Source organism: Pipistrellus kuhlii, unplaced genomic scaffold (assembly GCF_014108245.1).
Source record: "Pipistrellus kuhlii isolate mPipKuh1 unplaced genomic scaffold, mPipKuh1.p scaffold_m20_p_3, whole genome shotgun sequence".
Taxonomy (NCBI): domain Eukaryota; kingdom Metazoa; phylum Chordata; class Mammalia; order Chiroptera; family Vespertilionidae; genus Pipistrellus; species Pipistrellus kuhlii.
In genome coordinates, this window is record NW_023425529.1 from 115860276 (window position 1) to 115932364 (window position 72089).

General features: G+C 35.0%; 1 protein-coding gene across 1 annotated transcript; it reads right to left on the reverse strand.

Annotated features, from left to right (window-relative positions):
• Positions 1-37637: 37637 nt before the first annotated feature.
• Positions 37638-49426, reverse strand: LOC118729632 (fibroblast growth factor receptor 4-like). Its single transcript, XM_036457091.1, is given in 9 exon segments — positions 37638-38347; positions 38350-38394; positions 38397-38453; positions 38673-38738; positions 38741-39177; positions 39179-39544; positions 47000-47159; positions 49021-49081; positions 49334-49426. Coding segments are annotated over 9 exon segments (1995 nt in total).
• Between the last annotated feature and the right edge of the window lie 22663 nt (positions 49427-72089).

Here is a 72089-nt window from a genome sequence, read left to right on the forward strand (position 1 = left end):
TCATGATTTCATTTGGTAACTTCTCATCACAGAACTACAGGGATTTTGTTTAATCACTTTGTTATTCCTTTTCTTCCCATTTTTTGTACTGATAATTCTTATTTAAAGGAAAGAAGAATGATGTAAGTAGAAAGTCCTATAATTAATACTTTGCTTATCTTATATTACATACATGACATCTTAGAATTGTACAATCTATTACAAAGAACAGGTTTTAATTTAGGTTATTTCTATTGTATTGATTTTTTTAGAAACATTATTTCACATATAAGAAATATTTTCCTAAACCCATAAGCATGTATTTTTAGGTCTTCTTTAAATCTCAAGTAAGATTTGTGTTGTTTTTTTTTGTAGTTTGCAAAATATAAGTTCTACATTTATCTCTATTTCATTTCATTTTATTTTATTGATGGTATAAATTATATTTTAAGTGTATTGCTAATAGTGTAATGCTAATATGTGAAAATACAATTGATTTATGTACATTAAGCTAGTATCTTATGATTTTGCTGAATTCACTACTTAGTCCTACTAGATTTATTTTATTTATTTATTTATTTATTTGTTTATTTATTTATTTATTTAGATTAAGGATTTTTACAAGTAGAGTATCTGTTAGTTGTGGAAAAAAAATTCTTTTTAATATATGTATCTTTTACTTATTTTTCTTTTTTATTATACTGGATAAAATTTCTCCAATAATGTTCAATAAAATTTCTGAGAACAGACATCTTTCTTTTCTTACAGATATTTGGGAAAACAATTGAATCTTTAACCATTAAATATGATATAACTTGTGCATGTTTTCTAGATGTGCCTTACCTATTTGAAGAGTGTCCCCCTATTGTTTGTTTACTGAGAATTTTTAGCACAAATAAATTGTCAATTTTTTAAATAATTTTTTTATTGGATAATTTTCTACCCCTTATGCTGACATAGTCATGTGCATCTATTTATTTTCAAGTGTTTAAAATATTCATTTGTTGGATTATTCTTACTTGATCAAGATGTCTTTTACTTATACACCAGAGGCCCAGTGCACAAATTTGTGCATGGGTGGGGTCTGGCTGACCAAGCCCCAGTTGGGAGAAATTGGGTCTGGGCCTATTGAAAGAAGAAGATGGCGGGAGGTGGACCTGTTGACCCACCCCAATTGGGTCCTAATCAGGGTTAGGCCAGCAAGGGGGAGAGGCTGAGGGCCATTGGCCAGTGGGCCCCACTCTCGATTAAGGTGGTGGGGGCCAATCAGGGGTCACCACTTGGGGGAGGGGTCATGGGAGGTTGGCCAGCCAGCCCTCCCCCCTGATTGGTGTGGAGGGGCTGATCGAGGGCCACTTGGGGTGGTGATGGCCCCTTGGGTCCAAGGCCAGCCAGTGGGAGGGACCACAGGCAGGTGGTTGGCTGGCCGGCCCTGTCTCTGGGGTGGGGGGCCAACCTGGGGTGAGGCCAGGTGAGGGGAGGGGCTGCCCCAGTGGGCCCCACCCTCGATTAAGGTGGTGGGGGCCAATCAGGGGTCAGCAATGGGGGGAGGGGTCATGGGAGGTTAGCCGGCCAGCCCTGCCCTCTATTCAGGTAGAGGGGCCCCTAGAACTGGGGCCAGCCAGGGTGGGTGGCTGCAGGATGTTGGCCAGCTGGCCTCACTCCTGGAATGAGGTGGGAGAAGGCAATCAGGAGTGGGGCCAGCTTGGGGGAGGGGCTGAAGGAAGTTGGCCAGCTGGCCCCACCCTCTGATTGGGCCATTTCACTGGCGCCAGTGGGTGTCATAGTGACCAGTCATTCTGGTGGTTATGGCATTCCTATTGCTGGCTTTATATATATATATATATATTACATGTATGTAGTTGCCAAAATTAAGGTCTTTATATCTTATTCTATAAAATATCCCTGAAGATTTCTTTTCTTGTAATGAGGTGTATGCAAGTAACTGCAACAGACTGTATGCTACAATGCTGTTTGCATGAAGCTAACGGTATGAAACCAGCAAAATTATTCATTTGTGAGTGCCTCGAAAGACACATAGTGTTTTAGAACAACTGGGAAGAGACAGTAGAGGAATGGTAACATGACAATTATACCAATCTAAGTATACAAAGATGGGAACAACCAAAGGCTTTTTAAAAATATATTTTTATTGATATGAGGGAAAGTGAGAGATAGAATCAATGATGAGGGAGAATCATTATCTACTGCCTCCTGCATGACCCCTACTGAGGATTGAGCTCTCAGTCTGGGCATTTGCCCTGACTGGATTTAGACCCATGACCTCCTGGTTCATAGGACCAGGCTCAATCACTGAGCCACACTGGCTGGACTAACTAAAGCTTTTAAGACCAAAATCAGAAATCAGAGAATAGACTCTCATCTGAGAGCTAAGTTATTGCTACCACACCAGATAGCATAGTTTTACAGAATATTCCACATGCGTAAAACAACAAGTATCCTGTGAAAGGAATTAAGAGCCAAAAAGAAAAAAAGAAAAAAAAAAAGAAAAAAAGGATAGAACTCCTACTTTGGGTTATTTATGTTGTATTTATTTAATTACTTATTTAAAAGTTTATTTGTCATTTGTAATTTGTTTGTCTAACCTGAAGTGCTCTGTTACCAGATTTTTGTCTTAGTGACATTTTTATAGGGTACTAGTCTTAATAAAATGGCACTTTTCATAAAAAAAAAAAAACTTTCTTTATAATCTTTATAATTTAGTTTAAATTGCTTTCTGTCTAATCATTATCTAATCCCTGTTTTAGGGTCTTCACTGAACATAACATTTAAGATGTCATTGTTCAGTTTTATTTGTGTTTGTATTATCTCTTCTTCTCCTCTAGCATGTAAGTGTATGTGTACAAATGATTGTGTGTATGCAATGCATGAAATATATAATGACAGAATGAACTTATTTTATTGCAAGATGTTTCTGAGATATCTTGTGTCTACTAGAATATGTACCATGCTTAACCAAGCTAAAAGAGACCCTATACAAACTATTGAGATCACATTGTATTGCACATAAAATAATATAATACTTATAAATAAAATACTTTTACCAGTGAAATGTCATATCATATTGTACAAATATTATAGCAATTAACAATTCAGAGGTCACTTTTTGCTAAAATCTTAGAATGTGACTCTTTCTACGGAGGATCAGATAATAAAACTGCATTTTGTTATGTCAAAATAGGAAACAGAATTGACAAGTGCTCTTTATCAGAAAGGAATGTTGATTGATGATAATACAGAAATAGCACATTGACAAAGCCCTTAAATATTATGTAAAGAGAGAAGCAATCCATGCTTTGGTGGTTAATAGAGAAATTCAACATTTTCATCACTTACTCAATAAGAACAAAAAACATAAAAACAATTTATTAAAAACCATTTTTAAAGCTAACTTGTATCATTCACAGCATACACAACAATGGCAAGTTACATGACTAAGCAGTTCTTTCAAATAAAGATACTAAATAAAAAACATATCTTATCCTTGGACCTACTCTATAGTAAAATATAATCAGGAGGATCCACCAAACCTTGGAGAAAGACATTTTAAGAATGAATAGGTTTTCCTAATTACATATAGAGTAGGGGTGTCGAACTCAATTAGAGAAGGGGCCAAAATCTAAAATCCAGCCTAAATCGCGGGCCGAATGGTTTCCTGAACAGTCATAAACTGTCATTGTGATGGAAACGCAGCGGAGTGCAGTGATGACAGCGCGGTGCGGGCCACATTGCAAGGCCTGGCGGGACGGATTTGGCCCGCGGGCCTTGTGTTTGACACATGTGATATAGAGTGTCCCCTCTCAAATGCATACACACTTAAACAGCTGATAGCTCAATTTTAAAAATAAAATGTATTTTAATAAACCCTGTCTTTGTAATTATTCAAACTATGTGTATACATTTTTTAGGGGATTCCCCGTATATTTTGGTATGCTATCATATAAACCTTAAGTAAGAAGAAATTGAAATATAAGAACACCAAAGAATATAATTTACAATTATACTCATTTATGCTTATAAGTAGTATGAGTATAAGGAAAATACTTGCGGTAACATATGTCATGCCAGCAGATTTGAATGGGTATTTATAAAATTTTAAGAATTTGATTAATTTAATTTTTGTGTGTGTGAGCACAGTATTTGTTTTTCAAGCATGACACTTAGGGAGTACAGTGCTCATACTCTTAAGAGAGCAGAGTGATAAAATACAGGTTTATAAATGCTTACGTAGAGTCTATCAAAGTGATTTGTTGATGGCCTATAGAATATGATACACACTTTTTTTGTCTGATGGAAATACAAAGTAGTGTGCTATAAGAACAAGATATGTTTATTGCAATATTTACAGGTATAACACTGTTTTTTTTAATGCTGTGCCTTTCCACATTGATTATAACTTATTTATTTAAATAAATAATTTCAAGTGATTAAAATCACAATGTGTTATTTATCTAATTTCTTTTTTTAATATGTTTTATTGATTGTTTTACAGAGAGGAAGAGAGAGGAATAGAGAGTTAGAAATATTGATGAGAGAGAAACGTCAATCAGCTGCCTCCTGCACATTTCACACTGTGCCCGCAACCATGGTACATGCCGTTGACCAGAACCAAACCTGGGACCTTTCAGTCCACAGGCTGAAGGTTCTAGCCACTGAGCCAAACAGGTTTTGGCTATTTATCTAATTTCTAATCTCTTTGTTTTTTATTATTCCTAGTTCAACTATCAATTTTAGTCCTTCGTTTCAATAGTAGTCAATTTGTTCTTTCTTTTATTCCTCTACTTGCATTATATGTATAATTTATCAACATATCAACATTCTTTTTTTAAATATATATTTTATTGATTTTTTACAGACAGGAAGAGAGATGGATAGAGTCAGAAACATCGATATGAGAGAAAGAATCATCATCGATCAGTTGCCTCCTGCACAGCCCCCACTGGAGATGTGCCAGCAACTAAGGTACATGCCCTTGACCAGAATCAAACCTGGGACCTTTTAGTCTGCAGGCCGATGCTCTATCCTTTGAGCCAAACCGGTTTCAGCTATCAACATTCTTATACCCATTACAACCTTTTTTCACCCCCACTTAAAACATTTACAATTTGAGTAAATAAATAAAAGCTCAAACGCAACAACAAAAATTTTCAAAAGCTGAAAACATTTCATTAAGTATTTTATTTTTTGTTTATTTATTTTTTTATTAAATATATTTTATTGATTTTTCACAGAGAAGAAGGAAGAGGGATAGAGAGCTAGAAACATCAATGAGAGAGAAACATCGACCAGCTGCCTCCTGCACACCCTTTACTGGGGATGTGCCCGCAACCAAGGTACATGCCCTTGACTGGAATCAAACCTGGGACCCTTCAATCTGCAAACCAATGCTCTATCCACTGAGCCAAACCGGTATTGGCATCATTAGTTATTTTAATAACTTGTTCAAAATAGATGATTCAAAATGCTGTGAAATACCTACAATTAGTATAAAAGTCATATTTACCAATATTTGTGATTGAGTGTCGACCTATGAACCAGGAGACCATGGTTCAATTCCCAGTCAGGGCACATGCGTGGGTTGTGGGCTCAATCCCCAGTGTGGGGAATGTAGGAGGCAGCCAGTCAATGATTCTCTCTAGTCATTGATGTTGCTATCTCCCTTTCTTCCTTCTTCTCTGAAATCAATGAAAACACATTTAAAACATATTTGTTATTAATTAGTAGGAATATTTTATATGATTTCTGGATATGTGTTTATTGATTGGTTAAAGCCATTGGTTTAAAATCATACCAAGCTGAAGATAGGGAAAGACATCTATACATTAACACAATGAAGACTTCTTACATATTATACTGAGGATTTACTACACAAGTACACAGATTTTTGGAGTAGGAAGAAATTTTCATTCAATAACTCCAAAAATCTGTGTACTTGTGTAGTAAATCTTCAGTATAATATTTAAGAAGTCTCTATTGACAATCTTAATTTCCCAAAGTGATACAATAAAAAAATTAAACAGATTCTCACTGATTGTTGAAGTCTCTTTTTTGTACTGATGGTTAAATCAGAGATTCTTGCTCAGGCAGTATAATATACAACTATCTATGAGGAAATCATGGTTTTTGCATTCGTATAATGAGATGCACAAAGACAATTTTATGACATGTTTATGAACTTTCAACGCAGTCTTATGATTGTCATATACCTATTAAGTTGAGGAACTGAGTTATTTACTTAGAAACATCTACCATTGCATAAAGGCTTTGAAAAAGAGATATGGCCAAAGCATCTGACAAAAAAATAAAGAAAAACACCTTCTTGATATAATAAATCGTTTGATCAGACTTTATAAATTATATTAATAATAAATATTGGTCCTGCAACTTTGTTGATTAAAATTTAGTAGATAAAAAAAGTCTCTTCTTTTAGGATTTGGAGGAAATGATCGCCTAAATATGGATGAATTCCCTCCTCATTAATGACTACATAGTTCGCTTCTATTGTACAGTTAAGCAATGTAACATTCTTAAAAATCACAGTGCTGAAATGCTAATCTAAAGTGAACAACATAATCTGATGAACAAAAACAGACCCAGAGACAAGGAAGCATGGATCAGACTGTCAAGCCTCAGAGGGAAGGTGGGGGAGGGTGGGGCTAAGTGGGGAGATCAACCAAAGGACTTGTATGCAAATGATCCTAACCAGTGATCACTGACAACAGGGAGTGGGGCATGCATGGGAAGGGTTTGGGATGGGAATAAGGAGATGAGGACAAATATGTAATACCTTAATCAATAAAGAAGTAAAAAAGAAATAAAAAAATAATAAAGTGAGCAGAAGACAAAGTGAATAGAAGTAAGTGGAGTTTGGTGACAACCTGTAGTAGGGGAACTTGCCTCATCTCTGCAATTCCCATCCAGAACCTTTAGGTTCAGCACCATGGTGGAGTTAGCTCTCTCGTTGCTATATTTCCAGAGTACCCTTAAACCGTCTCAGCTTCCTTCCTTCGGTACCACATTGTATGTTTATAAGTTCTCTCAGTTTCTAAACAACTTTGTATTATATACTCCAATTTGTTAAATATGTTTTACTCCAATTTGTTAAATATGTTTTAAATCGCATGCATCCAGAAAATACCAATCCAACTTATTATAATTATGATTAGACTAACCGCTCATCCTTAAGAGCCTTTAGTAAGTGTGTGAAAAAAATTATATGCATAAGAGATGCTTTATAGCTAAAATAAATATTTGTATGATTTAAGAGATTCGAGGTAAAAATCTTGATTCTGTCATCAGGTACCTTGAACAGTTACTTCCTTCTTAATGGAGATATTGAGTACAATTTATTAGTATTTGTTAATTTTCACCCACGGATATTTTTTTCCATTGCTTTTCAGAGGGAGAGTGGAAGGGAAGGAGGATAGAAGAGGAGATAGAGCCGAAACAGGTTTAGCTCAGCGGCAGAGCGTTGGTGTGTGGACTGAAAGGTCCCAGGTTCAATTCCTGTCAAGGGCATGTACATTGGTTGTGGGCACATCCCCGGTGGGGGGTGTGCAAGAGGCAGCTGGTCGATGTTTCTCTCTCATCAATATTTCTAGCTCTCTATCTCTCTCCCTTCCTCTCTGTAAGAAAAATCAATAAAATATAAAAAACAGAAGGGGAGATAGAGGGAGAGAGATATCGATGTGAATCCATGATCCTCTGGTTCTTGAGCTGATGCTCTAACCAGTAGCCTACTGGCCAGAGTTAGGATGCAATTTAATCAGAAAACTATCACAAAAATTTCTTCAAAATATATGTAAAATGGAGTCCACATAATTATATGTGCTAAAAAAGCAAATGTAAAAGTTTATCAGAATACCGTGAACACATTGAGTTTCCCTTCCAACATTCTATTAACTATTTGCTTGGGGTTGATTTGTCTTAAGAAAAGGGGAAAACTCAACAGCCTATTTTGTGCCAAAATTAATTCTAAAAGTAATACACTTTGTGCTCTACTGACTTTCAATTTATTACCAGTGGAGCTTTGTTGATTGCTTTGATCTTCAGTTTATTGGCAATGAAGTAGGATTTACTATGCCACCACATTTCAATAATGTATTACTTTATTGAGCTGGTGCTTCATTGCAAAGCACTGCAAGAAAATAATTTGTCTGTCTTTCCTGAAACTCATAATAATTTTGAGTGTGGTAGAATGTTTAACGTCAAGCTTATCTCCTTGCATATTTATTTTTGTAATTTCAACTCTTAGGAGGTAAAACGTTTGTATCTAAGTAGCTGTCATTGCAATTTTGTTACACTGACACCAGATGGCAGTGAATAGGTCCCAAGGTGTTAGATTTTAGAATGTATGCAACATATTTATTTATTTTAATTTATCTTTATTGCTTCCCCCCTCCCCCATTGATCCCTTCCACCCTGCAACCATCTCACCAGGCCTACCTCTCTATGCAACATTTTCTAAAATGTATTTTCTAATTATAGTTGACATATAAAATTGTATTAGTTTCAGGTGTACGTTGTAGTAATTAGACATTTGTTCACCTTATATACCATGAAAAATCTAGTATAGATCTGACCCCATAACTACTTTATATGCAAAGCTCCATATATCCTTTAAACACAGTAATACAATTCAAGTAACACACTCAAAGATGATATTAAAAACAACTTTTAAAGCAAAAATAAATCCTATGATACATATATTTTAATGTCTTCATTTTTAGTAGTACTTCTTGATTTGAAAACTAGTTTAATTGTAAAAATGATTATTTTTATTTTTATTCTTTTTGTTTTTACTTTTGCTTCATTTCCAATAAACTTACACACACACACACAAACACATACACACACACACTGAGTGGCCAGATTATTATGATCTCTGAATGCATACTAATCTGGCAACTCAGTGTATATCATATATAATAAAATGCTAATATGCAAATTGTCCCCTCAAACAGAAGTTTGACCAGCAGGCAGGCTGTCCCATCTGTCTCTTCCCCCTGGCCAGGCTGGCCAGACCCCACCCATACATGAATTCATGGACTGGGCCTCTGATTTTATATATATCTATAATATAAAACCTGATTTTATACATACATATATATATATATATATATATATATATATATGTGTGTGTGTGTGTGTGTGTGTGTGTGTGTGTGTGTGTGTGTGTATAAAATCAGGTTTTCTGGTAATTTCAAAATTAATTTCCACAAGAAATGTTTTTTTTTTGTTTTTGTTTTTTTTGGTTTAAAAAAATGGTCCACATCACTTTTGCCCATCTATAATACATAAACACTAATGTAGACTCTTTTACATTTAGTTTAATGAAGATTTTCTTTCAAAATGCCTTTTACTAGATGATGCTTTTTTCATGTATTCCACTATATAAATTTTACCTCACTTTGAAATTTTTCAAGAAGGACTTTATAGTTAAGGTAGCATATTGTTAGTGATGCGGCTTATGTGAACATTTAGAGGCCAGACATTACTATGACTTGGTAAAGAAAAGCAGAAATGTGCTCTCCTCTAAAAACCTCCTTTGGGCAAATACTTGAGAGTCACTAAGATAGGTTTATGGATTGGAGGCAGGGAAACCAGGTTTTAAAGTATAATAATATGCTACTTCTAGTATTTTATACTTGTGGTGTCTCTGTGAATTCCAAGTAGTAACGTAACATAGTAGCTATGAACACTGGTTTAAAGATCATACACAACATATGACAACTCAGTCTGTCCCAGATTCTGCCAGGATCCATGGCTCAATCAGTTGGTTAAGCATAGGTCACTGGTTTGCACTAGGTCACTGGTTTGATTCTAGGTCAGGTCACATATGTGAGTTGTGGCCTGGATCCCCAAGAGGGGGCATGCAGGAGGCGGCCGATCAATGTATCTCCCTCATTGATGTTTCTGTCTCTCTCTATTTCCCTTCCTCTCTCTGAAATCAGCTGCTTAATTCACTTGTCCCAAACTGTATCTACTCAACAGGAAAGAAACAAGAGGCAAAACCAAACAAACAAAAGTACAGAAAGTCAAACCTTAATTTTAAATGCAATAATGTTTCTTCTTAATTGGTTTAGGGTCTCATAATCTCTGGTTTGGATTGATTGGAATAATCTTATTATCCAGTTTCCAGATTCAATTCCAATTATGGACTTTTTGCTATAATATGGCCAAAGGATATAAAAATATGACTTTGCCACTTGTTTGAGTTAGCTTATTTATTTGTGAATAACAAACTACCCCTATAGTGACTTAAAACAACAGCTATTTTTAGAATACCTCATTATTTTATGGGTCCAGAAATCAGACCAGCGTAAGATAAATGCTTTCTCCTTTACCTCTAACATTAGTGGAGTCCACTATGAGCTGTTCAGTAGTGATGTTCTGGTCTGGAGGATAGGGGAATGTCTAGTGTCCCAGTGTGGATAGGGGAATAACTGGGCTCATTTCATGCCATCAACCACAGCAGCTATGAGGGGCCATGTATGTACATTCAGACTTTCCACAGAGGCTCAGGACTCCCAAAGAAAGTGTTTTAAGGAATTGGAAGTGGATTTTGGCAGTCTCTAAATGACATATAATTTCTGCCATATTATTTTTCCCATTGTTGTCTAGCTTAGATTCAAAAGCAGTTAAATTAATGGTACTCCACTTATTTATTTATTTTTTTTTTGGCAGTAGTCCACTTCTTAAATGAACAAATGACAAAGAATTTGAACCATCTTTCATCTACACATCACCCTTCTGCTCAAAATATATTTCCTATATAGCCTTTTTAAAGCATTTAAGATTGTTTATATGACCACCCTAACTCATCAATTCTTACCAAGTTTTATATTTCAGAAAATTTAAAGTTTACTAATTTTGTTTAGCAAACACTTAAACGGGCACTATTCTAAGCACTTTCCTTCCTTTCACTGCAATCAATAAAAGTATTTTTTTTTTTAATCTCAGATTTGTATTGACTCATGTATCTTCATAGAAACTCTATGTTGTCGTTTCTATTTAACAAATGAAGAAACTGGAGCAAGAGAGTTAACAGCACTTTTCCCAAGTTTTCACTTAGTAAGTCATGGAGTTGTGTGTAAAACTAGAAAATGTGGCCCCCAAATTTTTGCTTTTAACCTTTTAAATTGGATACTATAATTCTTTTCTTTGGGTGTAAGTATGTCTTTCTTATTAGCATACCCATGTGGCAAAATGGAAGTGCTCTTTTTTTATTTTTTATTACTACAGCTCTGTGAAACTTTGGAACTTAGCATATGCATTTAATGTAATGATTATTATATCCTTTGCTTATTTGATTTTCCTGTTTGCACACTAGAGGGCAGGTACATGTGTTTGCTAATTTTAAAACTCCAGTCTCAGCACAGTGTCAGGCACATCATTGATAGTCTTGATAGTCTAACTCATTAAAAAAAAAAGTGACTAGAAGTGTCTCAATGACATATGGCTTCCTTAATTCTGTACTTTTCAGATTTATACTGAAGCCTGAATAACACTTTTATGTCATTGTGTTTATATTAGAACATATTTTATGAAAATATACAAAGAGATAGATAAATGTTCTCCTTTGGTAGAAATTATAATATATTATTTTCATACATTTTCTCATGGCAGTAATATTTAAAAGGTTCACATTTGATGGGGAAGTTTTATTTTAGGAGCTCTCACTTTGTGTGAAGAGATCATAAATGTTGTACTTTTCGAGCTGAGGTTTCACAGTGTAACATTGACTCTATAAAAGTCCAGCAGCACTGGAGAGTACTAAGAATATTATAGTTGTTGTAGCTATCTGGAGAATGAACTAAGTAAAAAAAAATCCATATTTAATTAAAACTGAAATTGCAGGGCCTATTACGTATAAGAAAGAAATGATATTCATGTATGGTATTCATTTAATGCTTAATAAGAACATATGGTCGTATTTCTAGACTTTAAATTTAGACTGCAGAGTAGAAAAAGGCCTTCTTTCTCACAGACTACAATAGAAAGTCAAAGCTTAAATGATATAATGAGTAGATTTATGTTATCCAATTGTGGTGTCTGTAAGCCTTAACATAAAATTATACTGTGGTGTAGAAGATAGAAGGTGCTCAGAGAAAACAAGAACCAGTATTTAACTGGTAATGGAGGAGCTGTGCAGAAAGAACAATGAACACATTATACGCACTAACACTCACCAGATAATTTATTTTGGTTAATAATCCATTAGAAAAAAAATAGAAAATTTAAAAGAGTTTAGTGAGAACACAAAGAGGAGAGAATGGTAATAGAATTCTATTTTCAAAGTAGTGATTTTCAATGACTTGGACTTGACTAACTGAGTATCTGTGGAGCAATATAAACATGTCTTCTCAGAATGAGCTCAATAAAAATGTTTAAGGATATACTTTAGCAATAGCATATCACTAAATTAGTGTCAAGTCATGGTTAAAATAAAATAAAAATGGAAAATATATATTGTAAAACAATTTTTAAAATATCATGAGATAAAGAACATTTTAAGTGGTTTGCTTAAAAAGCCCAGTAGAAAGGTTAGACTAAGATTTCATATACATAAATGGGGTGATTTTTATATTGGTAAAGGAGGTGATACGTTACACAGAGAACAAGGTAAATCAATGTGCTTCTGAAAATATTTCCATTAAGGCGGAATAATTTTTCAAGAAAACCTAATCTGAAATGTTATCTTGTATTTTGTATATTTAGTAAGTCAATGAATAAATTATAGGAGCTACTTAAAATAATTAAATAATAATGATCTTAATAATCAGAACTAGAATAATTAAGGAAAATTCATTAATTAGATTATTCTTTAACAACCATCCCTCTCTTTGAATTTTAAATTCAAAGGTTGTAAAGAATCTATAATAATAAAAGCATAATGTGCTAATTAGACCAGATGTCTGTCTTTCCAGACGAAGTCACAGCTGGTGGGCGCCAAGACAGAGGCGGCTGCCACAGCCACACGGGTCTAGGCCCGTGCACAAATTCCATGCATCAGGCCTCTAGAAATTTTAGAAATATAAAAGTTGTCTAGTTAAATAGAGCTTATAGTGTGTCACACAACTGAAAAGTATAATTGCACTTTTTTGGGGACCCTGAACTCACTTGGATCATTTATTGTTTATGTTTTTCACTTCTCAATTCAGTATAATTTGAGAAATATTTTAATGAAAGAAGTATTTTATAATATTTCTTACCAATTTTTTATAGAGATTCTGTGCCTTGCCAATTTTTTTTTTTTTATTCTGAGCAAAGATAAATGATTCTTGCATTTTGGAAAGTACATAAAATTTTAACATTTAAAGCTATTATTTTGGTTTATTCAATCAAAATACATTTGGCTAGATATTATTAAATATAAACCAAAATCATGGGATACTTTAAGTTATATTAAAAAGAATCAAGGCATACAATGAAAATATAATCTTATATTTTCACTATTTATTACACATTACATATTATACATTACACATTACATATTACACACATACTATGTTATATCATATATCATATATCATATATCATATATCATATATCATATATCATATATCATATATCATATAGCACACATCACATATCACATATCACATATCACATATCACATATCACATATCATATATCATATATTATTATATATTATACTAGAGTCCCGGTGCATTCATGCACAAGAGTGGGCAACCCTCAGCCCGGTTTATCGCCCTCTAACAGTCTGGGGGTTCTTGGAGGTGAGGCTACCAGGTGATCAGGGGAAGGCGACACCCCCATCACACCTCTGCTGCTGACACTGCCGGATAGCACCAGCCTCAGCCTGCCCTGGTTACTTGAGCCTTGGGCAGCACTGGGTGACTGGGAAGCCGCCATCTGAGGCTTGCCTGTACCTCAAGCCCACCCTGGGAGACTGGGCAGCCATCATCCAAGGCTTGCCTGAGCCTTGGGCATCAGCCTAGACACCTGGCAGGCATCCGAGGCTTGCCTGTGACTCTGGCCAGCCCTGGGCAGCTGGGGTCTAAGGAGACTGGGGGACTCTGGAGGCAGGCACACTGAGTTATAGTTTGTAAATTCCCTTCTGACCTAATAGCTTTTTAAACCCCTCAAACATGAAAGTATGTAATATGATAATTTGCTTAACAATTCATTTTTTTTTCTAAATGACTGATCTATATAATTTATTTAAAAGGATCATCTTTCTATTGATCCAAATCTTAAAATATATTTATTTTAAAAGTTGCAATAATGAAAATGTAGTTAAAACTTTAGATCTCTTTAATATGTAAGGAAAATAAGATTAATTTTCTATAAAAAACAATGTACTTAGGTTAAAATTATCTACTTGAATTATCATTTTATTTATAATTAGGAAGAAATATATATTTAGAACATGTTATATGAATTTTGGGGGATTAAGAGTCATGTGTATGATGTGTGGTGTCTAATGAAGGTTTTAGTGTGTGTGTGTATGTGTCTGTGTGTAATCTGTACAATTAGTGTAGGTGGGTAGGAGTATGTGTGTATAGTTTAGTTAATTTTAAAGATTTATGTGTCGCTGAAAGTGGTTTGGCTCAGTGGATAGGGCATTGGCCTGTGGACTGAAAGGTCCCAGGTTTGATTCTGGTCAAGGGCATGCACCTATGTTGGGGGCAAATCCCCAGTAGGGAGTGTGCAAGAGGCAGCGGATCAATGTTTCATTCTCATCAATGTTTCTAGCTTTCTATCCTTCTCTCTTCCTCTCTGTAAAAACTCAATAAAATTTATTAAATAAATCAATAAATAAAAATAATAAAGATTAAAAAAAGATTTATGTGTGTTCTTTGAGTGCCATCTCCATATTTTTACTATAAATTTTGGGCAGTCTTGGCTTGCAGCATGTTCAGAAGGAATATAATGCTACATCCAGTGTTCTTTGGATATTAATAGATCCTCTAGGTACTTAAAAAATGTCCACCTGTCTCTGTCACAGATAAGCATTTATTTCCTTGTCTTTATTCTTTAGTATCTTTATTTTTAGAATAAATTTAATTGAGGAAAATAATGTGAAAATATTGAAACAAATCAAATAGCCTTTAAAAACCAAATGCCATAAAATAATCCTCCAATGTTTATTTTCAGTGTGTTTCCAATGTTTCAAGAAAAAAAAATCTCAAGATTTTCTGTTTGTTACTATTATGTTTACATTGTTTTATTTGCATTGGAACATGTATTTAGTTGGTTCTTCTATTTGTTTTTGACAGACATTTATTTTCTCACTTTATAAACATTTTTGTGACCTATAATCTCCACAATAAATATCTAATTAAACACTTAAATGAATTTCAAAATGTTTTAGTATATGACTAGCTGTTCTTATTTATCTCATATAAAACAACAAATTTCATAAAAAGAAATTCTTTCATACCCTTTTTAAATATATACTGGGATCAGGTGCATGAAAATTGTGCACTTGGTTTTGGGGTGGGGGTGTCCTTCAGTGCAGCTTCTCGCAGTCTGGGAGCCCTTGGGGACTCCAGACTGCCAGCTTAGGCCTGTCCCCCATGGAAGTGGATCTAAGCTGGCAGTCAGATATCCTTAGGGCTGCCACTGAGGCAGGAGAGGCTCCAGCCATTGCTGCTGCACTCTCCAGCCATGAGCTCAGCTTCTGGCTTAGGAGCACTCCCAGAGTAAGAGTGCACTAACCACCAGGGGGGCAGCTCCTTCATTGAGTGTCTGCCCCTGGTGATCAGTGCACATCATAGCAACCAGTTGTTCTGAATTTTAGTCGATTTGCATATTAGCCTTTTATTATATAGGATATATATAATATATATGTCCAGCTAACATCATAACAACTATAATGACCAGTTTTTATGATGCCCACTGTGGCCAGCAAATGGCTGGCCAACCTCCCCCTGCCCCTCCACTCATCTGGCCTGCCTCTGATCAGACTCTACCATCCCAATCAAGGGCAGGGCCAGCTGGCCAAACATGCCCTCCTCTTTGCCCCAGCCAGCCTTGCCACCCTATAACAATAGGCCCACAGTCCCTCCCCTTAGCTGGCCCCACCTCTGATCACTCCTCACATCCAAATAGGGGATGGGGTCAGCCAGCTCAACTTTCTACAGCCTTTCCCCCAGCCACCCTGCTCCTGATCTCACCCCTCACCCAAATAGGGGGTGGGGTTGGCTGACCAAACTCTTGCAGCCCCTCCACCCTCCCAGCCCCACCACTCTGATTGGCTCAAAGTCCCTCCCCCTGACCTTTCCTGCCCCCCATCGGCCCCTACCACCCTGTTCAGCCCACAGCCTCTGCCTCCACCATCCATACCTTTATTGTCCCCCCACCCTGATCAGGGACAGGGCTGGCTGGCCAACCAACCATGACACATTCCTCAGGCCTCTGGAAGCCAATAGGCATGCTCCACCCCACTAAAGGGCAGGTCCGGGTGGCCCATCACCCACACCCCCATGGCCAGCCCCACCCCCAATTGGCCCCCCAGCCTCCATTGGGGGGTGGGATCTGCCGGCCAATCACCCACAGACCCTCCCCTCAGCCGGCCCAGCACTGATCATGCCCTGCTTGGGGCTGGGCTGGCCAGATCTCACCTATGCACAAATTCATGCACTGGGCTTCTAGTGTATATAGATATATGATATACGATATAGATATATAATAGATCTATGATAGATAGATAGATAGATAGATAGATAGATAGATAGATAGATTTTAAAGATAAATGGAAACGGAGAGAGAAATAGAAACATAAGTGATGAGATAGAATCATTCATCAGCTGCCTCTTTATGACACCCACTGAAGATCAAGCCCAAATCCTGGGTATGTAATAGAATCATGACTTCCTGGTTCATAGGTCAGTACACAAACACTGAACCAAACTGGCTGGGCCATGCCTTTGTTTGTTTTTTAAATCTCCTAGGTTTAAAAGATAGTGGCAGCACAAAATATGTATTCAATGAGTAATTTCTGATTCCAATTGTATGACTTTTATCATGAACTGTTTGACTTATGTATGTCTGTAGTCCACCTTTGACCTGGATCAATAAAAATGTAGGTAAGTATCATAAAAGAGCAGGGGAAGTAGCTACCTACTTCTCATTCAAAATATATTCTTATCTTGAAGAGACATAGCCTAACGTATACATCTAAAAAAAAAAAAAAAAAAAAAAAAAAAAAAAAAAAAAAAAAAAAAAAAAAAAAAAAAAAAAAAAAAAAAAAAAAAAAAAGTCTAAACCAGAGGAGAAAATAAGTGTTTTCATCAAATGGATAGGTGAGTGGTAATAAATAGGTGAGAGGCAACAAGTTGAAGAAAAAACGATAATGAGAAAGATGAAACAAAAAGAGAAGAAAAATTTTAAAAAGTGAGAGAATTATTGAAGTCATAAAAAAAGAGCCTTTTTATATATATATAAAAAGGCTCTTTTTTATGACTTCAATAATATATATATATATATATCAAGGAGTAAGGTTCATGATAAGGAAGATGATAGAAGATCTAGTATTTAAAATCATGAGTTAACTACATTTTCTATAAAGATATGTATGCTATTATATATATTATTCAATCTAGATAGTATCTAAATTGTGAATAGAAAATTAAAGCTAATATCAACTGAAATCTTTCACTGAGTTCAAAGAAAAATAATGTTCAAACTTATAACAAGTGGCCGAAGCCGGTTTGGCTCAGTGGTAGAGCGTCGGTCTGCGGACTGAAAGGTCCCAGGTTCGATTCCGGTCAAGGGCATGTACCTTGGTTGTGGGCACATCCCCAGTAGGGTGTGTGCAAGAGGCAGCTGGTCGATGTTTCTCTCTCATCGACGTTTCTAGCTCTCTATCTCTCTCCCTTCCTCCTCTCTGTGAAATATCAATAAAACATATTAAAAAACAAAAAACAAACTTATAACATGTGGTGACATGGATTAAATGAAAACTGTTATTTTATGATGCACCAGGAGAGACAGGGTATGATGTCTTTTTAAAAGTTCAAGTGGAGCTGAAACTGGTTTGGCTCAGTGGATAGAGCATCGGTCTGCAGACTGAAAGGTCCCAGGTTCAATTCTGGTCAAGGGCATGTACATTGGTTGGGGGCACATCCCCAGTGGGGGGTGTGCAGGAGGCAGCTGGTCGATGATTCTCTCTCATCAATGTTTCTGACTATCTCTTTCCCTTCCTCTCTGTAAAATATCAATAAAAATATATTTTAAAAATTATAAAAGTTCTAGTGGAGAAGATATAATGAGATTACAAATATTCTGAGCAGTATAATCCTCTCTATTTTAAAAAATATATAAATGGCACCATACACCATGGTTAGGTATGCATATGGCAGAGATAAAGGTTTTTTTTAAAGATATAATTAAAGTCACTAATCAATTCACCTTAAGTTAATCAAAGATTCCTGATGTGCCTGACTTAATCAGATGGTCATATGAGAACACTTTAAAAGATTGAGAAGTCAGAGTGATTAGAGAGTGGATGTGGCACTGGTTGAAATGCTTGATGGTCTTGAAGAATCAACAACCATGCTGTGAGCTAACAGCCTATGGAGAGGACATATGGAAAGGACCCTAGGGTAACTTCTAGAAACAAGAGCAGTTCTTGACCTGAATTTAGGAGGAAAATTACAACATTAGTTCTATAACTGCAAAGATTAGTGCTCTTGGAAAAGGACTCTGAGCATGTTTTCCATGATTACTGTTTGAATTATGCATGCCATTTTATTCTTTTAAATTTAAACTATCCCTTTGTTTATATTTAATTGCATGAGGTGAATTTCGCTTTTTTAAATCTTTACCTTTAAGTCATTATGTTTACATACTTTATATTCAATGTACACAACCAATATGGTTGGGTTAAAAACTGCCATTTGTTAATATTTTTAATTTGTCCCATCTGTTCATTTTCTTCCTCTTCTATTATAGTTTTACTAGAGGCCCTATGCACAAAATTCATGCATTGAGGGGGTGTCCCTCTCCAATCTGGGACTGTTGGCTCCAAACACCTGCTTGTCTGCCTGATCACCCCCTAACCACTCCCTTGCCAACCTGATTGATGCCTAACTGCTCCCCTGCTAGCCTGATTGCCCCCTACTCTCCTCTGCTGGTCTGGTCACCCCCAACTGCCCTCCCCTACTGGCCTGATCTCCCACAAATACCTTCCCCTGCTGGCCATCTTGTGGCAACCATCTTTGACCACATGGGGGTGGCCATCTTATAATAGCTTGTGGGGTTCAATTTGCATATTATCTTTTTATTATATAGGATTATTATTATTGTTGCTAATTGTCATACAATAAATGTAAATTTTGCCATCTAAACCATTTTTAAGTGTTAATTTTGTATTGTTTCAAATGTATTCACTTTATTGTAAAACATCTGTTTTTTTTTTCTCTTAAAAAATTGAAATTCTAACCCACTAAATAATGGCTCCCTTATTTCCCTCTCCTTCAGCCTTAGTTCCCACTAATTCCAGCTATCTAGTTCTTCCTGAACTCTGATTTTGATTTCATCAAAACCAGTTTCCTCTTCCTCTACTAGGAACCCATAAGTCCTAAAATGCACTAAATTTCTTCTTAGATCTTGTCACTGTAGGAAATAATACTGTATTGTACACTTAAAATATATTTAGGCAGGTAGAATTCATGCTAAGTGTTCTTATCACAATTATAAAAATATTTTCAGAATTAAAAAAAAAATTGGTAGATGGCTATTGCCTTAACTTTAGAGTTTACAAAAGGCTTTCTAAATAAATAGGGGTATGGATTAACATCCTATATAATAAAAGGCTAATATTTAAAATAACTGAACAGCGGAACCACCACTTGCTATGAGTGCATGTGTACCAAGGGGCAGCTTCTGTGTTGAGCTTCAGCCCCCTGGTGGTCAGTGCGTTCCCACACAGGGAGCACTGCTCAGCCAGAAGACAGGCTTACAGCTGAAGAGTGCAGCGGCCAGTGGTGAGAGCCTCTCCTGCCTCCAGTTAAGGATGTTCAACTGATGACTTAGGCGCAGGGGTCCTCAAACTTTTTAAAGTGGGGGCCAGATCAAGGTCCCACAGAGAGCTGGAGGGCCGGACTATATGAACTACTAATTCCTACTGTAACACCTCGGCTGCGCTCACTGCCCAAAAAACCTGGCGGGCCAGATCAGACTCCTCTGCGGGCCGCATGTGGCCCACGGGCCGTAGTTTGAAGGCGCCTGCGTCTGACTGCCCCTTTAGACCCAATTCTGGTAGGAGTGGGCCTAAATTAAGGTGATCAGACATTTCACTTTTGGTGGGATAGTCCCAATTTTTAACAATTTGTCCTGCGTTCCACGATGTTTTAAAAAAGTCCCGCTTTTTAAAAAGAATGCACGACAAGCTAATGAAAGGCAGGAGAACGGGATGGGAATATACAGTTTTCAGTGACCATGTGGCTATTTAGCCAGGATATGAGTTTTATATTATTTTTGTTAATTTTATAATGTTAAACTTTAATAATAATAAATAATTGTTGAGAACTGATTATCAAGAACTGCTTATCAAAGTTTGCATTGTTGATCAGTTGTTAGAATTCAATCACCATTGTTTGGACTTAATGAACAATGGCATTTTTGGGGATTGGCAAGGACAAAAACATTTTGTAACTGTTTCTCAGATCATACACATCATACTGCATGCTAGTAAGCTAGTTAAACAAGTGATGTCATTACAAATCAGCTATTCAGATAATTTAGGAAAGTAATTATTTATTTATTTCATAAATACATAAATCTTGAATTTAGCAGACAGTAATCGTATTATTTATATTTTATAGTGGCGGAAAAAACTCTAGCACCGGCCTTGAAAGTGACACTTATGACTATACATAATTTTTTTTATTTATTATATTTGTAAATTGCTTTTATGTTGAAATTTAAAAAATATATATTACAATACTATTTTTGCATTCAATGAAAATTTTTGTTGCTCCATATAGACCAAATGTTTAATCAAGAAACACCCCCTCACCCCTACCCAGTCAATGATGTCCCACTTTACCAATGTTAAAATCTGGTCACCTTAGCCTAAATGGGCAGTCGGACATCCCCCTCACAATCCAGGACTTATAACTCCCAACTGTTGCCTGCCTGCCTTCCTGATTGCTCCTAACTTCTTTTGTCTGCCAACCTGATCACCCCCTAACTGACCCTATGACAGCCTGATTGATGCCTAACTGTGCCTCTGCTAACCTGATTGCCCCTAACTGCCCTGCCCTGCAGACCTGGTCTCCTGTAACTGCCCTCTCCTGGAGGCTTGATCACCCACAACTGCCCTTCCTTGTAGGCCTGGTTTCTCCCAAGTGCCCTCCCCTGCTGGCCATCTTGTGTTGGCCATCGTGTGTCCACATGGAGCAGCCATCTTTGACCACATGGGGGCAGCCATTTTGTGTGTTGGAATGATGATCAATTTGCATATTACTCTTTTATTAGATAGGATAGAGGCCTGATACATGGGTGGGGGCCAGCTGGTTTGCCCTGAAGGGTGTCCCAGATCAGGGTGGGTGCTACCTTGGGGCATAGGGGCAGCCTGGGTGAGGGGCCTTTGGTGGTTTGAAGGCCAGTCACACCCCCCTGGCAACCCAAGCAGAGGCCCTGGTATCTGGAATGTATTTATCTTCTGTAATTATAACTTTGTAGCCTTGAGTGGAAGCCAGGGCCAGCCAGGAAGCTTGGCTTCCACCACCACCAGGGAAACTCAAGCATCCTGCTCCCTGTGGCTGCAGCCATCTTGGTTGGGTTAATTTGCATACTAATGATTTATTTTCTAATTATTTTATTCTATTGGGTCGGCAACTAAGTAATTGCGGATTTTTTAAAGAAAATCAAAGACAATTTTTTTTATGGAACTAAATAACTTTATTCTGTAATGTATTGCCCATTTTGATCAATGACCTTTTTCCATCTTTCAGGCAGCATCATAATCCCATGTTCAAAAAACTTCTGGTTTTTATTAGCAAAAAACTGAATCAGGTACGATTTGACATCATCATCATTATTGAAATTTTTACCATTCAAGGAGTTTTGTAAAGATCGAAACAAAAAGTAATCAGATGGTGCAAGGTCAGGACTATATGGTGGATGTGGCAAAACATCCCAACCAAGCTCCATTAATTTTTGCCGAGTGAGCAAAGATGTGTGTGGCCTTGCATTGTCATGATGGAATACAACACCTTTTCGATTTGTCAATTCGGGCCACTTTTCTTTAACTGCATTGTTAAATTTCATTAGTTGTTCAATGTAGACATCAGAATTGATCGTTTGGTTGGGTGGTAAGAGTTCAAAGTAGACAATTCCTTTGTAATCCCACCAAACTGATAACAAAACCTTCTTTTGATGAATATCAGCTTTTGATGTTGTTTGAGTTGGTTCACCTGGCCTGCTCCACGATCTTTTCCGCTTGATATTGTTGTAAACAACCCATTTTTTCATCGCCAGTTATCAGTCGTTTTAAAAATGGATCATTTTCATTATGTTTCTTTAGCAAATCGTAGCTGCTAATGCGTTGCGTTAACTGTGATTCTTTCAGTTCATGAGGAACCCATGTATCGAGTTTTTGAACATAGCCAAGTTGTTTTAAGTGATTTTCAATGCATGTATGTGATACATGAAGCTTCTCTGCAATCTCACGTGTTGTACTGTGACAGTCCGAATTGATTATTGCTTTGATTAGGGCGTCATCAACTTCAACTGGACGACCAGAGCGTTTTTCATCTTTGAGTGAAAAATCACCAGAACGAAATTTGGCAAACCAATTTTGACACTGCCGTTCTTTTAAGGCTTTGTCACCATAAACAGCACATAACTTTTTATGAGCTTGGGATGCGTTTTTCCCTTTGCGGAAATAAAAAAACAAAATATGACGAAAATGTTCCTTTTGATTTTCCATTTTTCAACGAACGCCAAACAAAAACTACAAAACAGATCAAAAAACTTTTTTTACTGATTAACAGCTGAATAGCCAACTATCAAATAACAAAATGTGTTTTACATTTGTACTATGTCTGCAAACCTAAAAATTCAACTGAAGCCATATATGTGTGAAACCCGCAATTACTTAGCTGCCGACCCAATAATATAAGCACTGTTTGTAACCACTATTGGTGTAATGCTTGGTATAATTGATAAGACACATTTGATTGATTTTAACAACAACAAAAAAAACTATGACAACATTGAGATGAATAATTACAGAAAGAAAGAAATTATGGTTAACCTTGCTAACCTTGCTAAGATCACCTTTTATCCTTTGTGATAGCAAATGTGAGTTACTAAATTGATTGTACCACCTTACTTAGGGAGTTTTCAAAAGTTAAAGAAGAATTATTTTACTATAAATCAGGAGGAAGGGATTCTAAACAGGCATAAAATGAAATCAAGTATCCACTATAACATTCAAGTAAATAGGACTTATAGATAATGAGATATACAAATATAGAAGCTAATGCTGACAATATATAGAAACATATTTGTGAGTGTGTGTATCTGTATGTGTGTACTGAGCCTAATGTTTATAATAAATGTAAGAGGCCAAATGAGATCACAAGGAAAGAAGTACATCTAAAGAAATAAAAGGGGCCAGGATCTAGAACTCTCTATAGCATAATTTGTACTTGAAATCCAGAACTTTTCTATTTCTTAGAAATCTGCAGTCTTCTGGCTTCTTGTTATATTATGAATATACTGAATTATAATAAATGTTTAAATGGATGCAAAGCCAAGCAAGTTGGTAAACTTGTACTAACTTATGATTTTTAATTTCCTGACTCATTTCTATAGTCAAGATTTAATAGTCAATACCTAAGGTGTGTTTTGAGAGTAAATTTTATTACTATGTTTTACTATGTTGCCTAATGAAGTACATAATTAAATTTTAGCTCTAATAAAGAACACCATGATAGTAGAGAGGAAATTAACAGTTTATTTCTTAAATTACCAAATTCAAAGTGGGTCATCAATGAGCACATAAAAGATTATAAAATTCTATGTACATAGGATGTTTATTTTTCTTTTGGCATTTTGAATACAGAATTATGGACTAAATGGGCACATAGACAAGGAAATTACAAAGCATAGTTTTATGCATAATTTTAATAGTGACATGCTTGTAATAATCATAAAAATACATGTGTTTAAGCATCTATTAAGGTATTACTAGAGATGCAACAACTACATATTTAATACAATGCATGGGACTTTGTTTCTTATTTTTATAAAATATTTTCATAAAGATTATTGACTAAAGACAAAATTAAAATAAATCTAACTAAAAATGAATGGAATAAAGCTATATCCATATAAAAGTTTTAAAATATGTGGATAAGGACACTAAAAACTTCTTAAGCAAAGCTGTGTATTACATTACATTTCAATTTCTATGACAGAAAAAGTAAAGCAATACTTCACCACTTTATGGTAATATCTAAAAATCTTGTTTCTAAGAACAAATACATAATTCATCAGAATTTTAGTTTACAAAAAGAAAATGGCTCTTACTTAAAAGCAAATAATTTCTGTTAATTTATTTCCCCATAAATGTTAGATAATCTTAATTTTAAAGCATTAAATGCAGCATCTGCATTCACTTAGTAATTAAAAAGAGATGGAATATTTAGCTTAATATTATTTTTATATTAAAAACCAGAAAAGAACTTGATAAAATAAAAGCAAAATATTTTGAAAGCTTTACTTTAGAATTCCAACAGGTCTAATAAGATACCTAAAATATAATCAACATTTAACAGTGACCTGGGTACTAAACCAAATTATTTTTGTACCCAAGATCATAATTTAAATCTTCAAGTTGACTGAGATAAATATTGTATTGATGGTTTTTCTTTTTTTGCAAAGTAATAAAACATAAATAAAATAAAATAACTATAAAATCCTTTGCAAAAAAAATTTAAGTACTTATAAAATTCTTTGTTTTTACCCTTTAGACATGTGTTTGATAATTTAAATGTCAGTATTTTCCAAAATTATAACTCTATTTATTTTGCAAAATATTATGTTACAAAATAATACTTTACCTTAACATTTATAATTTTCAAATTATTAGATTATATTCACTAATTGTTCATATATGCATTAATCTTTAAATCATCAACTTAAGTGGCTGACTATTCAGAAATAATGGCTTCCCTTTGTTCAATATTTAGTCCATATAGTGCCAGGACAATAAATAAATTGGAAGATGCAGTCAATTACTCTTTTAAGAAAAAATTTATAATCATAAGATGTTTTAGAAACCAGTAAACTATGGTGGACCTATTCTCAGTACCTTAGATGTTGGCATAAGAGCAGGAATCATGCAAGTCATACTTGAGCTGGTCTTGAATAGCAGGGAGAATTTGGCACAAAGACCTGATCGTATAATCAAGGTATTATCCCAAATCCATGTTGGGAAATAATTATTGATTTTATTGCTCTTGAATAAAAAAAGAAGCTAAAGTGTGTTGGGTTTCAATTTATGAAAACTGAGGCCAGTAAAAGAGAGAATGTTGGATTTGAATCCAGGAACAATTACTTAGAAGCCAAGGTCCTGTAAGAAGAAATCATGTGGTCTTATTAGTAGTCGCCATTTAAAATCTAAGGCATGAGTGCAAAAGTAGTGTCTGTGTACATGTGTGCATCTGTACATGTGTACATGTTTCTGCATGTTTATAAATGTATATGAATATAGTTATATATAGATCAATGTAATTGTGTGTGCATGTAGGTGTATGTGCATAGCTTTGAGGATGAAGGAAAATCTATCATTCAATCAACATCTTGAACAGAAAATTCTTGTTCTCTGTATGTGAAGACTTTGAAATACGTTTCCATATCATATTATTTTGGAATGCTTCATTTCATAAAGTGGACCTATGGTCTGTCAAAAGAGATATTTGTCTGATTCCAAATATAACATGTGTCACTTAGCCTAACAGTCTTCTAAAACTGCATAACAAGCTTTATATTTATAACAGAAAATAATACAAGTCCCATATTATCTAAGTACCCCTTCAAAGATCTGTCTAATACTGAGGGTATGTCTCCAATCATCTCTTAATTTATTTTTCTAATATTCTCCTAAAACAAACACATATATCCAACTATTTTTACTTAATAAGATATGTAAATTTTTTCTTGTTCTTCTGGCCTTCAACCTCATCCAGCTCTTTAAAAGTTTGTGGTATGTAAACTAACACAGAAGTATTTTATTGTTCATTTTCTCTCTGCCAAGATTGCTACATAGTTTATAATGAGGGCCACTTAAACACAGAGAGAGAATCAGATTGAAAAAGAAATATTATAAGTCCTACTATTAAAATATCTACCCTTCCCATTAAAAATTAAGAACAAACAACACTTATAACAGTTCAGTTTTACTTTGTTGAAGAGAATAGAGCTGAGTTAAAAGGCACAGTTTTATTAAAACTCTAGCCATTTGCAAATGCCATTCTAAGCATACACTATATAAATTTTTACTATCTTTTAGAGTACATAGCTAATATGCACAGTTATATCAGCATTCATGAATACACATACCCAGGTTCACACATTTAAAAACTTGTTAAGCAATACAAGCCAATCTTATCCTGAACTATTTGAGATTTACACAGATTAATTTTTCACTTCAAAGAAAATTCAGTTAAACAACTATCAAGGCCAAACTGTGAAGAATAGTCAAAGTATATTTAAATCCATCCATCTTCAGGTTTTTCAAACTTTGTCATCACAATTTATTTTCACTTTATTGTATTTATTGCATTTTAGTATATGAATGTTAAATACTTTAATTGATGATAAACATATAACATGATATAACATAGCAATGTTTGTGGATGGAATCAATACCCATAAGATGCCAGATGTTAATTGATTGTAGGACATCACATTGTCTTTAATATCTCTAATGTTACTTAATCTTTCATTAAATTTATTGGTATAATATTGTCTAATAAGATTATACATTTATCTGTATATTGCATTGTGCACTCATTGCTCAAAGTTTAGTCTCCTTATATATTTGACCTCATTCACCCTCTTCAACATTCCTCCAACCCTCTTCCCCATATTATTTTCTGCTTTTTTAAAGAATATTTTATTGATTTTTAGAAAGAGGAAGGGAAAAAAATCAATGTACGAGTGCAACATAGATCTACTACCTCTTGTATGGCCCCCATTGGGGATCAAGTGCAAAATCTGGGCATGTGTCCTGACCAAAAATCAAACTGACAACCCCAAATTGTCAGTTTGGGAAGAGGCTCAACCAACTGAGACACACTGGTTAGGGCAATTAATTTTTTATTGTTTATTTTATTTATTCATTTATTGCTTTATGTTTTATATTCCAAATAAGAGTGAAATTATATGGTTCTTGTTTTCTGTCTGATTCATTTCATGTGGCATGATATTCTCAAAATTCATCCATGTTGTTGCAAATGGCACTATTTCATCTTTTTTTATGGCTGAGTAGTATTCTATCGTATATTTGTACTGTATCATCTTCATCCAGTCACCCATGGAAGGACAGTTGGGTTGTTTCCATGTCTTAGTTACAATGAATAATGTGGCAGTAAACATAAGGGTGCATACATATATTTTTATAAATAAATATTTTCATATTTTTAGGGTAGAATACCTAGAAGACAAATTATTGGGTTGCATGATAATTCTAATCTTAATTTTTTGAAAAACTTTTGCCGTACTGTTTTCCATCAAGTCTGTACCAATTTACATTCCCACCAGCAATAAATGAGGGTTCATTTTTCTCCACACCTTCTCCAACACTTGTTATTCCTTGTGTTGTTGATTTTAGCCATTATAACAAGTGTGAGATGTTCCCTCGTTGTGATTTTGATGTGCATTTATCTTACAGCTAGTGGAAAAGAAGAAAAAGGCTTAGTAAACCAGAGCACAAGTAAAACTAAATGGTTTGTAGGCTTAAAATACAAGGTATTTATCCAATTTTAAGTTTTTTCTTTGCAGTAATGTGAACCTTCACTTCCCCAATGCCTGATAGAAATGCCCCTTTATAAAATCAAGGTAGAAAGGATGGAGTAATCTATCAGGGTTAACAGAGTGTGTAAAAAAGGTAACAGTTATGGGGAGTGTAATAAGTTTGAGAAGAATACCTTATGAAAGCTGGAACTTGTAGACTAAGATAACCAGGAGAAAGTCAGCACTGGAAAATATTAAGAAATCTAAGAAAAAATGAATTAACAGATCTATGCTAACAACTGTGCTGTGTATAGATAAAAGTGTATATAAAATATTAATTATTCCATTATAACTATTTCATTTTCTAAAACTAAATTGATTATTATAATTTTCTAAATAACTCAAAAGTTCTGTGTCTTAATTGAAATATTAAAATACCTGTCATAAAAGTTTAGAAGAATAAGGCTGTAATTATAAAAATAAGTTATTCTTTAAACTCTACCAAGAAATTTTGAATACATATTATATTCTGCCTATAAAGTATATTATTTCTAATTATACTAGCACAACCATAATGCATTCAGATTTTTCTCAAATTATTGGTTACATTTATTTTTTAGTGAATAAAATTTTTGAGATAAACAATAAACATGGAAATAGAGCAAAATGAGTTTTTCTGGGAACGAATTCTAGGGAAGATCTGAAAGTAAAAAGATTAGCATACACAAAGTAAACATTCTAGCACAGAAAATAGCAATTGCAGAAAATTTAAATGTGAGGGGAGATGAATACTTGTAAAATATGAGTAGGACCTTGTAGGACTTAGTAGGGGGTTTGTATATATTTCTAAATATAATTGAAATACATTGGACAGTTTAAAGCAGAAAAAAAGACTTAATGTGTTCTAAAAATTGGTTTTCTGAATAAAAACAGGAATGAAAGGATAAAGATAAATTTTATAATATAAAACAATCATTGATGAGATAGAAGAATGAAGTTGGATCTCTACCTCACACAGGCATAAAAGTAACTCCAAATATATATATATATATATATATATATATATATATATATATATAACTAAGTGTGTAAGTGCTGAAACTATGCTATTCCTAGAAGAAAATATAGAAGTAAAATTCTGTGACCTTGGAGTCAACAATGGTGTCTTAAGTCATGACACCAAAAGCAAAAGTGAACCAAACAAAAAATGATAAACTGGACTTCATGAAATCTTAGAAAGAAATAATTATTTGTGCATCATAGGATACGATTAAAAATCTAAAGAATAAGAGAAAATATTTTGGAAAATTACATATATGGTAAGGTATTGTCCATGATTTATAAAAAATAGAAAAACTCACAATTTAAAAATAAAAAGACAACCCAATTTAGTAAATAGTCAATGAATAAAAATTGACATTTTTTTCTTTTCCTTCTCTTTTTCCTTCCTCTTTTCCTCCTTCTCTTTATTCTCCTTCTCCTCTTTATTCTCCTTCTCCTTATTCTTCTTCTCTTTCTCCTTCTCCTTCTCCTTCTCCTTTTCCTTCTCCTTCTCTTTCTTTACCTCTCTTTGTCTTACCTATACCTTCCAGAAATCCAAAGAACAAACAATAAAAAATAAGCTTTGCTACATTATTGGATAAAGAAGATTTAGTGTACCTATAAAATGGGATACTCAGCGGTAAGAAAATATGAAATACTGCTCTTTGCAACAACATTGATGGACCTTTAGAATATTATGGTAAACAAAATAAGTCAGACAGAAAAAGTTAAGAAACATGGTTTCTTTCATATATGGGATTAAAACTGAAAGCAACAAATAAACCAAGAAGAAAAACAGACAAAAACACATAAACACAGACAACTCTATGGTGACTATTAGAGAGAAAGAAGGTAGAGGAGTAGTAAAGGGTAAAGAAGGTCAAATATATGGTGATGGAGGAAGACTTGACTTTGAGATCATGGGCACACAATGCGATATACATATCATGTATCATAGGCTTGTACACTTGAAATCTATGTAATTTTATTAACAAATGTCACCCCAATAAGTTTAATAAAAATAAATAAATAAGTAAATATATAAAAGCATAAAAATCATATTGAAAGAGCTGAATAAATGAAATATGTTAGTATTAAAAAATAATACAAATTTCTTCTTGAAATAGAGGGGGGGAAAGCAATTATTTCTACTACTTATCTTTAGGATATGGAATTATGATCCTGAACATTGTTAACAAATCAAACAAAATAACACCTTATTGTGTGCTCTCTAAGCAATGAAGAGATGTTTCTCACTCTTTTCTCACTATTTCTGCAAAGGAACAAGAAGAATATAGAAATGATTGATGTTCTTTCCCTTTAAAATGAATATACGGTTGCAGTTAATTGTATTTAAAAATAAAATTGTATTTTTCTGTTATTAAAATTTCTCTCATGTTCTTATATGTTTTTCTTAAACAGCAAAAAAATTGTATTAAGATCTATGAATAGTTTTGCAATTATTGACCAGAAATTAAGATATATTTCTACATTTATATATGGATAATAGTATACTTTTGCATTATTTTTGCCCACCTTGAATTTTTGAATCTTCACTTTCGGAATAAGAGAAAAACTCTCTTGCATGAGTGAGTTTATTACAAAGTTATCTAGAATGAGTAATAATAATGTACTCTCTCAAATGTTCATTTTGATAAAGACCATCACTATCTTGATAATATATATTCATAGGAACAAAAAATGATCTAAAGAGAGAAATTGGAAATGGTCTAGTAAACAGTGAAATCAATATTTCTCTCTAAACTGATCCAGTGGAAAGATTTCAACTCTCTGTACATTAAAGGTAAGATTCTTAACTCCACATTCACAAATGGATTCAGTTAATTTGCTATCCTGCTGGTAGTATATGCAAATTTTAATCTTATGGACATTTTTTTTAGATAAAGGCCCATAATTTTTTCAAATTATGAAATTAACATTACAATGATTCAAAAGCATTAAAAAAGATTAAGAACCACTGTTCTGAGAGAATAAGTCTTGTTATCAGATGACAGTGTGGAGAAATTCTCTTTAGGAACAAAATTCACTTAGAATGAAAGTAAGAAAACTCTAAATTTCAACTTTAAACTATTAATAGAGTTTATTAACTTTATATTTTACTCTTATAATACATTTTAGTGTGCTGGCAGATTTGTTTAGTAAATAAAATGTGAGTTAATTTTAAATGATAGTTATATATAAAATAAGGGAAAAAAGTTGCATCATATATTTATGAGAAAGTGGATATAAATTTAATTGAGTTAATGATACTACTTAAGCTGAGGATGGCTGAACAAATGTGCAGAGTATGGGTGGTATTCTGATTTTGGAAGACATTAACACTAAATGATCTTTAAGGCCTAACTACAAGATGCTCAGTAACTTCAGGAGTATAGATGAGCTTTCTAGGAACTATTCTAAGGAATATGTCACAAAGCTAACAGCAAGGTAAATCAGTAGACATGAAACTAACAAAGTTGATTTTATGCCATTTTAAATTTATGATATCTTCACACAATGTCTCTGGTGAATGTCTCAAATTGACAAACATATGAACATATTTTAGTATTAAATATATTTTAAATGTATATGTTCACAATGATTATTTGAAAATAAACAAATATTCTAAATTTTTGAAGGCTTCTGATGTCCCAAACTATTACAATCTGTGTTTTTATCAGATTCCATGCTCCCAGCTTTGCCTGATCCCATCCATTATGCAATGTGCATATCCTTACTACTTATCTACAGCGGTTCGTATCATATCTTCCAGTTCAAAACTTTTGTTCTTTTTTACTAACCTTCTCTGAGAGGTGTTTATTTTGACTTCTCAAAGACTATATCCATCTTCTAATTAATATACAGGTTTTTTCTTAAAGTCAACACACTGTCTTTTCTACACTTCCCTTCTTATGTTTTTCTTATTCCACCTTTCAAGCAGTTGATATTTCTCTTAGATCTACAGGTAAAATAACTTCTAAAATTACATCACCCATAAAAAACGTCTCCATAAAATTGAATAAACATTGACAATTCCCCACTAACATGTTTCTTTTGATTTAACACCCCATTAAACTTATATCTCATTATTCCATATAATTAAACTTTGAGCTAAATAAGCAGGCTGCATCTTACTACCCTATTGCTATACACACAAAAAACTATAATCCAGCTTGCACATGAAAACCTTTATACATTTTCCCAGTGGTTTTCTCATACTATAAACAAAACATTTCTAGTTATTAATGACAAACTTCACATCTTTGGGTTTAAAGTCACTTCATTGATGGTAGATGCAAACAAACTCCTTTAGGGTTAGGTAGGGATTTTCAAAGCAACACAGACACTGTTGTTCTAAATGTAGTATGCCCTTGAATATAGTATGTCAAGTACAGTTAACCTTCAGAGAAAATTCAACCATTCTATCCTTCATCTCTGATATATATTTCTAATGATATACTACGTGACACAGTTGGGTATTTTATTGGTCATATTACATTGTTGCAACATTTATTATGAAGTACATCTTTTTTACTTTGGGGTCAAAGAAGAATTCTTTTTTTTTTTTTTTTTTTTGAAACTTGAATCTTTTATTTAAACTATTTTTAGTCCTTACATCCAGGTTTCAGTCATTTATTTAAAATTGAGGAGCATTTATTTTATATCTTACTTGAGTTGTTGGAATATTTAATAGACAGGGCTAATTATTGAGTAGTGTGGCACACACTTCAGGAATTTCATTCAGGTCAGCAATTTTCAAATTTTTTAAAATAATAAAAACTACATTTATATGTGACCCTGAATACTGATGTATATTTAAATACCGTATTTTCCACAGTATAAGACGACCCCCCTAATTTTACAGTTAAAACATAGGTTTAGGCCTATATTCGCTGTATAAGATTACCCCCCACCTCCGAGGCAACACCAGTTCTTTTTTTAATAGACCGCCTCTCTGACTCTGGCCAATCTGAGCAGGCTTTTTTTCATTTCAAAAGTCGTCTTATATGCCCGAAAATACGGTACTATTCAAATTACTAATCCATTTGATCATTTTTATATTTATATGATAGTATTCCATTGATTTAAATAGAAACATGCAATATGGTATTTTTTGAAATCCAGATTTTCTACACTTATATTTCTTTGAGAGATAATCCTATCTAATAGAAGATTAATATGCAAATTAACCATCACTCCCCAACAAAATGGTGGCACCTATAGCTGCCAGGGCAGATGCTTGTGGTGTCGCCCTGGCAACACGAACCCAACATCCCCACCCCAGCCTCGTGAAGGGAGGGGAGGACCCAGGAAAATGGGTTTTCCCAGTTCCTGATGCTGACGGAGCCCTATGGGTGCTGAGGTCCTCCGTCAGCAGCCCCCAGTCACAGACTGGAAGCCCCCTGCCTGCAGTGGGATGCAAGAGCATGACATGGTGGAAAGGAGGGTCTGGGGGGCACACTATAGGCATCAAATAACTGCCATGGTGTCCGCCATCCCTGCGCTAGCAAGTAGTATAGTCCAAGGGGGCGACTTCTGAGGAGCAGCTCCCACAGCAGCTCACGTGCACCATGCCAGGCAGGGAAGTGGGATGTGGGAGACCAAGCCCCCAAGTACCCAAGCTGCAGAGCTGCCTGGTGTCATGGGTTGGGTCCCTGAGGACGCCCCAGGACAAGCATCTTCCCAGAGGCTGTGCAGAGGGAGTGGAGGAGCCTCTGGCTAAAGGCCAGGGTGAGGGATTCTGCCATCATTGCAGAGCTGGCTGAGAGATACCTTCCCCCCTCCCCCTGCACGAATTTCTTGCACAAGGCCTCTAGTATTATCAATAAATAGGATTAGGCCATCTTGACAAATAATTAGGTAGATATAATATTATTTAGTAATTAATGTATCCTTATCTAATTATAAGCTCCCACTTGAATCATCCATTGCATAAATTTATTTAAAAATATTAGATATTTGTGACTATATATTGATCTTTATACCAACTGATTCAGATTAAATATCACTTTAAAAAGATAATTGGTGAGTGTCCAAATAAAACTTTCTCTATAAATACAATATTGTCCATTTATAACACTTTAGAATTTAGAGTTTTATCCATTCAGCCATTTTTGATTGGGGAGTTTAATCCATATATACTTAAATTACCAAAAGGGAAAAACTTATTACCATTTTGTTTAATGTATGTCTTCTGTAATTGAAACAATAAAATAAAATAAATAAAAAGTAAAAAAAAAAAAAAAAAAATAGAATCCAACTGTCTTCTAGCTACCAATCTAGGAGCATTTTTTCGTGTGTGTGTGTGTCTTCTTTCTGTAAATTTTAATTTTCAGGACCTGGGCTTTCCATGAAGAATAATACATTTTAAGAAATGAAAGAGGGGAGAAAATCAGTCAAGTCAGAAACAGGCCTTATGAGGGTTAGGAACTTATAAGGAACTATAAAAGGACTAATGGGGCTAGAATTTAGGAAAATTATGGTGGAAATGTGGGAAGGGATAGGTCATACAAGGCCCAATAAATTTGGTTGCTATTAAGTTCATCCTGGTTTGTCCAGGTCAATTTCTTTTTTCCCCCCTGAAGTTTGCAAATTTGTTCTGATAATTTTTAATGTATGAAGAGCCATAGTAATGAATGATTTTTAACATTATTTTACACTAGGATAAGACTTATGTTTTTTAGAATCCTATCAATGTTAAACAGCTAATTAGTATAGTTTATTATTCAATGTATTATTTTTTCTACTCAGAAATATCTTGTTTCTGATATTTTGACACTCTACTAAAACTCCAAGTTACTAATGGCCGGCCTTCTTGCCTCTAAATTCAATTATCACTTTTACAATGGAATGTGGGTAGCAGTGACACTGACCCATGCTTGACTAAATCATCAACAGACCTTCATTTCCATGTTCTACATCGCTTGGTTTCACATTTTTGGCCAATGTAGAGAGCAAAATAAGTTACAATTTCAGGACACAGATGGATGCCCATGAGATAAGAGAAAAGGAATGGTAAAGTGTGTGGTTAAGGAAGTTAAATGAAGTCAGCTTCTCACAAATATGCCAAATGCATGCTGTGGTAAAGGACTGAAACATCCATTGTTTTTAGTAGACATGACTCACATAGAAATCTTATGTGATCAAAGCAAGAGGTTATCTGATTTCTGTGGATTGAGGAATGGATGAATATTGAGCATACAAAGACTATAGAATAGAAGAACTCTTTCAAAAATAATTGTCTGTTTAATAAAGAAAAAATATGATAATAGCTCACTAATATATTGAAATAGAGAAGATAAAAGGAAAGGTCCAGAGACATAAAGTTTTCTAGTAAGTTCTATCTGATAAGTTTTATTTTCTCTGTGAAACAGACATCACTTCTGGACATGACATGAGCAAGGCAAAAGAATCAGGTCAGAGTTGGTTTGAAATAGTTATAGGATGTATATAGAATAATATAAATTTATTATAAATATCAGTTGGTTTGACATAATAGCAGAAGGTATATGGAACAATAAAAATGTATTAAAAATACCAGTTGATGCTATTGATCATGAATTTAAAGTATTTCACACACATTTATCCAGTATTGCCCTAAATTTGAGCAGTTTTTAGAACAGGTATAAAGATGACACATGTTGAAAAAACAATCCAGAGTTAGTATTTCCAGTCAGGTATTACAGAAGAAAATAAAAAGCAAGGAAGTTTAGGATACTAGTTTATATTTTATTTATTTATTAAAATTGAAAGAATATATTAATAATCTCCATGTGGTTAGCTGACCTTATATTATATCTTCATGAGCATTTTTTATACAACTTCATACAACAAGTATCCTCAAATTGATACTATTACCTTCCTGGGTTGAAATTAGTCTACTGAGGTAGGTACTCTGTTAAGAGAAAGATGGTTATTTTAATAGCACATTATAGGACTTCCACACTTACTTATACTCCTCCCTGCTGCACTCTCTTGACTTAAGCAGTAGGTTCACTCTTTGTCATCTTACAAAGGAGACAACACTCTCTGAAGGAATTAGGCATTGTACAGAAGAATTCTGATAATGGAGAAAAAATGAGGATATTTACAAGTACTAGTCACAATCTAGAGAGAGCAAGACAGAACAAAGGCCTTAGAGGAAATAAGCATATGGCTGAAAACAAAATGTCCTCATTCCTACAAAAATATACTCATTCAAGAAAAGAAAACATCTAAAATGTGTATAAATAAAATTGAGAGATTTACATATCCATAAGTGTTTTCTAGTTTTATTCTAATGGCATGTACTCAAAATAAATATATTTCCATAATTTATCTTATCTACAAATAGCACAGAAGAGAATTAGTTAAATATATATGTTATTCTTTTAAATGACATTTAGTGTTTTAAATCACTCTGAAACATGTTGTGAACATTATTGAGACTCTATTTTTCTTCTTAGTGATTTGTATATTTTAAATGCATTGTTCATATGTTGAAAATATTTTACAATTCATTTTTTAGAGTATTTCAAATGGTATCCACATGCTTTTATTTTCTTATTATATTTTTAATGGTAGTAATTTCAAAGGAAAAATTATTTTACCTATGTTGTACACTTGCTTATGTTTTATCTCAAATACCAGATTGTCAAATACTTTCATATTTTTGTATTTTATTGAGAAGAACCATAAAGAAAAATAACATATATACTATTAGCAAAAAAAAGAACATTGCACTAAAACTTGAGTTTGCTAGAAAGAATTTGCCTTCCTTTTGAGTTGATTGGATCCTGCAAAAATTTTTTTGAGTTTGCACTCCGCTTGCCTTCTAAATTAAGTAAAAAGTGGCTTCTCATTAAAACAAAGAAACAAACAAAAAATACATTATTTTTTAAAAACTTAGGATTAATTTTGTTAAAAATCTCTGGGGAAAACTTCAAATGAACCAAACAATCCAGGAAAAGAAGAGCAAATGAAACTCAAATTTAGTAGAAGGAAGGACATAGCAAAACTTAGAGCAGAATTAAATAAAATAGAAGACAACAAGGCAATAGAAAAATTAATGCAACTGACAGCTGGTTCTTTGAAACAATTAATAAAACTCATTAAGGAGAAAAAAGAGAAAAAGATTCAAACAAAAACAAAAGCAATTTTGCAAGTAATTGATAGCAGGCTTCCAGCATCAGATAGGAGCACAGAGGCCAAAGCTCCTTCCACCAAGATGCTGGGACAAGTAGCAAAGGGGAAGCGGGGAAGGCTTGGGGGAAGGGGGTTCAGAGGTCCAATATATTTCTTGGTGTAGGGAAGCAGGGAGGTTTGGGATTGTTCTGCAGCCAGGTTCAACCAAACCCCTGAAATAGGATCAAGTGTTAAGGCCCAGTATGCCAATCAGAGCCTTATATTCAGGCTATTAAAATGTTCAGGCCATGACTCCCAGGTCAAGGGCTGGGTTGAACTCCTCTGAGTTGGGAACCCAAGGCCAGAGTTGGAAGCCTCAACTGGGGACCCCAGGACCAAGGACGGGCCTCCCCAAAGCAAAACCAGAGACCTGGGACCACACCCTGAAGTTGGACTGGGGCTGCCAAGATCAAGCACCACCAGGGTGCAACAAAGCCAGGAGGTCCAAGGCTGCTGGATGTCCTGCCTCTACAGACTCATGCTCCTACTTAAGTCTGCACCCCAGGACAGGGGAAGGAACAGGGCCCCAGTGGCAGGGAGACCTGGCTGAATACAGAGTCACTGGAGGAGCAGGTGCTTCTGGTGTCCCCACCGGCTGGGGAGTAGGGTCCAAAGGTCAGGCAGAGGTCCAGGAACTCCTCAGAGATGGCCAGCAGGACCTTGTCCAGTGCCTCCGCCAGCTGCTTGGAAGTGGGCCTCTGAGAGGGCTCCACATGCCAGCACTCACGCATCAGCCCATACCTCTCTGGAGGGCAGTTTGGGGGCCGGTCCATCCGATGCCCCTCCCACAGCAGTGAGAATAGTTCCTCCACGAGGATACTAAGGTATGGGGAGCCCCGGAGGGTGAAGATCTCCCACAGCAGGATCCCAAATGACCACACATCACTCTGGTGTGTGTAGACTCGGTCAAACAAGGCCTCTGGTGCCATCCGCTTGACAGGCAGGCTGCCGTTGCTGGTTTTCTTGTAGCAGTCAGTGTGGTGGACACCACCGGCCAGTCCAAAGTCAGTCATCTTCATCCCATTGTCCTCTGTCACCGGCACGTTACCAGCAGCCACATCTCGGTGGATGCACTTTGGAGACTCCAGGTACTGCATGCCTCGGGCCACCTGGTAGGCGCAGGAGACCCGGGCAGGGAAGGAGAATGGCCTCTCACTGCTCCGAGGCCCATCAGGGCTGAGATCCAGGCCGGGGGTGTCGGGCCCAGGAACTCCTGCAGGTTTCCCTTGGCAACACTCTCCACATCACATACAGGGGGCCTTCTTGGGTGCAGACACTCATCAGGTTAACAATATTTTTGTGGCCAAAACCGGTTTGGCTCAGTGGATAGAGCATCAGCCTGTGGACTGAAAGGTCCCAGGTTCGATTCCGGTCAAGGGCATGTACCTTGGTTGAAGGCACATCTCCAGTGGGGGTGTGTGTATGAGGCAGCTGATCCATGTTTCTAACTCTCTATCCCTCTCTCTTCCTGTCTGTAAAAAAATCAATAAAAAAATATATAAAAACATCAATATTTTTGTGTTGACTGATCAGCTTCATCACTTCCATCTCAGAGGCCAGATCTGCCAAGTCCTTGTCAGAGGCGTTGTGAGGCCAGCAAGCAAGAGGGGGTGGGGAGTGGGGGCGCTGGAGGAAAGACTGATGTCCCACTCCAGGGATGAGCTTGACTTGGCTGAGGAGCCTAACTCCAGGGAGAACTGTGGGGACAGAGGGAAGTGGGACAACTTCTGCACCGCTGCGGGCTGCCCGGGGTGCTGGCCATGGAGCATGTGTCCACGCTGCAGGCCGGCCAGCAGCGGGAGCACCGCCCACACCAGGGAGCCCGGGGTGCACAGGGTGAAGTCTGTGTATCTGGCATCGGGCACCGCTGCTGTCCACGCGAGGTCCTCCTCTGGCAGCACAGGGAGCCAGGCCGACTGGTAGGAAAGGCCGATGGAGTTGCCTGCCAGACAGGTGTACTCACCTGCGTCCTAGGCCAACGTGTTACGAAGGTATAGGACCTCTGCCTCTGAGCCATGGATGTCTGTTCTCCAGCACGCCCAGCAGGGAGCTGCAGCGGATGCTGCCCCTCGAATTCTCCACAAGGCGGGTGCCTGTGCCACCATCTGAGGGCACCGCGGTTTCCATCACCAGGTTCCAGTGCTGATGGCGCAGCCGAACGCCTCCAATGCGATGCTCCCCATGAAAGTCCTGTCCATCTTTGAACCAGCGGATGCTGGGCTGGGGGGTTCCTGCAGCTGGGCAGCGGGACTGGACTGTGTTCCCAGCAGGCACTGCATGCAGTTTCTTTTCCATGCGCTTAGGGTGCTGGGTCTTCTGTGGCCCTGGTCCTAGCTCTTGCCAGGCTGATCCCCTAGCCCAGCAGGGACAAGAGGACTCAGCCAGGGCGCTCCTCCTGGGACCGGAAAGCTGTGAATGCACTCAGAAAAGCCTCGTGGAGCCTGGCAGCCCACTGCCCCGCCCACCTCTGGCCAGGCTCCTCCTGGACCTGCTGTCCTGACAGCCGCGAGGCTGGCAGCGGCTCTTTTCAATTTTTAGTGCTTCTTCAATGACTAAAATTGTACACGCCACATTTTGTAAAAGACTATAGGTGTGCCTCTAGGATATTTTTTCCTGAAGCGAGGTGACTGAGTTAAGAAGAGATGCATTTGTAATTTTGATAGATATTTTCAAATTACTCTCCCTACCAGTTGCTTTACTTACACTCCCACTAACAATATATGAGAGTGCTTCTATTCCAGCCTACAGAGGGAGGTGACAAATTTTGGATGATTCATTAAAGTAGGAAGTCAATATGTTTATTATATTACATTTTCCATTCCTAGAACATGGAATTCATACCTATCAGTTCAAGTCTTTTATTTCTTCTTCTTCTTCTTCTTTTTAAATATCTGTTTTTATTTATTTCAAAGAGGAAGGGAGAGGGAGAGGAAGATAGAAACATCCATGAGGAGAGAATCATGGATTGCCTGCCTCCTGGTCGTGTGCCCTGACTGGGAATTGAACCCTGACCTCTTGGTTCATAGGTCAATACTCAACCACTGAGCCGTGCTGGCCGGGCTGTTCAAGTCTTTTTGTTTATATCCCTCAGAAGTGTTTTAGAACTTTTCCCATGTAATTATACATATTTTTTCCTAAATGTTTTACCTCCGTGGTTGCTATTCAAAATGGACTCTTCTCTCTCATTATATCTTCTAACTAGTGGACCGGTGGACCTATGCATGAAATTCTTGCATGGGGGAGGGGGGGTGGAGGAGAGGCAGTGTTCCTTAACCTGGCTTGCACCTTCTCCTATTTGGGACCCCTCAGGAGATGTCCACTGCCAGCTTAGGACATCCCTCTCCCAATCTGGGACCGCTGGCTCCTAACTGATCACCTGCCTGCCTGATCACCCCTAACCACTCTGCCTGCTAGCCTGCTTGCCCCCAACTTCCCCCCCCCCCCCAGCCTTCTCACCCCAACTGCTCCCCCTTGCTGGCCTGCTTGCCCCCAACTTCACCCCCCTGCCAGCCTGCTCTCACTCAACTGCACCCCCCACCAGCCTGCTCACCCCCAACTGCCACCCTGCTGGCCTGATTACCCCCATCTGCCCCCCACCACCAGCCTGCTGCCCCCAACTGTGTCCCCTGCCAGCCTGATCTCCCCCAACTGTCCTCTCGGGCTGGCCTGATTGCCCCTAACCACTTCTGCCTCAGATCACTACCATGCTTTGTCCTGAAGGACATCCAGAAGATCTCTAGATCTAGTTTGCACATTACCCTTTTATTAGTATAGATTACTTGCTACTTGTTGTAATGAAGACTATTTTTTTCACATTAATAATATATTCAGCTGCATTGTTATTTTATTGTAGGTGGAAAATTTCAATTGGATCGTATTAAATTTTCAATATACAACCATAGCAATTGCCAGTAGTGACACTTTCACCTTCTTTCAAAATTTTATGTCTCAGTTATTTTTCTTATCTAATCATGGGTCAAATGTTATTAGAAGGTTAAAAGGTCCTAGAAGTAGTGTGCATGTGCATCTTTACATTTTTCCTGACTTTAGAGGGAATGCCACCATTGTATCCTCCTCCTGTGAGATATAGGGTTTTGTAGTGAGGCACATTGGGATATAAATAAATAAATGTATGTGTTTAATGCTGACAAAGTATCATTCAACAGATTTTTTAGCAGGCACTTTCACCATAGGCTTTGAATTTTGTCAAGCCCCTTTTTAGTATCTTTGAAGATGATTATGAGATATTTCCCTTAATATGAATAATATTTATAATTTTTAATATTAAAATAAGTGTGAAACATATGGCACTATGCAGTACTGGATGGTTGTCCCACTGTTCAGCCGTTCAATTGATTTGAATATTGTGCTTTTATTATATAGGATTCTTATGAAACAGTGCTGTAAAGAAATACATCACACTTTCTTTTTCTAAAATTGATGTTTTTAAGATATTAGTAACTTAGCAGTTTTAATCTCCTCCTGCCAAAGCTGTCACAGTCCATGAAATATAGTGTTATAAAATTAACATTCCCTCCAAATGTAAACTATTTTGTTGCAAAAGAACTATTTGACATAGATAATTGTTTCTTGGATTTAAAACTTAATTTCAGATCTGCTATGTTACTCAGATATATGTCAACATATCAAGTATTTCTTCAGAGCTTCAGGAAGCTTTCTTATTATAGATGGCTCCTTAGGGGGTGGTTTTATAAAGCATTAAATAGTCTTCAAGAATATGCACTGTCACCTCACTACAAACATTGAGGAGAAGAAAACTTGGCTAAGAAAAATAACTAAAACATTTTATAAAGTAAGAAACTCAGAGGAAAATATATAATCCAAACATGTAACAGATAGAATGTTTGGTTATGATTAGACTTCCTAACTCTGAAATCTGTTAAAAGGCAATGAAACTTACTAAAGTCTAACATAATAATGGTTCATATTTTTAAATTTCCAGGTATATTTATGTTTTGGGAAATAATTTAGATACTAATATTCTTATCAAAATAATGTGTGGTGTGGATAAAACTGAATATGATTTTTATTATGATTTAATTTTATATTTTGATGTTTCAGTGAAAATATGGAGTTTGTAATAAAAATAAAGATTAAAAAGGAATTAAAAATAGCTTCATAGTAATAAAAAGTTATATTACTATTGGGCTAAATTATATACTCTGTCAGGGAAATTAGACTTAAAATAAACACAGTATAACTTTTTTTATATAACTTGCATTTTTTTATATAACTTGAGCTAGAATGAGATAAAAATAACATGGAAATCATGTTTGTATTTTTAAAGTTTTTAGGTATTAATTTTAGATAGAAAAGAAGAGAAGGCAGAGAGAGGCAGAAAGAGAGAAAAAAACATTGATTTGTTGTTCCACTTATTTATGCATTCATTGGTTGATTCTTGTATGCATCCTGACTGGGGGATTGAACCCTTAGCCTTGGCATGTCAGGATCACACTCTAACCAACTGACCTACCCAGCCAGAGCCTTGTGAATTTTAAGGTAAATTTGAAAATAGTTAATGAGTATTCCTTACACATACACACATACATGCATGCACACAGCACACATGTGCACATGCACACACACAGAGCTAGCTTGAAAATATCAGTGTACAGGATAAAATTACATTTACACACAAAAAAATATTCTAATTGAAAAACTAGCATTCCCAACCATATTATTACAATTTTTCAATAGCATTTTGATTGTAGGGACAAATCTTGACATAATGCAGAGCTCTGACACCTCTGAGACTGAAAGATCTTCCCAGAAATATAATGTGTGATCTCATAATATTTCTCTAGGTCCTAGGAAAATATAGTGCCTTAATTGACATTTTTAGTAGTATTATATTTTTTAAAATATATATTTACAATCCGAGGTGTCCCCAGAAGAGGTGATGTAGAAGGTAATGTTTGTAATATGAAAAAAAAAATCATAAGAATCCTCTGGTCTTAATAAAATGTATCAAATAATTTTACATGTACATCCCTTGCTTTTTTTTCCCCCAGTGGTTAGCATGGATGTGATTTCCAGTTAAGGACAGGTACCTAGGTGCCAGGTTTTGATCACCAGCTCTGGTAGAGGCACATTGATTAGTTGCAAAAACTAATCAATGGTTCTCTCTCACATTGATGTTTCTCTCTGTCTTTCTCTCTCTCTCCCTTGCATTTTTTCTAAAAAGTCAATGAAAAATATCCTCAGGTAAAGATTAAAAAAAGAATACAATATACAAGATGAGTAGGCAGAGCAATGACAAATATAATTCCCAACATTGGTAGATGGAAATTACTATTTATTTTCACTACTAACTGTTAGACCATTTGATATTTTATTTTAAATGGGTCATTATCATTATTTTGCCAATGAGAAAACCATCATAAGAGAACAATCAATACTTTATTACATCTTACAGCAAATGAGACACAGAGAAAGACTTAGACACTGATTTTATCCCATGTGCTTTTTATTTTTTTATTTTATTTTTTTTTTTAAGATACCCATATTTTTTTTTTTAATTTATTTATTTATTATTTTTTTTTTACATATTTTAATGATTTTTTTTTGCCCCCCTCCCTCCCTCCCCCATAGCCCCTCCCTCCCCATAGTTTTATGTCCATTGGTTGTACTTATATGCATGTATACAAGTCCTTCGGTTGATCTATTATCTCCCCCAGATCCTCCTCCCCTCCCCGCTGTAATTTGACAATCTGCTTGTTGCTTTACTGTCTCTATATCTATCTTTTGGTTCATCAGTTTATAATGCTCTTTATTATCCACAAATGAGTGAGGTCATGTGGTGTTTCTCTTTCATTGATTGGCTTATTTCACTCAGCATGATGTTCTCCAATTCCATCCAGGTTGCTGCAAATGATGAGAATTCCTTCTTCTTTATGGCAGCATAGTATTCCATTGTGTAGATGTACCATAGTTTTTGGATCCAATCATCTGCTGATGGGCACCTAGGCTGTTTCCAAATTCTGGCTATTGTAGATTGTGCTGCTATGAACATAGGGGTGCATATATCCTTTCTGATTGGTGTGCTTTTTAAAGTCTTACCTTATTTTGGTTGGTTGGACCACTTGGTGTAACTGGAAAGAAAAATAATTATTATATAATATGAAGAAACTTACTTCAACTAAGGGTAAAGCAAACAATGATAAAATGTAATCAGATATATATAATTTTTGGAAACTATGGGAATGTTAGTTTTACCTTTGTACATAAGATTATTTAGTCTGTCACAATGCTTTTTGAAAATCTAAAGAAACTTTGAATTCAACTTCCCACCCTCCAAAACAGAGTTTTGACCAAGTCTATATTAAAATTTGAATTAAACCCAGATAATAAAATGCAGAAACTGGAGAGGCCTTAAATTATTACCAAGTTACAGGGACTTTTAGCAGACCTATTGGTTCTGGATATGTTTTATGTTTTTTGTTGAAAGCTTGAACTATATTTAACAAGAACTTTCAATTAAATTATTGATATCAGTTTTCTTGGTTTTCTTATATGGAAAATAGAGAATTGTAGCTGTTCACTAGAGGTTTTTTTTCTTTGTGAAAATTAAATAAAATAATTCATTTAAAGCACTATACAGGATAGCAAAATTATAAGTAATCTCTTAGTTATTATAAGGCATTGTTTTAATCATTACTTTGTATCCCTTTTTAAATATAACTTTTTATAATATACATTTTTATTGAAACTAAATATTTTATAAGTATAATTAAAATACCTTATAACCATGTTCGGTAGGCAGAATTTCCAAAATGGACCCTCAAAGTTATATAAACATTTAATCAAAACTTTATATATAATAGCCTAAGCGACCTTAAGACCATTCAATCATTAGACCATTCAACTGGTAGCTATGATATGCACTGACCACCAGAGTGCAGACACTGAATGCACAGGCATGGGAATATGGAACAGATTGATGGATCTCAGAATGGGGAATGGAGGAGGGTGTGAAGAGATTAACCAAATATCTTATATGCCTACTAGTGGCCCAGTGCATGGATTCATGTACTAGTGGGGTCTCTCGGCCTAACCTGTGGGGACCAGGCCAAAACTGGGTCTCCAACATCCCCCAGGGGTCCCAGATTGTGAGAGCACACAGACCAGGCCAAGGGATCCCATTGTTGCATGCATCTGTGCACTGGTCCTCCAGTGTACATAAAAGGACTTACAACTCCTGCAATCATGTGACGCTCTATGGCTTAGTTGACTTTAAGATAAAGCAATGATCCTAGATTATCTAGCTATGCCAAATGTAACCACAAGAATGCCCAAAGCAGAGAGTGTCCTCTGACTGATAGCAGTCAGAAAGATTGCCCTGGCTGGTTTGGCTCAGAGGATAGAGCTTCAGCCTGCAGACTGAAGGCTCCCAGGTTTGATTTCAATCAAGGGCACATGCTGGGGTCGCAGGCTTGTTCCCCAGAAGGAGGTGTGCCAAAGGCAACTAATCAATGATTCTCTCTCATCATTGATGTTTCTGTCTCACTCTGCCTCTTACTTCCTCTCTGAAATAAAAAAAAAAAAATACATTTTTTAAAAAGTCAGAAGGATCTTAAGTGTAAAGAGAACTCAGTGTCCCCTACCTGCCTTGAAGGTGGAAAAGCCAGATAAGAAGGAAAGTGAGTAGAGATTACCAGTAAGGAGGAAGTCCTAGCTGACAGCTAGCCAGGAAACAGGAATATCAATCCTGCAGCTACAAGGAAATGAATTCTATCAACAATCTAAATTAGGGGTGTCGAACTCAATCAGAGAAGGGGCCAAAATCTAAAATCCAGCCTAAATCGCGGGCCGAATGGTTTACTGAACAGTCATAAACTGTCATTGTGATGGAAATGCAGCGGAGTGCAGTGATGACAGCGCGGTGCGGGCCACATTGCAAGGCCTGGCGGGACGGATTTGGCCCGCGGGCCTTGTGTTTGACACATGTGATCTAAATGAACTTGGAAGTGAATTCCTCCCAGTGCCTCCAAATAAGAGTGTCATGCAGACAATACATTAATCTTCTACTATTTAGAAAAATTTGACCCAAGGAAACTTTAATATAATAAATATCATCTTAAATTGCTAAATTCATAGTATTATGTTACACAGCAAAATGAAATGAAGTATGCTATGATTATTGTGTTAGTACATAGCTCTTGAGACACCAAAAAGTAAAGATGAAATATATTTAATAAACATATTTATTTTATTAACCAGATGTGAATAATATTAATCAAAGTTCAATAGTATTGTATTTTGAAGAACATGTAGTTTAGGATAAAGAAAATGTGGCCACAAAGAATAAATAGTTTGCCTGGGCATTCCATCTGTGGGATCTATAACTGCAGGCTGCTAAAGCAATGTATGTCTATCAAATGTCATCAGTTATATTCTGTAACTCTTTATAGGTTTTCTGTGTATTCTTTACCTATAATTTATGAAGTAAGTTAATTGCATATTTTCATCATTCATATTCCTCTGTTAAAAATGCATAATCCTCATATAAGGTAAAATGTTTCATAGCTACAAACTGAAGCCATGCCTTATATCAGTTATTGATTGGTCATTTAGTGGCATAATTAAAATGCTCACTTTTTAAAAAATAGTTTTGTTTTATTTATTTCAGAGAAAATGGGAGAGAGAGCTATAGAAACATCAATGATGAGAAGAGATAATCATTGATCAGCTGCCTTCTGCATGCCCTGTACTGAGGATTGAGCCCACAAGTAGGGCATGTGCCCTGGACTGGGATTGAGCCTGGTACTCTTCAATTCACAGGCTGATCCTCTATCCACTGAGCCAAATTGGCTAAGGGAAAAATGCTCACTTTCTTAACTCCAAAGCTCCATACACTATACTGCAGTCCACTGTATTGTAGTGTCTCTCCTGTCCACATTCTATATTGCAGAGTTTTTGCACATAGCTTAATAAAGCATCATGATTGATTAAGAACACCCTATCAATTTTCTTAGAGATGCTACTGGTTACTGTCAAAGTAAAAAAAAAAATTGAGCTGCACAAAGATAAACAGGAAAGAAATACTTTATTTAAGTCTATAGCAATTTAGGAGAAAGATTGAACTCAATTCCTCTAAAACAAAGGATTGGAGAATTTAAAGAGCTAGGGTGGGGGGGTTGTATGCCAGCTGTACAGATATTTTATTCAGAGACCAAATCAAGACAAACAACAAACTTTTTATAGTTTTATGATAGGAGATAATTTTATAATTTGGAGCATGATGCCCTCAGAAGTTAGATTCTTAGAGTCCCACAGAGATTGGAAGATATAGGCTCTTCAGTTTGTCAAACTAAACATTGATCACTGCTATCACTTTGACCTGCTCTATTTTTTCAAAATACTTAACATCTCATAGAATATGTGTAAATTACACAAATAATTCAGTTTTCATGATCAAATCAGACAGAGAAAATACATTTTTATAATAGACAAATAATGGCAAACCATGTTTACATATTTTTTAAACTTCTAATTTGGAATTAGTAACTTCTCTATAAAGGATTTCTTTACACAAAAAGTATGATAAAATAGTAAAAAAAATACACAAAAGTTTGATTATTCTAGTATGATTTTTTTTTCTGGGATAGTTATGTCTTGCTTTTTGTCTATTCAATATTTAAAAATAATATCTGGAAATTTCTCTACTGATCCCATGGTAAGACTACACAATGACACTAGATTCATTGACCCTCACTCCTACCATTATATATCAAATGTTATGAATGTTAGCTTCAGATACTTCAGGGACCACTATTTTTTATTTACTTTTACTAGAATCTACTTAAACATAATTACCTGAAAAGCTAGAAAGCCATAAAGAACTGGATGAGAGGAGAGAATATAATCAAATACAAACAACATAGAGAGTTTTACTTTAGGGATGATAACCTCTAGAGAGACTGAATTAAAATTTAAAGAATTGCCTTGCCTTAATCCAAATTATGTAATCATTTATTACTTTGCAATAATATTCCATAACTAATACTCTGAGTTACCAGACAAAAGGGCAAATGATCTTGATTTTGAGTCTCAGTGTATTCTCTTTTGAGCTAAAATTAAGTCATTTATACCTGTTTAGACCCTTAAATTCTTTGTTTGTAATAATAATTACACCATGTTTATCTTAATGATCCAATGAGGTAATGTTTTCAATTGCATAGGATAGTACAAGCATATATTAAGTGTTAATTGCTGTTATTTGAAAACCTTAAGATCGTGGCTTTACTAGACTATCATAGAGTAATCATAGACTTTAATCCAAAGCGGACAGCCTCTTTACAAATACCCCAGCTAGTATCCTGCTCCTGTCATCTGCTCCCAGCCTCTCCCAGGTCACCTCTAGGACAATAATGGCCTGTATTTCACAAGACTACTTTCGTTTCCAAAAATTCTTAAAATTTGCCTGCTTACTAGTTCCATTTCTTGCTCTAACTCAATAAACTAGAACATATGTTAGTGTAAAATAAATTTACATTGTTTGACAAATGCATATTTATAAACATAAACCCTGAATCTCATAATTTTGAATAAATATGTAAATTTTTAAAATTAAAAAAAAACAACATATCAAACTTTTGGTTATCATCCCAGTATTTCAGCATAGTATTTCACCCTGGATTTACCAAAGTAATTGGCCCGTCCTATAATGATGATTGGATATTGATGAGTCAGGTCCCCAAGCTCCATGGATTTTATTCTAGAGATATGACAAAAAGTTATGAAAGTTGGCATATTATAAAGGAAATGTTATTGTTCCATCCAGTTTAGGAGAAATGCTTTCTGAATCCCAGCTGCCCCAATCCTGTCACTATTCAGTCGCCATCTACCTACCACTTTTCACTTGGACAGTGGAAACAGCAGAGTCACCTAAAGCTTGGGCTTCCAGGATTTGCTGAAAGACAGCAAGAGAAAAAGCTAATACTTTTGTGTAGAGAATACTACAAGATTCTTTCTTCTATAATCATTAAACATTTTTCATGGACTTCAAATAATGAAGAAACTCTTAATGACCTGTCTGTGTTTTTCATTTCATTCCATCTTGGTAGCTCACTGCTTTATTTTTTCTTAAATAAACTTAACATTTTTCTAAAAACATACAACTAGGTCTACTCAAGATAACCTTATTAGGTTGACCTTTATGTACAGTACCATCATTGCCGAAGTCTTTAGTCACGATTCTTGAAGAATTTTCCCCACATAACTGCACTATATGGCCCTGCTTTCCTCCTCCCGTCATCTTAGAGCACAGTCATCCTTGGCCTTCTGTGGTTAAGGCTTCCTTTATTTTCTTCTATGTGTCTGCTACCCTGATATGTTTATGTACCCAAAAGATTTCCTTAACAACATGTAGTGCTTTTGTTAATTCTTATCTTTTATGTTAATCTTTGAACGTTTGGACTTCATCTGAAATTTGTATCCATTTTATCTTAAGCGCCTACCACTGTGTGAGGTATATAAACGACTCTATCTGTCTCTATGTTGCCTTTATTTTTCCATGGGAAGATTAATCATTGTTATAGAATCTATAAGTTGTAGTTGTACTTAAAACTCCTATTTATTGAGGATTAACTATGCCAAGCCTGTGATCCTAAATGCTTAATTTAGTGTTCTTCATATGCTAGTATTTTAGAAATTAAGCTCTGTAGTATAAATTTTCATCCTGTTTTCACCACTTACAAGCTATTTATCTTTGAGAAAATTACTGTATGACCAAATACATCAGCTTTCTCATCTGTAAAACAAAGATAATATTAACTACATCAAATAATTGTTATAAAGCTTAAATAAATAATATACATAAATTATAATGTACACTAACTAGATGCCTGGTGCATGAATTTTGTGCAGAGGGAGTGTGTCCCTCATCACAGCCTGCACCCTCTCCAATCTGGGACCCCTCAAGGGATGTCTGACTGCCCGTTTAGACCCGATCCCGGTAGGGCAGTCGGACATCTCTCTCACAATCCAGGATTGCTGGCTCCCAACTGCTCGCCTGCCTGCCTTCCTAATCCCCCCTAACAGCTTCTGCCTGCCATTCTGATCACCCCCTAATCACTCCCCTGCCAGCCTGGTTGATGCATAACTGGTCCCCTGCTAGCCTGATTGTCCTTAATTTCCCTCCCCTTAAGGCCTGGTCATACCCAACGGTCTTCCCATACTGGCCATCTTGTGTCCACATGTGGGCAGCCATCTTGTATGTTGGAGTGATGGTCAATTTGCATATTACTCTTTTATTAGATGGAGGATACACAGTAAGCACCTGAATTTTAGATGTTTAAGTTATTTACTAATAAACCTAACATGTGATAAATCATAAATATATGATTAATTTCAGACTAAATATTTAGTCAATTTAGTGAAATAAAAATAAAATATAATAAAAATGTATTGAAGTAAATATATATACAAAGGACTATGGAGAACAAATAAAGAAAAATGTAAGGACCTAGTCTTTCTTGAAAAGGTCTCTTTTTGTGGCATTTTATATTCTGCTTTATACAGTACCTTTTAAAATTAAAATCTGAATATCTACAGAAAAAATATGCAAATGATAAGAATATATCTTAGGGAATTTTAAAGAAAGGAAATATTATATGTAACTATCACCCACATCTAGAAATAGAACAGTATTAGGTCTCTAACTTGTCTTCAGAAGTAACTATGAAGATGACTTTTATTACTTTAGATTAGATTTTACTCTTTCTGAACTCAATATAATGTAATTGGCCAGTATTAACTCTTTTTATTTTCTCCCTAGGGTTTATTACATTTAAAATTGCATTTGTGACATAAATTAATATTAATCTATGTGACAGTTGTTTGTTCATTCTTACTGCTGAATAGCATTGAATTTTGTACTTAATCTACAATGTATTTTCCATTCTGCTCTTGATGAAAACTTGCATTGTTTCCAGTTTGGCTTATTAAATGGATAGTGCTACTAATGTAATTCTTGTGTTTGTTCATAGAAGGGCCATATCTGTGTGCATTTCTGTTTCACATACATACATTCAGATTTAATAGATCCTACTGAACTCTTTCAAAGTAGTTGTCACAGCGTATGAGAGTCTAGATGTTCTGATTATCACCAGTACTTGATATGTTTCATATCACTCTTGAACGTCTCTATTATAACCTTTTTTTAAATGAAATTATGCCTCATGAGATATTTTCTCTTTAGCTTGAAAGAATATTGACTTTCATCTTCTTTTAGTTGTTTATAGAACAGTTATTAATTTCTCAACACATAATCATAATTTTAAACAAGGCTTATCATGACCTGTATGTAAGGTTGCTGATTATTTTTGAGGTATCTACTTAAATCAACTCCTTCATACTTAAGCATATTAATCAATTACATTATGTTTTGCATTCAGACTGAAAAATATATAATCTGAAATAATTTCAAAAATGAGAGAAATATAATTTCTGAGCATCCAGAAGTGATTTAGCTGAACCAAAATTTAAAATGACAAGCACATCAGTGAATAATAAAAGCTAGCTGCCAGACCTCTTGATATGCAAGGCATTCACTGAGATATCAAAACGTGGAAAATATAATGCTCTTACCAATATTTCTTGTTGAATTAATGCCCAGGTGAGTTCTTCGGAAATGGTGCAGTTGTATCTTAGCAAAAACAAGAAGCAGTAAAGCATCATACTTATTAGGATCCAATTTGCCACAGCAGCAGCCAAGTGCTTCAATTTCTCCCAGTGGTGATAGGAAGGGAAAGGTAGGGATAGAGAAATTTAAATTAAATTTATAGTGCAGTGCACATTTGGAATTCAATATTGACAGCTCTAATTACACCTACCTTACCATCACAAGTTCATTAAATGAGAGTAAAAGATTAAAAACTACTCTGCATATTTATTAAAAATTAATATCCATTATTTTCCTACTGCAGGTCTCATTTCTCTTCCTCCAATTTAATGCATTTGTGATGGAGATGTTTGGGGTTTGAGGAGGAGAGGATTTATTATTTCTTAAACACATGCAGAAACATGCAAACACACAATTACAATGTCATGTTATATTTAGATATACTATTTAAAATATGATCAGCATGAAATGTCAAATTCAGCATATCTACCAATGTCTATTTAAATTTTCATGAGTTCTTCAGCATATATTTATATTGGTCTCATAAATCTTGAACATGTCTAAATCATAACTGATGATAAAATTATTAATTACACAGTATCACATTTTGTCATTTTGCTTTTATAATGAATAGAAAAAAATCCATCTCCACTTTTACCTATAACACTGCAGACTCAAAGTTAGCATATATCAATATCGTTTTGTAATACATCAGCCCTGTATATTGTGGGTTCTGCATCTACAAATGCAACCAATTACAGATTTAAAAAAATATGATTTTAGCCTTGGATAGGTGGTTTAATTTGTTGGAACATCATTTCATACACAAAAATAAAAGCATTTGGGTTTGATTCCCAGTTGGGACACATATGGGAGGCAACCGATCAGTGTTTCTCTTTGACGTGGATGTCTCTCTCTCTCTCTATGCCTCTCTGTCTCCCTCAACCTTCCTCTTTCTCCAAAAATACTAAGCATATCCTCAGGTGAAGATTTATATATATGGTACATTGTTGTTGACGCATATCATGTAGTTTGGGCCATGATGGTTTCTGCCAGGTCAAATATGTACAGACATTATTTCCTAAACACTATTTGGGTACCATTTGTATTATAGGTAAACTACAGATGATTTAAAGTATTTGAGAGGATGTGTGTTTGGTTATATGAAAATACTATGATATTTTACGTAAGACACTTGAGCAGCCATGACTCTTAGTATTTTCTAGGGGGCAGGTCCCAGAACCAATCCCCTGCAGATACCTTGGGACAACTGTATTTATATGTTTACCAGTAAATCACAATAAGGTTTCTGCCAATTATGAGGTGTCCTGGTGGGCTCATTTCAAAGGAGAAAGACAGATACTACTTACCATGATCATGAATGTGGTTTTGGAAAAATACATTAGGCAACTTTCAAAATAACAAAAAAAGCAAATGACTTGTTTTCTCAGCACTTATTGTATGCCATTTGGCAGGCATAAAACAATAAAGGGATGTGTACAATTCCACCATGCCTCCACAAAAAAAAGTTCAGCATTCTAAGTTAGGGAAAATGTTCAAACATTTAATTAACATAGAAAATGTCTTGTCAAATTCTTGGTTTTATTCTTAAGGAAGAAAGAAACTGTTTATGGCAAATATCCCTTTTCCTCATGTAATGGACTCAATTAAACACTTTGGTATATAAGGCACTCAGGGAAAGCAACTCTTTCAGATAAGTTTTATACATCACTGGTACAGAGTAATTTATAATGCCTTCAGTTTCCTCAAAGTGTAAATGTATTCCCCTCAATATTTATTGGAAAGCCAAGGGAATAATTTAGCATTTCAGAAAATTGGCTGTTTCTATATGAACATGAAAACTGTCCAAATTTTACTGTCTCAATCTTTTTCTCTAAATTGAAGCATAGTGAAATAGTAGGACATTGGTACATGAGTATGCTTGGACACACACATATTTACAGAAAACAGATGGAAATAAGAAGCTAGATTTTTCAAAGTTGTTTTGCTAGTACCAATGACATGAGGATATAGAAAATCTCCACAAACTTGTAAAATCTAAGAATCTTCTAGGAGAGTTTCTACAATGGCTTTGTATATAAGATGAGTCATTATTTCTAATGGCTAAAGATATGCAAACTTCCAAATAACATTTTTTATGATAATCATGGTTACATTTTGGTGGCTATACAATACAGTTTAACTATGAAATCAGACCATGAATATGGCAATGCAGAATGTGACTAGAATTCTTAGTAAAGGGTTAGAAGACCTGGGACTCAGTGCAGTCTGTTAAACCAACTGGACTTTTGGCCTTTAATCTTTTGTTTCTTGCAATTTACAGTAAGTTGAACATTTTATATGAGACTGTTTATAAAATGCTTTCTCGCTCTAGAATTCCTGGAATGTACTTAATAAGTATGAGGACTTACAGTGCACTCCAGAACTTTGTGCAATGCCATGTGGAGGGAATAGAGGAAGTAGAGTCTGCAATATCTTCCCTTAGGGAGCTAAAATTTCATTTTTATTATAATAAGTATTTATTATAAATCTGCCAGACACAGTACTAAGTAGCAGATTTAAAGCAGTGAATTACATAGATTCAGTCTATGTCTCCAAGGATTTCCAGTTTGGATGATTATATTCTTACTTATGACCAATGTTGATTAGTGTTATGATGGAGGATGTTCATGGAGGTTGGGGACACATATTTCAGGAGACCGAAGAGGTGTAGAAGGCAGAAGAAGCCTTAGAAAAATGGTAACCTTTGGCTGAACCCTAAATATTAAATAGGTGATAGCCATGCCAAGAAAAGAAAAAATCGTTCCAGACAGAAAGGAACCATGTAAAAAAATTAGATAGTAAGGAAAAAAAATAGTAAGTTGAGAAAATAAGGATAGCACAGGAAGTGCGCAGAGTCTGAGATGAAAAAAACAAAAAACAAAAATAATGCTTTCAAAACAGAAATGAAAAATCTAAGGTGGCATATGCTAGGTACTAATTTGGTTAGCACAAGTCCAAATATCAGAAAAGAGCTGGATGTATTTGCTTTCATAGGGAAAGTTGCCACACTCTGTGAAGGAGGCATGGCTTTTGATGTGCCTGTAAAACATGAGTTAAAAAACAAAAACAAACGAACAAACAAAAAAAATTCTCTTCAGAAGAAAAATGTTAAAATATGAAATGATGAATTTTTTCAGAAGAAAAATGTTAAAATATGATATATTTTTTAACATTTTATGTATTTTATAAAAAAAAATCAGAGTAATTTGCTTGATATTTTAATATTAATTTCTCAGGAAAAAAAGCAAGAAATCATCATTTCAGTTTCAGCTTTTTAAGAAACTAAGCACTTATGGATATTTATGGGTATGAGCTTGAATGAACCAACAACTTACCTGACCACAATTCTTTCAAAATTTACAGTGGTTATTTTCCTGATTTGTTTCAAAGATTGCAAAATCACCTACAGTTTTTTTTTTGTCTTTAGATCAGATATAATTTTATCAAACATATATCTCAACAGAAGTTATATACTCCAGAATAGTATTATGTACTCCAGAATTGAGATTGATAGATATTAGAATAAATGTTTGTTGTTGTTTTTTTTAATTTTCATTGAGGATCCACATATCATTTTCCTGGATTTCTCTATATTACCTATTCAATATTGCATGATCTGTATATTACATTGTGTGCCACTATCCAAAGTCAAATCATCTTCATCACCACATATTTGACTCTATTTACCCTTTATTATTCCCCCAACCCCTTCCATCTGGTAACTATCGTACTGCTGTTTATGTCTATGGGATTCAGTTTTTATTTATTTTTTTTTATTTATTTTATTTTATTTTTAAATATATTTTACTTATTTTTTACAGAGAGGAAGGGAGAGAGATAGCTAGAAACATCGATGAGAGAGAAACATCGATCAGCTGCCTCTTGTACACCCCCTACTGGGGATGTGCCCGCAACCAATGTACATGCCCCTGACTGGAATCGAACCTGGAGTCTGCAGACCGACGCTCTACCACTGAGCCAAACCGGTTTCGGCTTTATTTATTTTTTATTTTCTTTTTAAAAAATATATTTTATTGATTTTTTACAGAGAGGAAGGGAGAGGGATAGAGGGCTAGAAACATAGACCAGCTGCCTCCTGCACACCCCCTATGGGGGATGTGCCAAAAACCAATGTACATGCCCTTGACTAGAATCGAACCTGGGGCCTTTCAGTTGCCAGGCTGACTGTCTATCCACTGAGCCAAACTGGTTTCGGCGGGATTCAATTTTTATATCCTACACATGAATGGAACGACATGGCTCTTAGCTTTTTCTGACTGACTTATTTCACTTAGCATAATATTCTCAAGGTACATCCATGTTGTTGCAAAAGAGAGTATCTCATATTTTCTTATGGCTGAGTAGTATTCCATAGCATATATGTACCTCATTTTCTTTATTCAATCACCCACTGAAGGACCCATGGGTTGTTTCTGTTTTGGCCACCATGAATAAAGCTGTAATGAACATAGGGGTACACACATCTTTGTGAATAAATGTTTTTTATTTTTTTCAGGTTGATATCCAGAAGAGAAATTTATGGGTTACATGGTAATCTTAATTTTTTTAGAAACTGCCATAATGTTTTCCATAGTGGCTGTACCAGTTTACATCCCCATTAGCAGTGATTGAGGATTACTTTTTCTCCACAACCTCTTCAACACTTGCTTTTACTTGTCTTATTGATATTAGACATTCTAACAGCTGTGAGGTTGTATCTCATTGTAGTTTTAATTTACATTTCCCTAGTGAAGTTGAGCAACTTTTTATATTGGCCATTTGTATGTCTTCTTGTGAGAAGGGCCTGTTGCCCATTAAAAAAAAAAAAAAAAAAAAAAAATATATATATATATATATATATATATATATATATATATATATATATTTGTATTGATTTTACAGAGGAAGGGTGAGGGAAAGAGATAGAAAGATCAATGATGAGAGAGAATCATTGGCCAGGGAAGGTGGGAATCTTGGCTTCCTCCATCCCTGGGGGCAACTCAAGCCTCTTGCTTGCTCCAGCTCTGTGGCTGCTACCATTTTTGTTGGGATTTATTTATCTTCTATAAATGAAACTTTGTAGCCTTCACTGGAGGCCAGGGCTGGCCAGGATGGGCGGGAATCTTGGCATCCTCCATTGCCAGGGCAACCCAAGCCTTCTGCTTGATCTACCTCTGTGGCCAGCCACCATCTTGGTTGGGTTTATTTGCATACTCGCTCCTAATTGCCTGGTGGGCATGGCTTGGCATAATGGAGTGATTGTTAATTTGCATGTTTCTCTTTTATTAGTATAGATTGTATATTGCATTATCTGTTTAGAGAAGTTTCTCATTTTTCTATAATTATCTTTCAGTATTTTATTGGCTATTCTTATTCATGAAAAATTCTATTGAAATGTTATACATTTTTAATGAGTTTGTCAATTTTCAGGGTCTAAATATTATATTAAATTTGTAGATTTGATGGGAGAGAAATGTTAGTTTTACAAAATCTACTCTTCTCATTCATATTTCTCTGTGGCCTTCTGTTAATTCATTTTTTTTTAACGTCCACCAATAAATTTATATATTTTAGTAAAAATACTGCACATTTCTTATTCAGTTTGCATCTTGTTACATATAGGTATACAGCTTTCATAAATGTGACCCATTATGTATTTAATATTACATTTTATTTATTTTTTATGTTTATTTTTTTCTTTTTCCCCTTTTTTATTGTTTAAAGTATTACATATAGTAGTACATATGTCTCCTGTTTTCTCCCCATTGACCTTCCCCCAGCCTCTCCTAACCCCTGGCACATTCCCTCTCCGCTGTCCTAATGTCTTGTATCCACTAAAAAACACTGATTGCTTTACGTGAGGACTATTGTATACTGTGCTACTTTCATAAATCTACTGAAAATAATTTTAAATCTTTGATCATAATCATTACTGCACAGATTTTTCACAAATAATTTGCCTATAGATTAACATTTAAAAATCAAATTGAATATCTACTGTAGCACATAAATTATCTATTTTAATGGGGGGGGGAACCCTTGGAAGTCTGATCATTTCTATTTTTTAGAAAAAGACACTGAGCCACTAAAATTTAAAGCAACTGACCAAGTTCACAGAGTTCTTGGGAATGTTTTTCTAAGCTCCTAACTTGCATTTGCAAAATTTAAAAGTGAATTTAAAAAATGAGCATCTCTTTTGTATGCAGAATAACAATAACTAGTCTACTGAGAATTAGAAAAAGCAAAAGAAAGCAGAATACAAGGAACATCCACTCCCTTATTTATTCTCCTCCATTGCTGGGAAGGTTAGCAAAACCCAGACAATACCAGATATGTGATCTCAAAGGAGGACTCAGTGATTGTTCTACTTAAGTTTTGTAAAATATTTGACCATGAAAATAATTAGACCACATTGCCAGCAAATCTGAACTTGTTTCTGATCCATGATTTTTTGTTTTATTTCAACTGATTTTTTAACCTAAATCAGCAATGTGGATCATGGTAAATCAGTTTTAATATAATTGCCAATATACGTTGAAAATTAAAATACTTTGGGTGTCTGATGGCAATTGAGTGTCCTTCATCTATTAAATATTAAATATTCCTTTATCAATTTTCACTATTATATTTTTGGTGGAATCATTGCAGAATATTGACTCTTTATTAGATTGCAGTCCCAGGGATGATATAGCTAAGAAAAGTTTTTCAAATTCTTGCCATATGCTGGAATGCTATAACATCACCCTAAAATATACAGGATTACTTTCAATTTTTTCTTGCACCTCTTTGAGCTGCAATGTTTTCAAAAGATTTAAACTTAATGGAGCCTTTCTTCAAAAGTTCATGACCACAGGGTAAAACTCATTCATCATTACTTATTGCATGTCGCCCTCTTAAAACTAGTTTAGAATAGACTTCAGATTTCAGAAGACACCTCCAGATTTCCCTGAAGTCTGAAAGCAAGGATGAAAAGTCAGCTGGATCACCTCTCACCTTCTATCGAAACAATACAGCAGTGATAGCCAAGTTGGCGAGAAGTGCTTCACGCTCTCCAATACAAAGTGTATTTATAACACCGGCATTGTACTTACCAATGTATTCTGTAGCTGGAATAATTTTTTTTTTTTGTCCAGTTCACAAGAAACTAACTACATATGTTTATTAAACTAAGTTTTTAATTTTTAATGTTTGTTTTAATTTTTGTTCTAAACTGAGAAATATAATTTGGATACAATTAGAAATGAATAAATCAATACATTTGGTTAATTCATCTTTTCATGCTGTTAGATCAATTTGCCTTTTTCAGTGCTACAATGTATATAATAAAAGCCCAGTGGTCATAAGGCCATAATGACCAAATAACCAGTCACCAGGAGGTGCATGGAGCACCTCTCGTTCTCTTCCACTCCAGCTCCCAAGCTGCTCACCATGAGGGGTGGTTTTGGTGGGGAGGGACTGGGGACTGTTGAGCAGTGGCGACCAGCGGGGAGTTTAGCAGAGTAGTCCCTGGGGTGGGGGGAGTTTCAAGGAGCAGTCACGGGGCAGGGAGAGCATTGTGGAGCAGTCCTGGAGTGTGGGGAATTTCACTGAGCAGTGATGGGGTGGGGAGGGGGAAACTGGTGGATCAGTTGTCGGGCGGGGGGAGTTTTGTGCAGCAGTGGCAGGGTGTGGGAAGCCTCATGGAGCAGTAGAGGGGCAGTAGCTGTGAGCATCCTGGAGTGTCCTGGGGCAGGGAGCTTCATGCAGTGTGGCAAGGTGGCAGACAGAGGCCATGCGATGGAGGCCAGGTTGACCTACGGACCCTACTTGTGCATGATTTCGTGTGCTGGGCCTCTAGTATACAGCAAAAGTTAATGTTGTAAAACTTGGCTAATACCAAATACTCTATTTCAAAGTACCTAATTAAATTTTTCTTTAGATTAGACTTCACATTTTTCTGCATCAGCTAAAACTGTTAGAATTGATATGACTGAGAAAAGCCAGGCATACCTGATATTTTGCTGATTTAACAAAAGAAGAAAACATTTTCAAAAGGTTAGCCCTCCTATCAAATAAATGAAAAGCAGTTCTTCAAGGTAAAAACATAAACACAGCAGGCTAATGTTTTGCCTGATGACACTACGGGCACAGTTTCAATTTTATGTTTTTTCTCTAATGTAACTACTCTTTTTACTTATTGGTTGTCCTTTAGAAAATCAAATGTATATTCAAAGACATTTGTAAATATACCACACATTCTCCTTAACAGAAATATAGACATAATGTTCCTAGTTAGCACCTTATATTTTATATTAATATTGTGTTAATTACTAAATACACATAGAGTATATAAATTATTAATGTAGAGATAGTGAATTATATAACATGAACTACAATGTAGCCACCATAAAATTGAATAAATAAATAAATACATTACCAACACACACACACACACACACACACACACAGTCCTTCCATAGCATATTTTTTTCATGTATAAGACACTATTTTTTTTCTAAAATCATTAGACTGAAAATCAAGTGGCAACTTACACACGGAAATCAGCCAAGAAGGGAGTCCCACCTTGTCAAACAGGCTTTCTTTAATCAGGAGCCTTATTATTACTAACATCAGCTGATGTCATAATTGGAGATGGGGAGTGCACAGATGCAATAGGGACCAGAGATGAGCCCATAAACATGTTAAAAAATAAAAAAGATAAATAAAGATAAGTGATGGTCTTACTCTGCAAAATTCAAATGGAATGTAATCAACTATGCAAAAGAGCAGGGAAATAGGGCTGCAGAGAGGCGATTTGGACCTTCTCTCACTGAGTGTATGATCAGACAGTGGAGAAAACAGGAAGAACAACACCTTAAGATGCCATAAAAGAAGAAGGTCTTAAGAGGAAAACCAGTAAAATGGGCAAACTTGGAGCAGAGGTTTAAGACTTGGATTATAGAACAGTGCCAGAGTGGCTTATGTGTGTCAACCAAGCTTATTTAATGACAGGTAAAAATGTTTGCAAGCAAAATGAACATTGCTAACTTTACAGGAAAGGCAAAACTGTGCTTTAATTTCATGAGGAGAAAAGGGTTTGCCATGAGAATACAAAGTTAGCTCAGAAAATGCCACCAATTTATGAAGATGATCTCACATATATAGACAGTGATTCTGAAGATAGCAGTGACACAGAAGTTGAAGAAATTGATACCTCTGGAACTAATAGTGATAAAGAGGAGAGAAGTGATGCACCAGAGGCTGGATAAAGTTATATGCTGCATAATATCACAGTGCTGGTATGCAAACATTACCTACTGTAATTACTAAATTAAAAGAAGTATGTTGTTTTATGTTTAAAATATTGATTTTGTAATTTTGGGTTGGAAAAGTGGGGGGCATCTTATATATGAAAAAACTATGGTACCTGAAAGGTAGCTCTCTTTGCTCTATTGGTAACACAAAGCTGAATTCTATGGTATCCATTTCATCAATATATAATGATTAGTTTTGCTTTGTTTTCAAATTTTATTAAAAGTATTATTTGGTATCTAACATTTATTCAGGTTCAACATTATATATTTCAGATTCAAGCATACTGTGTATAACTACAGTTCATTTATTTTCTTTTCTGTATGGTGTTCTATTACATAAACAGAACACAATTTATTTACCCACTTATTGGTTTCAAGAAATGTGAATGGTTTCTAGGATTGACAGTGTGAAATACTACAAGCCTGGTGCACAAAATTCATGCATGGGGGTGGGGATGGAGGGTCTCGTACCCTTTGGGGAATGTCCAACCACTGTCTGCTAACTGCTGGCCTGCCGACCTGCCTCATAGCCCCTAACCACTCTGCCTGCCTGCCTGATTACTCCTAATTGCTTGCCTGCTTCCTTGATTCCCCCTAACAACTCTTCCTGCCTGCCTGATCTCCCTTAACAACTCGCCTACCTGCCTGCCTCATAATGCCTAACCACTTGACTGCCTTCCTGATCATCCCTGTTTGCCTGCCTGATTGGCCCTAACCACCTCTGCCTTGGCCCTGCAGCCATGGCTTCATCTGGAAAGATGTCTGGAATGACGTCCAGAAGGTCATTTGACTGTCCAGTCTAATTAGCATATTAGTTTTCTATTATTATAGATACAATATAGTTCTCTATGTTGTATTTTTAAATTTACATATCTTAGAGATATTTTTATATGTGTATGTGTCATATATAAGTACTAGAGGCCCAGTGAACCAAATCTGTGCATGGTAGGGGTACCTAAGCCTGGCTGGCAATCAGCAAAGTGACAGGCTGGGCAATTGGGTGGCCCCTGCTGGCAACTACCTTGGCTGGCCTGGGGCCTGAGGGCTGGAGACAGCTTCTGCATTGAATGCCTGCTCCCTGGTGGTCAGGGAACTTCATAGTGAACAGTCATTCAGCTGGTTGTTCCACCATTTGCTCGATTTGCATATTAGGCATTTATAATATAGGATCACATATGTGATCAATATATTCATATGGCATGTATACATGTTATATACACACATATTCATGTGACACATACATATACACCCTTTAATGTAACATTTCTTTAAAATAGACTCAGGGGTTCCATTTTGTGGATGTAACATGCATTTAGGCTGTCCTTTATTAAAGGACATCGGCTTAGTCTTTTGGTTTCACAAGCAGTCCCACTGTACCTCTTTTTACATCAGTTTTCTCACAGAAGGACAATTGTATTTAGAAAACAAATACTTCATAATAGAACTTAAGGGTCAGTTAAGTAGTATCTAGATAAATTATTATTGTTACACTTTTAAAAAGAAATTATATGAACTAACATTGTAATTTTTTGTGTCATTATTTCACAAAATAACATTAATGCCAACTAGGTGTAGTTTGCTAAGTGAGAACATAGGAAAGGCATTCGTGGGGTGAAGATGTTGACAAAACACCTTCTCCTGGTAATTTGATGTTATTTGAGTGAATTAATAAATTTCAAGACCATCTACTGGAGTCAAGCAGAAGCAATTTGTTTGTCCCTGACAAGGCTTAAAACTGATGAACCTAGAGAGAAATGTCAATTACTGGTCACCAGACTACAGATAAATGGAGCCTCCGCTGCAGTGGGGTAGTGATGATTTAAAATTAATGAGAAGAGGCAAGGAGGTCATTATTTCAAAGGAAAGGTTCTAATAATGTTTGCCTCTTTCCATTTTTCTTCAATCAAATCTTTTGACATTTATGTTCAAGAATGTGCATCAGCAAAAAAGGCCCTTGCACTGCCAGCTGAAACACACACATTGAACTTGATCCAGACCAAACTTTTAAATAGATGAGGTTGTCTTCATAGCCTATCATTTCCCATTCATGTTTTTTATTGGCAGACTTTTTGATAGTGTTAACTTCAGATTTTCATTGAATCATGTTGCCCTCTGGGTAGGTAGTGAAGGAATTTCTTCCTTCTCTTTTTATCAAAATGAATCTGTCAAATGGTCAATTTATTCATACTCCAGAGACACTGATAAGTAAACTGATATGAAATGTAATATCAATTCATGATTATAAATTATTGCACTATATCTCCTAAATATTAGCCCTCAGATTATTAAACTCATGGAATACTAGTCTCTGTGTGCTCTGAAGATGAGCATACTATCCTCTCACATTATATCTACATTAAGAAACCCTTTGAAAATTTATAGGCTTGACTTATTGAAAAAATATATCTCAAATGGGCCTACACAATGAATAAGTAATGATAAACTGTAGCTAAGAGAAGATGAATGGCAAGCAGGAAAATATATATCTGTCAAATACTTTACATCTTTCTATAACATATCTGCCATGTGCTAAACCTGAATACATTTTTTGCATTTAATTTTAATAAAGATTGAACTATAATAGGAATACTTTGTTATCAGAAAAGAGGAACAATTGTGCTTTATTATATATAACTAGTGGCCCAGTACATGAATTCACACACATTGAAAGGAAATTAATTAGAAAAGTATTTTAATATCCCTATTCAGCCTTTATCTATAATAGAAATATCAGAGATTAAATAAAATTTAGTAAAATGTATATGAAAATAATATATAAATTTATTAATAAATAAACAACATTATATAACAAAGACATGATATATAAACAAATACATATGAAACAACAAAAATAACATGATATACAACCAACACTGATAAAAAAATATGACTGGTAAATTTATTAAACTTATTCTAATACCTCCCTGTATACCACATTAAGAGTAAAAATCACTTTCAGAGTGCTTAACTAATTTCCCTTGTGATGAACTATTTACAACTTTAACTTTAATGTCACACATTTGAACTCGTGAGAAAGCAAAACATTACTGATCATGTCCAAAAAAGGGTTCAGGTAGGAATATTTCTACTCTGTCTAGAGTTTTTTTCTTGTGATTTATTAAAAGTCATCATAAATGCTGGCATCATAGGAAACTGTCTTCAAATTAATTTAAATGGGAGGCCAGAGTCAATTGGGGACAAATCAATTCTTGGAATCAGAACAGCCTCTCCTTCAGCAGGTCCTGTTAGTATTTCAGCTTCGATTATGTTAGGTCGCAATCTTGTGATAATAAATCTAGTACCATTACAAAGACCCCATTTACTATTATTAAGATTTCTCAGTAGCATGATAATTGCACCTACTTTCAATTTTATTTATTTTTAAATATATTTTATTGATTTTCCCAAAGAGGAAGGGAGAGGAATAGAAAATTAGAAACATTGATGAGAGAGAAACATCTATCAGCTGCCTCCTTCACATGCCCCACTGGGGATGTGACCTCAACCAAGGTACATGCTTTTGACCAGAATCAAACCCAGGACCCTTCAGTCCTTAGGCCAATGCTCTATCCACTGAGCCAAACCAGTCTTGGCCTACTTTCAATTTTAATGTATGACATGGCATTTCCAAAGGAGTAATACTTTAAAAATTCTATGGAAAAATTTTCCTTTTTGGCATCATCCATTGAATTGATGGAAACATCACTCAAATAGATGAGAAAAATCTCCACCAAGTATATCCAAAATTTCTTCATTTAATTTATGAATGTGCTCATTTTTAGGGCAAAGAATTACATGATTAAATATATTTTAATAATATCTATAGATATATTATTTCCAAAGATAGCTTCAATAATAGATTCGTTACAAATCATTTCACGGGAAATTTCAATAATATCAATTCCTAAATGAAAACTGCTGTCAAGTTTTCCATCTCTAAGTTAAGTTTTACTAACCATTGTTTATAAGCAGAATTCCCTGATCTCATATTTATTGTAAAAGACAACTTTCTGGAACATCCCCAAACATCACAGTACTTTAAACTCATTTTTATAATGGCCAATCACATAGCATGGGGCACAATACTGAGACATTGTCAAAAATTCCCTTTGAAAAGGAGAACTTTCCCACCAAATGCAACATTCAAATTCATAATCTCTCTTAGTAATCTCTCTATGTAGTTTATAGAATAACTGGATGACAGCAAGAGCTTTATATGCATCACACATGCACAAGTCAACATTTATTTTTAAATTACAAGTGAGCATCAGTTGTACTGGCTGGTCAGATGGTCAGATTGGATGTATGGTGGGTCACTTAGCCTTTTATATGTATATCAATAGATTGCCTTTTCCTCTTTTTCTTTTTTTATAAATTGACAGTAAAATAAGCAAATACACATATTTTTCTTTAGAAGGTAGAAAACTTGAGACTAATTATGTTAAAAAAAATTACACACAGAAAAAATAGAATGATACCATGTGGAAGTATAACAAATAGTGAAAATTGTTTAACCATGACCAATAAAGTATTTTAAGTTAAGAACTAAGCAATGAAAAAGCTGGAAATTAAAACAAAACAAACAAATAAACAAAAAAATGGTTGACTGTGATGAAACATTAACACCAGTCAATTAAAAATGGTAAATAAGATAGGTCTTACTTTTCCAAAGACTGAATTTATTTCCCTGAATATAACTAAAATCAATCACAATTAACACAATTCTGTTGAAAGATATTAAAAAATAAATTTTAATCTTCATTTTGATTTCTATATTAGAAGTTAAAGAAAACCTAAAGAATTAATTATAACTACATTTGAATATGAAATTTTGTTCCTTATTTATTTTATTTGAGGTTTTAATTTGTTAACTATTTTTAGAATTTCCAGAAGGAATAATATTTGAGAAAATAAATATTGTTGCTTGGTTTATTATAGTTATACAGCTTCTATAACTGTGCATTATCAGTTGATAGACTGAAAAATATCATCTGTTTTGCTAAATATCTAAAATATAAATAATGTTGCTAGAAAACTAATAAAATCTTACTTGCAATTACTAGAAAGCTTATTATTTAATTTAATTGACAGGAAAATGTCTGCATGTGATAATGACTTCCTTGAATACGATCTTCATGAGGGTATCTGTGTCAGTTTTGTGCATATGATATACTACAAGTGCCTAGAACAGTGCTAACACATAGAATAAACTTAATAAATATTTGTTGGAATGAAAAAAAAAAGTAATCTTCATTCTTACATTTATCTGGTATTGCCAAAACATGGTTTACTAATTTATACCTATATTTTTTCCATCTTTAGGATTTTTCTATCTGTGTGCAGTTGTTTCATTCATAACAAAATAATAAGCTGTAAGGATATAATTAGCAGGACTAAAAACTGTTCCTAATTGAGAAGTGAGTAATTGTCAGTGAGGAAGTGTAATTATTGTGATTTAACAAAATATTTCTGAAACTGGTCAGAATCAGTACCAGTAATGAGTAATACACAAGTTAGGTTACATACTCTAATTACAAAGAATCACTCTTTAAATTTATCGGGTTTCTCCTTAGTTTTTTAGGTTACACTTTTAACATAGGAAGTATAGTTATTGTGGAAATTACCTTCATATGAGACCTTAATTCTTTTCTCTTTGTCAAAATATTTGTGGGGCTAAATTTACCTTCACTCTTGCTAATATCATACTCATAGCTCAGTCAGCCCTGAAATATCTGTTATAAAGCAAAAGTCACGGGACAACAGCATTAAAGTAGTGAGAAGATTGATACCATGGCCTTGCCTGACAGCGCTGCTCCTGTTAGCAGTAGGTCTTGAGATGACAGGATAAAGCCATGAGGAACACATGCTATGACAGTCATGGCCATGGCCTATTTCTGTTATTTCCTTTTTAAGTTGCATATTTAGCAATTTTCTATTTATTTAAGAGATTCCTCTAAGGCACATGTGTCAAACACAAGGCCCGCGGGCCAAATCCGTCCCTCCAGGCCTTGCAATGTGGCCCGCACCGCGCTGTCATCACTGCACTCCTCTGCGTTTCCATCACAATGACAGTTTATGACTGTTCAGGAAACCATTCGGCCCGCGATTTAGGCTGGATTTTAGATTTTGGCCCCTTCTCTGATTGAGTTCGACACCCCTACTCTAAGGCATTGCTAGGGTTAGGATTTAATATATATATTACAAAATAACAATACCAACAATAGAAAAAAGAAACAATGAATTATAGAAGCAAATGATGCATTAAAATAAAACATGTTTACTACATGTATTTATAAGACATTTTTATTGCATTTTCCTCTCTCATGTGTTTTAATACTTTGACCCAGCACTTAGACATCTGTCCAGGGATATCGGGATTTTCTCTGTCCATCTAGACATTTAATGAAGGAAGTAAATAATTTCGTGCCCCGGTTGATTGTCCTTTTTCCACTTTCATGTAAAATTCTATATATTGTATTTAGGAGAGAAAAACAGAAAACTGATTTTAAACTGGTTTGAATATCACATTAGCAATGATTAAATTGATATGTTAAGTTGGAGAAAAATATATTTTTTATTCTAACTGCATTGCATAACTTGTAAAACTTTTTCTGATTATAAAATGCAAACATTATATGTATGTTTCTTTAGTTACTATGAAGTTCAGATTTCTGAGGCAAGAATATAAGTGTCCTGAAATTTTACTTACTTTTTTTGTTATCTTCAGATATGATTATTTTATACTTACTATGTTTACAGCCTCATGCAACATAAGCAGTTGCACAAATATGATGCCTGCACTCAAATAATTTATGCCAAAATTGGAATTTGAGAGAAGGGTATTTTCAATGCAAAATAGTATGTGCTGCCGAAACTGGTTTGGCTCAGTGGATAGAGCTTCAGCCTGCAGACTGAAGGATCTCTGGTTCTATTCCAGTCAAGAGCATGTACCTTGATTGCGGGCACATCCCCAGTAGGGGGTGTGCTATAAGCAGCTGATTGATGTTTCTCTCTCATTGATATTTCAAGCTTTCTATCCCTTTCTCTTCCTCTCTGTAAAAAATCAATAAAATATATTTTAAAAAATAGTATGTGCTGCTTCCACGAGCTTCATCTTTTAAAAATCTAAGTATAACTTCTGGAAATGATGAAATAATGACTATATATATTATAATCATAAATATATATATATATAATATAATTATGATTATAATGTGGGTTCACACTCACATGATTAATTCTTACACATATTCTGACTGAAGTACTGGATATCCAACATAATCAAAAATGTCTCTCAGTGTAGAGATAATGTTTAACTCCTTTATATAACAATCTGATTTATTTTCCTCAAAGCATTATTTGTTTTCTGTAGCACAAATACCTCCCAATTTCCCCCCCCCAACTCTCTCTAAATGTGGAGCTATCAACACTGAATGAGTATCCTTATAGTTAATCTGTTTTTTACATTGCACATGCTTTTCTCATTATAATGCTACTAGAGGCCCACAAATTTATGCACTGGTGGGGTCCCTTGGCCTGGCCGGGTATTGGGGCTGATCAGGCCAGCCAGGGGAAGGGTCCATAGGAGATTGCACTGATCACCAGGAAGCAGCTCCTGCATTGAGTGTCTGCCCCTTAGTAGCTTAGGATTTTATATATATAGATTCCATAAAGGAAGACTTGCTACTGAGGAAACAGAATAGACAAGTGTAGTTTTAACTTTTACTGAGATTTTAACTCTGCTTGGGTAAACTCATACTAGTTTCTTGGATGACCACATTTTTTATAGCTCTGGAATTTTCTCATCCTTGCATTTTCAATATTTTTTTGCAAACCAGATCTTTTTGTTTGTTTGTTTTTGTTTTTGTTTTTTTACTATATTTACTAACATTGCAAATTCTATTTCAGTAAAACAGCATAGATGCCTTTCTCTTTTCTAGGACAAAATATTTTCCCCTGAACATTTTCAAACACAACATTCTAGGAACATTTTCATATGCCCATCCAAATATTCAATTGAATTATAACAAAAATGAACATGCAGTTTATAATTAAATTAACCCCAACATAAGACTCACAAAACTTGGGCTATTCAATATATAGAATTATAGTTAGAAAGTCATGTTGTTTTATTTATGTTTATGAATGTTTTAAAACCACCCTTTGACATTCTTTTTATTGTTCCCTTTTTGCTGTCATTATCAATTCCTTATTCTTTTAATTTTCCCAATTTGCTTTACAAACTGTAATGACTATTTTTAAAATCACAATTAAGCCAATCAAATTTCTTTTTATAGAAAAAGCTAACTGAACATTTTTTAAAACATACTTGATTTTTTTTTGCAATAAGAAATTCTAGATCCATTTTATCCAGTTTTAGGGAGGTAAAATTGACAAATTTATGTATATTTAAGATGTACACCACACTATTTTGAATCATGTGTACACCTGAAATTATTACCATAGGAAAGTTGACACATCTATCATCAGACCTAGAAACCTTTTCTTTTCTTTTCTTTCTGTGTGTCTTGTCTGGTCTTTTTTTGTGTTGGGGGGGGGGGCGAGGGGGTGAGAACACTTATCATCTACTTACCCTTAACTCTGCACTCACTTTGAATCATTATGCCACAGATAAGTTTACATATATTGTACAAAGAAGACATTTTATTAGTTTCTTTGTCTTCAGAGAATACATTCATCAGTCTGGTGTTTACATTGTTTTGTTCCACATGACTACTGAGGTAGAACAGTATAACCCCAGAGTTTGCTCAGTTGTGTAATGACAAAGTTTTTCCTCCTTTTATATAAGTCTGTTTTCTGTCATCCATTTCTACTCACACTGTGATGTGCCATCTGTATACAGTCATATAAACCTGTGAGCATAATTGCCACAAAATGTATCACCAGCTTACTAGGAGAGAAAGATTCCAAGCTTCAATGCAGGGGGAAAATAAAGTCACTTTGTAAAATTGTTTGATCATTTTCCAAAATTAAACATATAATCCACTAATTAAATTTTCAAGTATATATTAAAACTAATTGAAACATATGTCTACACAAAATATGTATATAATTATTCATAGCAACATTACTTATAATAATTAAAGGCACAAACAACCTAAATATTCATCCATTGATGAAAGAGTAAATAAAATGTGGTATATTCATACAATGTAACATTATTTAGTCCTAAAGTTAATTACTTGACTTATCCTATAGTATTTTTGAATTTTTTAAATATTATGCTGACTAAAAGAAATCGGGCACAAAGGCCCCATATTTCATGACTTCATGTATATGAAATGGCCAGTTAGAAATCCAGAGAGACAGAGAGTTGATTAATAGTTGTGAGGATATTTTGCTGAGATGATAAAAGTGTTCTTGAATTATATAGTGGTGATTTTTGCACAATTATGTGAATATATTAAAATATTTAATCATACACTGTAAAAGAGTACATTTTATGGTATGCAAATCATATCTCAATTTTAAAATTTCTGAGGACAAAAATAGATATTTGTATAGATTGACGCATACTTTACCTACCTCTGCCTTTGGTCAAATTGGAATAACACGGAACAGATATATCTTCGCTCCTCAAACAACTGAGAAGTTGGACAAAACATAGGAACCAACAGTTTTCTAGATGATTTTGGATATTAGGCAAAAGGGGCAGTGCTTTCTGAGAGATATGAAATGAACAACACTCCCTGTTGCTATGTGAAGAAGTATTCCAGGAGCAATACAAGTAAAGAAAACAATGGCAAAGGCTGTTGATTTTTCTGAGTTGCGGATATGGATATAGAGGTCTGGAGAAGACAAGACATCTAGGATTTGCCTTACTGTCTGAGTAAAACAAAACAAAACAAAACAAAACAAAACAAAACAAGGGTAATCCAAGCATTTCTTTGACACACCAAGAGAAAATGCATAACAGACAAAAATCCATTAATTTGATCTCATTAAAATTAAGGAAGACACTATTACGATAGAAAAAGATTAACCAAGATAGGGAGAAAATATTTTCAAACCCCATGATAAAGGATTTATACCTAAAATATTTTAAGAGCTCTTAAAAATCAAAATTAAGATTGAAACTTAATTAAAGGGTCAAAGTTCTTTAGTAACTTTATCAAAGATGATATTTGATTTTCCCAAGTGAAGCCATAAAAAGATGCTCAGCAAGATTAGGCATTGGAGAAATTCAAATCATAGCCCTTGTGTGATTACATACACCTATTAGAATGGCTATAATATAAACACTGACCATATCAAGTGACAACCTCGTGGTGACTGCACAACTGACTTCTGGTTCGTCGAGCCTCTGGACTTGATGGACGTAGTGTTTTTATATATTAATATATCTCCAATCTGGAGACAGCCTAAATTTCCATGAGAAAGTAACATTGTAAGTAATTGTAGTATATCCATAAAATGGAATACTATAATACTCAGCTATTAAAAAGAATGAACTAGTATGAATGCAATAATATAAATTATCCTCTAATCACTATGCCAATTGAAAGAAACTAGAGAAAAAATAGTATTTTTTAAAAATTTTATGATATGTATATTAGCCTACAGTGGCCTAAATAAGATCAGTGATTATCCATGAAAAGGATAAAGAGATTACTCAGGATTATGAGAAAACTTTTGGGTGTGAAGAATACATTCACTATTTTGGTTATGGTGAAGTTTTACAAGTGCATATATATGTCAAAATGGATTTTATTATATGCTTTAATTATGTATAATTAATTGCATGACAATTGTATTTTAATAAAGCTTTTAAAAGATTTTTTAAAATCAGATATAAACCTCATATCTTTGTAATGTGTAACAATTAAGAGATTATGTAAGAAATAAAACACACTTCAACTTTACAAAGAGTATACTGCGATGAGCATAGTCGATTTAACAAGAAAAAAATAACTCTTCAA